The sequence below is a fragment of the Strix aluco genome, chromosome 8 (assembly GCF_031877795.1).
Source record: "Strix aluco isolate bStrAlu1 chromosome 8, bStrAlu1.hap1, whole genome shotgun sequence".
Taxonomy (NCBI): Eukaryota; Metazoa; Chordata; class Aves; order Strigiformes; family Strigidae; genus Strix; species Strix aluco.
In genome coordinates, this window is record NC_133938.1 from 25,359,643 (window position 1) to 25,431,731 (window position 72,089).

A 72,089-nucleotide genomic window follows, 5' to 3' on the forward strand; every position below is an offset into this window, starting at 1 on the left:
GTATATTTTATATTAAAAAAGTTATTTTCATTATTCATTCAGTTTCTGGTTTTGACCATAATTATTTTTCTACCCTGGAAAAAAATAAACAAAAACTACTTTCCTACATGTTTGTGTACAATTCAAGCCTGAATGATTCATCAGTTTCCACTTATCACTGCTAAAAATAGCCAATACTCATCTTAAAGGCTTTTACTGACCTAGGAGACTGCTGTCCAGAGCAATTAGAGGTTTCCTGGAAATATTTCTTCCAAACTTTTGGTTACGTAGCAGTGTTGTGAGAGAAACATCTTAGACTTGATTGTCAGCTGCTGGGAATCACTGTAAGTCAGATGATATCAATGGAGCAGCAATCAACTCAGTTTTGTGAAAATCTCTGAGCTCTGCATTGGCATGTATCTCTAGCACTTACTGCCTGGGTTGTTCCATAATGTCCCAGCACTTCTGCTGCTCTGCTGGTACCACTGCTCCTATCTGAAACCAGATTCAGTAAGAAAACCACCTTGTGATGGAGGAAGTTGCTAGACTAACAAGGCACAAGAATAAAGACCATGTGCATGGTCGCAGTTTGTGCTGAGTCCATGTGCAGTCACTTTGACTCCCAAAATAGCCTGCTGTCAATGAAACAGGCTGCAGAGTACACCAGAGAATTAGACAGAATTTCAAAGCAGGAGTATGTCTCAGTAACATTGGCATTTTGTGAGAAAACTTTCCATGAAAAGTTTTTCAGTCAGCTCAAGTTCTAAATTGTGATGCTGTACTATTTTCAATGAGACTAACTTTAAGAAAGAGAACTTATTCTGAAACGCATTGCGATACCTATCTCTGGAATACTCTCTGCTTGGACAGAACAATTGGATATGGCCATGTTCAATGCAACATGAAAATTTGTCACAGCTTTGATCTGTACAGAAATTTAGAAATTCCACAGTATAGCATGGTGCTTTAAAAATGTGATTAATTTAAAAACGTGCAATGCAACTTGTTCAAGCAGTAAGACCAATATTTATACTTTTTGATGGTTAAGAAAGATGTCTTATTCAGAAGAAGATACATTCTACACAAAAGCATGTGGACTTGTCAGCACACTGAATGCAGTCATATATACTAATACGTTATTAATTGTTTTGTGGATAGTAAAATCAAGTCCCTGATGTGCTTCAGAATGAAAATATATTTCCTCTCCTTGAAATGATGAGCAAACTCTTATCCTACATACAAACATGGACTGCAGCATTCCTCAAAATCCTGTGCAGCTTTTAAATTAAACTTGAGATTCATTCTCTAATACCAGGTGGAAAAAGATAAGATTAGCTGTGTACCAGTTAAGGCAGTGTGTAATTAAAATTCAAAGCATTAACAAAAACTGCACTATGCTGTTTATAGTTGAGAGACATGCATCAAGTTTAACAAGCCTCTTTGTTCTCTCACCCCCCTGTGACTTTTTCCAACTTTTTAACTATTCCTTTGCCTTGTAAACTTCAGGTCCGTGAGAGGTAAAGATCAGTTTGAAGGTGCATATAACACAGCAAGTGTGTCTGAGTTTGTGTTTCACTGCCTTGCTTCCGCTCAGCTGCTCTTGTCAGGCTGGAGTCTTGCAGAGTACTAACAGCAGCCAAGTTCAGAAGTCAACCAATAAACTGGCACTGCAGCAGTTACAAATGTTTGCATAGGAAAAACATTAGTAGTACATGCACAAGCATTTGCTGACCTTATAGGCTACTATTGCAGTTCAGACTTCAGCATGTCTATGGAAGAGCTGGGAATTGAAAGAGCAATCTTAACAGAGACCTATAAATGAAAGGAAGCACACTCCAACAACGTGGGTTTGTCAGAAGTCCAGTTCCTGACTTAAAACCTCAGGCTAGTGCCCTAAGGAAATTGTTAGAGGTGCAATATCCAGCTCCTCTGCACTGCAGTGGCTTTCACCAGCCATTGGGGTGCCCTATATTTTTTGTGGATTTGTTCTCATACAGATGAGGCAGAGAAGGTCTATTTTCCAAAGATCACACTGCTGACGTGACTGAAGGACTTGAAGTCATCTCTCCATGATTCTGGATACCGAATTCATCTCCTTTTCACAGGATCCTTGCTCAAATTAAACATATCTACGACACCAAGGGAGTGCAGATGCTAAAGTAATTGGTTTGTTGGTTAGTCTCTTTCGTGTAGCCACTACTGCCATTGTGAAGAATGAAAAAAGACAAAAACTTTCCTGGCCTCTTACTTTCATCATGCCAACATTTTCTCTCACATCAAATGTAACCTGCTTTTCTATACTTCTAATGTGTATCCTAATTTATTCCAACCATAATGTCCTTAATTTCTACTTACTTTTTGGCTCCAGCTTCCATTATCCTCTACTTACTTTTTCAAATCAGAATCTTCACGCTTCCTCCTTCTCTAACAGGAATCCCTCATAGACACCGCATTGTTTCATTTTCCTCTTCCACACTCCTCATAAGAAGTTTTATTTTGCCACAAATCCTACCAAAAGAGCATGTTAACCATAAACCAAATTGTGTTATGAGACTGCTGACTATCACATTACCCAATAGAATCTCAATAATTTCTTTGTTTTCCCATATCCCTATTCATCTGCTGTCATGTTTTGCTACAAACTCCTGGAGACAGGAACCGTTCTCCCCTCCAACCTCAGCCCCAGTTCCCCCCCTCACTGCAGTCCTGGTCCATGGCTGTGGTACCCAGGAGTTACCAAACAAAAATTATTACTATTAAACAACAGAGTTTGTGGTTTTGTTGTGCCAAGCCCTATACAAACTGGGGAACAGCAATCCCTGACTCAAGCTGCTTTGCAAGTCTCCTGCATGTGTTTGGGCACTGATGTACACATTCAGAGCATTGCTCACTACTGCACATGTGAATCTGACTTTCCTGAAGTATCATGCAACAGCCTGCTTATGTTAACACAGCTGTACCAGATCACTTACAACTTGAACAAAATGTTTGCTAAAATCAGTTTAGACTGCAAAGAGGGGCAGGCTGAACCAGGGCATTAGACTTTTTTAAATTGAGAAGCAGTAGGTAATTCTAACCTGTCCCTCTTGCATTTGGTAGAAAGCAAGAATATTCCTTGTGTTTATCCCTGGGGTGGGATTTAAAAGGTACATTATAAAACAAAAAAAAAAATCCCATTTGCATTGTTTTTACTGAAACATTTTAAATTAACAGGTCTGACCTGGATTAAAAATAATGACCCTCCAAATTCCAAGCCTTCTTCATATAAATACCGGCTGTCCATTTATAGCATAATTTGAGCCAGTTCTTAACTTGTAGCTGGCTCCCCACCACCTGCCATTAACAGCTTGTGCAAAGCTGAACCTAATTGTACAAGGAGAGGAGGAAACTATCAAAATTATTTCTTAACCAATCTATCATCTATCATGCCCATCCCTAAGCATGCCACTGCACAGGTAGACTAAGCTGTCAGATATACAAAGGGAAGGGTCTACTGCTTTGCCATTACTGCTAGCTAATCTTATTAAAATAACAATATCTATACAATAATTAGATGTCAGAATAATGGGTACTGCTCTCTTCTTTATTTGACTCAGTATTTCAAGAGAAAGTGATCTGGTGACCTCTAGTTCTGCCCTTTATCAAGTATTCCCGAGATCTGCAGCTCAGCTTTTCTAATCTTACCTTGACCCCTCTTCGGTGACCACCCCCCCCTTACAGACTTCCCCAATTACCTCAATATTCACAGTATTCCCTAAAGCACCACTACATGGAACACTATTATCTCTTATCTATTTTATCTATTAACCTTAGCAACATTGGCAAGCGATTACAGGCAATCACTGTGCTTACAGAAAAAGGACAGAAAAGGGGCTGTGCTTTAAAGACATATGTGGAAATTGTTTGCCATTTAGGAGACATCTTCCATTTTCTTCTAAAGGAAAAATAACTAGATATTTCAGAAGCAAAGCCAATGTATCTCAATTAAGCCTCTCGGCTCTTTTGCATTTGGTGTAGAACTCATATATTTTTTTAAAGTTCTTTCTGCTTGCTTGGTTTTTTCCCCACACATTTTCTGTTGCTCACTCCTCACAGAGAGTCCTTCAAAAGGCAAGAGTCAGCTGGGGATGATGTCCTGGATCTCAAACTCTAGCCTCATACCCTGTTTTCCAGCTCGACTGCCAGTTTCTTGGGTTGGTGATGCTGTGCATCTGCCTGGAGATGGGAAACAGACTCCTGAAGAGTAGAATGCCTCAGGAGAAATAGGTAGTTCAGAAGAGAAAGAACAGTCAACATGGAAGAGACAATAATAGCGTGAGACAGTAGTTAAATCTGGAGGAGAGGTCTGCAGGAGCAAAGCTCAACCCGTTCACATGTCGTCAGTAGAACCAGCAAATTATTTACCAGATTATTTATTTATTTTCTAATCAAAACATTTGGGGCTTTTTGAAATCTGAAATTCAGAAATATCATCCGTAAAGACAGCTGAGATCAATTTTTCCCCTCCTACTGGTGGTTTGTTTGGATTTTTTAATTTGCAGATTTGGCCATGTGATCAGACTGTGTAACATTGCTGATTCCACGTAAAAGGGGAAAGAATTTGTGTGCTTCACAAACAAACTCAAAACCTAATATTTTGATCTGGGTTTTTTTGGTTACTGCTATCTTTTCAAAAGGAAAAAAAACCCTCATCTTCCAGTTTTTCAAAAAGCTCAAAATGTTTCTGAAAACTCTTTCTCTTTTTGAGGGGAAGAGCAGCACCATAGGCATACAGAATCTCTGAGTACAGGGGAAAGGAGAAATCCACGGGGCTCTGCTGTACACTTGGAGTGAGATTTCAAAAGCACCGCTCTTATTCAGGCTCCTTCAGAGACAGGCACATATCCCAAAGCAGTCAGTGTGATTTAGAGGTGCTGAGCTCTTCTGGTGAAAAAAAAAGAAAAATCCCACTTATTTGGTGCTTTCCATATTTAAAGCTGTTGTTTAATGACACAATTAAATTTTATTTTCAAATAGATAGTGCAGAATGTTATCCCCGACTAGAACTCAGTGCTAATTCCATCTCTAATCAGTAGATGGCACCATGAATTCATGAAACAGGATGGAGACCAGAAAGAAGTATAAATTTATCCAAAAAAAAGAAAAAGAAAAAAAAAAGAGAGGGAAAAAAGCATACACCCAACTTGACACACATAAATTGGGGATTAAATTCAGAGGATGTAACTTTCCTCCATTCCACCCCTCCAAAAATAAAATCAGCTGTGGAGCATGCTGTTACACCCTGATGCACAAACAGCAGCTGTATCTAAAATGTCCCAGCCTTGCCCTGTCACTGAGCTACATTGTCTCATGACCTCTTGTGAGATTAAAAAAAAAAAAAAAAAAAAAAAACAGAAACAGAAAAAAAAAACCCACCTTTTCCTCTGTCCTCCCCTTGCTCTGAACAAGGGCATCTCCAGAGCAGAAGGCCTGCCCCAGCTGGAAGAAGGACCCAGGAGCAGCCCACAGGGGAGCTTGGAGGAGAAGGCAGGTAGGGTTGCAAATCCAGCCCCCGAGGTTGAGCCGGCATTTGGAAAGCCTCGCCTGGGGCTTCTGGTCCATGGACGAAACCCCTTCAGCCCACGGACGAAACCCCTTCAGCATGCAGGGGGTCCGTGAGTCCATCCAGCTAACCACAGGCTGTTGGCAACTTTAAGGCTAAGAGCAGACAGTTGGAGAAGAGTTTATAAGACTTTTTTTTCTCCCACTCAAATGGCAAAATTTCTACTTGAGGTTCAAAGGCTGGTAGAGGCAGCCTCACCCTCTCCCACACCAGCACCCTACATCCCTGAGGGAGCACGGTGCAAGCCAGCAGCTCCGCAGCAGAGCCCCACTGCCTGCAGCGTGTACTTGCCAGGAGGCAAGCTCTGCTCAAAGGAGCAGTTCAGCGTATCTGGGTGTTTACTCTTCTCCTGGCCCAGCTGCACTCATCCTAACCTGTGCTGGTAAGATAACCGTTTTGACAGGCGCAGAGCTGGCACCCACCCGACACCTCTTGATGCCCACCGGGCTCCCACAGGGCTTCACTGGTGGGTGCCAAGTGCAGCAAGAAGGCGTGTTCCTGCACGCACGCCATGGGATGTGCAAGATGTGCTCACCCCCAGCAAAAATCTGCTGCCTTAAATATGGGCTCTCCGTGCTCTTACATACGAACAGTGAGTGTGAAAATTCTGCCTGTCCATCTGTTCCTTAAAGGTTTCTTTCTTTTGCTGCGTGTTAGAATTTCTCCCCAAATCTTCTTCAGCAGCACAAATCACATCAGTGACATTTATAGGTTAAGTAAATAGTATGCTGCTGACATCATCTAAGCACAGTAACAGGCACAGTTAGGTTGTCTATGGATAGCTTTAATGCTACGGACTTCATGCTCCGTTTATCTTGTTCTCAATGAGCGGTAATTAAAATCTGCAGTAACAGAAGTATTGCTCTGAGAAGCAATACCTCTACCATGAGAAGCATGGAAATTTTGCCAACAGAAGAGAGAGTTCAATCAACAGTTTCAACCATGGCACAGAAGTGAAAACTCTGACGTTTAAAATTTAGAGAGGAGAGCAGCGCAACAGTAAAAAGATGAGCTTACCTTGCATTGCATGGAGCCTTCTTGTCTCAGGCCCAAGGAGGAGATGCTGTAAATTTCTGCCATCTCAGGCGCTACACGTCTGGTTGTTACAAAGTGATTTTTCTTCCTGGCCATTCCTTATTATTTTCCCAGCCTGCCTAGCAGACACAACACAGGAATTACCAATACCATCAGCAGTGACACAATTGATTAAGTATGAGCAATACCAGCTTGGGTTTTGCATTCTGTCAGAGCTCTGTAATGGCAGCACAAGGGGCCTTGCTTGTTGAGCAAGAAGGGCTTTATGTCACTTGTCCCTAGAGCAAGGCACAAGTGAGCTTGACGGAGAAGGTAGCGAACATACTGTCAGAAGCCATATTCGCAGGGAAAGGCAGAACAATGGAGATTAAATGACAGTGCAGAATCAAGGAATTAAATCAACCCCGAGGCTCAGATATTCCAGGCTTCCCCACAACACCTGCTAGAGGCACAAGGGAGGACCTGGAGCGAGGCCCTGCGGAGGTCTCACCACCTGTACCAACACACTGAGGGAAAACCTGCAAAATCGGTTGTGGCTCTTCTAAAAATCATGGTCCGTGCAACTTAGTGTCCAGCTGCATGCTCACCTGATTTCTGGTCTGAAATCTGGACTGGAAAACAACAGTAGGATTGCTTTGAGTCCAACTCCTTTTTACTCTTTCTCTCTGCACAGGAACATAACTCCTGCCCGCCCTCCTGCTGCAACAGTGTAGTTCACTTCCAAGTGGTTGTAATAAGAAAGGAAAATAATTGCTTGCTATAAATCAAAGGAGGTTACTCAGGCCACTTACACACTGCTAACTTGGTAATTACACCGTTCTCCCAAGGGATGGGAGGGACCCTGAACCCACGCCTGCCCTTTCAACAGTGTGCCCAAATCACTGCAACAAGGTACTCTGCACCTAAACATCTTTTCCTCTGGATGCTGTTCCAGCTTACACGGACTGGTAAAACATTTTTTGGCTGGGAAGATGGTAATAACAGATTTAGGATTTTCACCTGAAAAACCTCAACTCAGCTCCAGTCCCACTGCCAGGGAAGAGTTAAGTTTTCCACGGTCAGGGAAAGAGGTTGAACAAGGAAAACTGAACCCATCAGCTCAGTCTGTAGCAGCCTGATAGCTACCCTCTTGTCCCAGGCTGACATGGAGACACCTTTGCTCAAGTCTGAGTCAGATGGAAAATATAAACCTTGATATTGTCTTTCACAGATTTGTGCTGGTTACAGTATAAATGCTTGTGCAAGAGCGAACAGCAACATTTCAAAGTCTTGGTAAATAAGCTCAAAATCCAATTATAGCAACTTACTTCTTCACTATAGCAAATAAGAAATACTTCTGGGGAGTAATGTTTCAGGCTGGCTGTAGATTTGGGAAGTCCCTTGTTACTTTTGATGCAGTAATACATGGGGACGATGGACACTGCTCATTTTATAGCTCTGTATGCCTCTTCCTGCTGGTGTGCAGCCACTACCACACTGCCTCTTTGGACCATCCAATGGTCCAAACTCAGAAATCTTGTGGTCAGCTCTGTCAGAGACATTGTAATGTTAACCTTGAATTTTTACTTATTTTTTTCATCTTCTGCCTGTAAAATAGGAGTGACAATAATAATCACTTAAAACTAGAAAACTAACTGCATTCATGAACAGTCCCTCTGTGCCCCATTTTCCAAAGAGCTTCAGGTACAATGAATCCATTCTCTTGTTTCTCCTTGTTATTTATTTAGATTAAAAACTTCAGAGCAGGAAAGGTTGCAAACAATTAGCATAGTCCTGTTGCCAAAGTCCCATTGCCAAACCTCTGAGCTCGCAAGGAGGTTCCCTCCATACCACTGATGCTCTCCATGGATACAGCAAGACACTAGCTTGTGTTTGCATGATATCAAGGACTGTGGGGTCTTAATTAAACCTGAGGCCCCTAACCCCCACCAGTATGAGAAATAATCCTTAATTGGTGCCAAATTGTTTATAGGCCATTTACAATGTCTTCACCAAACCGGTCTCCTGTGTCTGCTTATAACAGAAGAGTAAGTTATGAAACAAGAGCCACCACCTGCTTGGTAGTCAGTCTAAAATACAGCAACCCGTGACTGCTGCTCTGCTCGAACAAACGAAAAAAAGGGAGCTGACGTTACACAATTCAATAGCAAGGAGAAAGTGGCCAGCAGCAATATTATCAAATGTACATAATTCATTCACACTTGTTATCAATGTAGGATTGTTTCCCTATATATTTTTCTCCTCACCAAACAGGGCTTTCTATGCAATTTTCTCCAAGATTCAAGTTGGATAAAATCTTTTTAAAACTAGCTGCTTAAAAAGAAAAAATTATTCTCTTCAGTATGGCTTAGGAAAATTAACATTATTTGTGCTACAGTATATTAGTAGGATACCATTAGGAATTCTGTTTAGCCAGAAAGGATATGTTTAAGCTAGCGACCAAAATACATGTTTAAGACACACAGAGTGCGTGCCGGCTGGCTTGCTGCCTCTGCACGGCTTGCTGCTTCCTAGAGGGGAGCTGTGAGGCTGGCACCACCCTTCTAGCAGCCACCCCACCTCCCCTTCCACAGAAAGATGTGCCTTTAGCACCAGTCTGTAGTTTTCCTAACTGCTGATATTTCAATTTTCAGTGTACCTGCAGCTGGTTGTTGTTTAGACAGCTTCTATATTATTAGAGAGTAGCAATGACTGATCTTGAGCCTGAAGCAGTATTTTCACCATAAGCCCTGCAGTTCAGCTCTTATAAGCAGAGCTAAGTAATGCATGAAAAATTTTATTTGACAAATGTAAACATGGTATGTGTGAATTTTCATTAATATTTCACATGAAGAAAACAGGGCCAAAGTAATCACATATGTATTGAAATTTAGCCACTATCTCTGGTGATAAGCAACATAGCTTTGACACCAAACACACACAGGTCACTCACTGTTTAAAATGACAAAGGATATTTCTGTGTGAACAGCATTTTACTCGCCAGACCTTATCTCAAGAGCTTACTCACATATTTTGATATATATATAAAGTCTGAAATAGTTTTCCTTTAAGTTCTCTGTCTCGCATTCCCTGCTCTGAAACACACAGTACCTCCAGGGCCCTTCTCAACTCGTGTTCCCCTTTGCCACTGCAGCCACCTTTGCTTTTCTGGACCTCCCCTTGCAGGACTCCACACGGTGTGGGAGGAAAGAAGTCACCTGGCAGCAGACACGTGCCTGACTGCATCCCACCAGCCACAGAAGATGACAGAAACAAATCCCACCAGCCTTGGCAGGCTTTGTATCTATCTGCCAGTAAAACAAAAATAATCTTTGAAGCATACCTGGGCTGTGGAGCAGCCAGAGGTTTGAAATATATTCACAAAACCATAGGAGATCTGCCACAGGTTAGTACCAGAGACTGGTGAATTCAACCCGAGAGGCGTGGACATCTTCAAACTGTGCATCCACGGTGCTGCGGCTATCTAAATTCTGCATTTCATTGCAAAGAAGCCTCTAACTCCTCAAATGTAACACTGAGCTAATGTCAGCATTAACTTAGAAAATGTGTAGCTGTATAACAGCAATTTGAACTTGGGTTTCAGAGCAAGCTGAAAGTATTATACTAACAAAATGCACTTTATGACATAGTCCACACCTAGTTTCAGACGCCTCACAGACCCTTAATGGTTTGGGGCTTTTTTTCTTGGTGGGGGTTGTTTTCTGGGTTTGGTAATATTTCATTTACAGGAAGGTTGAAGACTGTATGCCAATATATGCACTTGCACCATATTTCTTTAAATATGTTCCAGGAAATGCCATACTCATGAACTGCTCTGTAATGTAATCCTTCAGACTGGAGCAATTCATAAGATCCCGAGAACAAAAAAGCTTTTTCAGCAGGTATAGTTAATCAGGAAGTGAGTACATGCCACATTAGAATCCCCTAAGGGTTTCTAGTGTTCAACCAGAGTATGGCCAGGTTGTTGTTTTGCTGGGAAAGCTGTCACAGGACAGACGTCCTCATTAGAGCTCCATTTTCACGTTCTCTGGAGTTCAGAGCAGAAGCTTTGCCATCTCTGCTCTAAGACCTTTATTGGTTGTGACCCAGGACAGACTCGAAGGAAAATTCTCAGCCCTACAGTCCAAAAAGTTCACAGTGCAAGAAGCAATTCACACTAAGGATAAACTGTGAAATGCATTCTTAAAAGTGTTTTATTATCATTTTTTATTCGAGTCTGGTGCTGGAGGTAGACATCTTTCTTTGACACAAAGCCCCTCGTCCACTACCACTGTGAGAGCTCCAGGGACAAAACTGCAAAGTGGTTTTCAAGTCTATTTTAGGAATGGTTTTACAATCAGAAAGGGAAATGTGATATTCAAATCAAATGGCTAAATTTTTCAGTATTAAAGGTGATGGGGAGAGATCTGCTCTAATAGCACAGAATGAAGAACAAAATGCAAATAACCTAGCGCAGAGAAGCTGTGCATGGTCCAGCACCTGCTGAAGTCACACGTTTCCATCTGGTGATGTCGGTAGGGGATCAGGCTGTAGGGGGGCTCCTGGAGGACAGAAGACCAGGGGCCGGGGGCTGGCATCCCTCTCCCGGCACAGCGCAGGCAGCGCGTGCAGCATCACACACTGCAGTGGTCGATGGCGAGCAGCACCCTTGCTGCAACACATAACCCCCAGCACGTCACGATAAATGTTGGCTGCCTGACAGCCTCCAGCGAGATCATCCACATCTACTCAACACCATCACACGAAGACCCCAAAAAGCAGTAGTTTAAGGGACACAACAGTTCTAAATATTGCGCTTTCCTTCTCACTGCTGGAGCAGACTCAATTAGAACAGGATAACGAATTACATCAGGCTGGCACGTAAGGCAATAACCCTCCAAACACAGAGGCGCGTGCCTCTCTGGAGCCTGGCTGGTGTCAGCAGGATGTGACACAGACACTCCAGCTGTACCTGTGCAGTGTGGCTGCACACAGCAGCTGAGCGTGGCCCATAGACATTCAAATCCAGTTCATCTCAAACTGTTTCCAACAGCTCCACTGATAAGAGAATATAAGCATACTCACAATATATGTAAACAAACCTAGATTTATTTACAATTAGCAGAGAATGGTTTCTTAATGTTTTTATTAAGCTATTTTTGATTGGTACGGTTACTTATTGTTCACTTGCAAAAGTGGAAGGCTTCTATAGCTCTTTTGCCATAGAAGTAAAACAAATGTTATCAGGTGACGGCATAACTCAACGGCACCAAAGAGAATGGAGCAACGCTAATTTACATGAGCAAAGGATCCAGCCTCCAGGGTCCTCTGTGTTTTCAAATTAAAATGGACACACTGCAACCTTTAGTCTGAAAGAGGGTAGTCTAGTATAAAAAGTACTGAAAAATTGCTGCTTGTTCAAAACCAGCTATGCCTTTGTACTAGCTTTTCTTGTAGAGCTTATTATATGCATTTTCTTGGCCCGAATCATAGAACAATGCACCCAACCGTACACCACACAGAAGGTACGAAATTCAGCCATGTGCTGCTTTGAGTGTGTCTGCCTGTACTACTGCTCCAAAAATCCAAATCTGAGTGTCATTGGCACTGAGGGCAAGTCAGTGCTCTGAAACATGTCTACTTACAGGAAACCATTGCTACTCTGCATGTCTGAGGGTTTGTCAACATAGGGGAGATTTACTGAGGCAATTATACTGCTGTAACTGAGCACTAAACCTCTGTAGTCATGCTGATGCAACTCCCTAGTACTAAAGTACTTAGATGCAGTTCAGATTAAATTGCTTTGAATGCAATATAATTATTATACTGGCATAATCATAAGAGGAAATACTGCTTTGCAGACAACTTCTTAGAAGTGAAAGGCTCTTCTGCCCTGGAAAAGACTAGGCAGATACAAATAATGTATCATCAGATTTTTTCCTGTCTCTGATTATCTGTGTCTCTGTTAACAGCCTGCATGGCAGGCAGCTTGGGCTAACAAACAGGGCACAGGTTCAAGACAACTAGTGTCTCATCTCTGGTTTTCACATGTGGAGTGACACCAGGTAAGTCTCCTGTTCTTTTTGCCTTTAGGGTTTGTTGGTAACACTGATATTTTTTCTGGCAAGTTAATAGAGGAGAAATGCCAATTTGATACAGTCACTGTCTAATTTTCCCAATTCAGATACTTTTTCTTCTTAACACTGACTAAATAAACCAAAACATCTATTGCTCCAGTGTTCCACATTACCACATTCACCACACAAATATGGCTCCTCTGCTCAACATATCTGGTCCTGACAGTTGCAAAAGGTTTGCACATTTAGAAACTATTTAAGTTCAAAACTGAGCTCCTCTGTGTGAATCTAACTGGTGTAATTCTCCAGAGACAGGTGAGGAAGAGCAAAGACACATTTGAATACACTTCCTCTGAAGCCACAGAAGTAGTTCTTTGTTTCAGCATGGCATTTTACCTGCAGTGCTGCAGAGATGCACACAGTGACTGCTATCCCAGATGTCCAAAAATAGGTCTTACAAAACTATCTTGCCCTGCTAGATGAACGGGATACGCAGTAGGTCCACTAACAGATTTAAGTGACCTTAAAGTCTATTTGCTGATAGGTCACTGTTGGTCTAGTCTCAAAAACCACACTGTGTATTTAAAAGACTCACCACAATCAAAGAGCTGTGCTGTGCCATGGCTCCAGAGCATTATGGGCTGCTGCAGAAACAGCAGTACCTCACAGCCAGGCACTGGGTCACAGGAGCCCGTGTGCCTCTGGAGACCCCGATACAGTATCTCCCACTCCTTTGTCAGCCTCTGCACCAGCTCCCCATTCCCAGTAAAGGCTTTATGTGGTCTCTGTAGGCACCAATCTATGCCCTAACTAGTGGGCTTTCAAATTTAGGCGACCAGTAATGTCATATATTCGATGGCTAGATGATGCCTGGACTGTCAAAATGACTCCAGGCTTCCTTTGGGGTAGCTAAGTCAAAGCCTCCTTTTCTGAGTTTGATTTTCTTTTCTTGCTCAACTGACAGGTGGGAGCTAGGGGCAATCTTCCTTCTTATTTTCAGGTGCCTGCCAGCACACAGGGATATGGGCACAGCTGTCAGAGACTCCAGCAACTCAGCCCCAGCAAGAAGCAGAAAAGCCAGCACATCTGCCTCTTCACAGCACCCATGAGACATGCCAGGCAGGGAGCTCCACAGTGGGGACAGGTCTGCCTGACATCAAAACCACATCTCCACTATGCTGGGGGCACCACATCACGCTGCAAAGGCCCCACCAAGAGCATGGCTGCCCTGTACCCTCCACTTTGGGTCTGGACCCTGCATGATGCTTTATATTGACTACATACTGCACCCTGCCCATGTTTCACACTGGTCCTGGCATGCATGAAGCATTTCAGAGACAAAAAAGTCACAAGCAACATGAAGGCTAAACAGATAACAGCTTGACATCAATGAGAGAAAGTTGGTACCCCTTCAAACCCAACCTGCAAATAAGTGAAAAAAGCCAGTGCTCCCAAGGCAGCAGTCTGAAATGATTCAGATTAAAAGCCGGTGATGTACCATTATACTCCTGAGCACACCTTGGGATATAAATTTTTCCCCTGGTATTTTTGAATAACAAAGTGTAAATCATGTGAAAAGGTATGTGTGTCCTTCTCCACCCAGCTGGCACAGGTCAGGAGGTTCCTGCAAAATGCCTGTGAGAAGTGAAAGGTGGTGAATGTGCCAACATGTCCCATTAGAAAGAATGGAGCAAGGCGGAAACATGCTGGCACAGAGTTCTTCAGGTCAGCTTTACCTTTCTCCAGATATAATATGATCTGGAAAGTGTTAGATTTCAACTGCCATCATAAGCTTTCAGGAACATGAAACTCTTGGGGGTTTTTTCCTCATAACACGGAAAATTTCACACTGTTCTCCACAAACCAGTAAGAATGAAAAAACTGGAACATGTCACACAGGAACAGTTTTGGTTAAATAAACAGTAAGGTGGAGATACACAAGATAGCTCTTGCATGCTACCCATCTAACACTTAAGTCTCACACACTAAAATGTCTGCATGAAGTCCTGGACTCATTGAGATTTGGAGTCAGAGTGTTATCCATCAAGAATAGGTGGGAGCGTTACACATAGGAGAAAAGGGATTTCAAGTTTAACTCATCTGTGAAGATAACACTTGGATGCTTCCTGCATTATCATATCTTTGCATTTTATCACAAAAGTCATCAATATCCTGAAATGCTTAAGTTAGCATCTCTCCCAAATATTCACAGCTTAATAAAGTATAGCTGTTATATGCTGCAAATATTCACTTTACATAATCAAATGATCAACTCATGATCTTCCAGGTACTAAAATGTGCACACACTTATCTGATAAACAGAAAAAAATCCACATTTCATCTATTATCTGATGGACACATTTTAAAATCAGCATTCATTATTCTCAGAGTATTTAAATGTATGACTCACGTGTGTGTCACATCACAATCTAAGGACCAAGGTAACTGTTCGACTTCATACCTGTGAATGTGATTGCTCATATTTGCTAACTAAACAAATATGCAACTCTTTGAAGGCATGGAGAATAATGTGAGACATTAAACTGTACAATGGAAAAAGAAATCACACAAGCAACCAAAGAGATGACAAAGATGTATTAGATCAGCATGCAATGGCTATCTCACTTTTGGGGTACTTTTCTTAAAAGTACTAGATCTTCAGGAGATGTTGAATATTTCCCTTCAGAGAAAAATCAAGCCCATCTGAAGGTGTCAGGCAAGAAGCCTGCCCTTGCGATAGAAGGCTTGGGTTTCACTTCTACTGTGCCAAGAAACTTGCTGCCTCACCTCAACAAACCTGTAAAATACTATGATGGAAGGTGCATTATTCCAGGGCACGTGGACATCACAGCCCCAGGAGTCAGATAAATGTCTGGAAAAGAGTCATCAACCACAGCATGAACACTACTTTCCCTTGGAGTTTTCCTTCAGCTTGTTTTAAATTTGGTGCTTTCTTAATTTTTAATCTCTTGCTTGAAACCCCAGCACTGAACAGGGAGCACCATGGGTCATCCAGGGCAGCATCTTGAGCTCCACTACTACAAGCTGCTGTTCCAGGCAACAAGAAAAGTAAGAGATGAAGGGCATTGTGCACTTTTTAGGTGTAGGTTGTCGGTGAAGTTGCTACGCGTGACACTTTTTTGGTATGGGCACTCGTTTCTAGGCAACACTTTTGTAAACAACTTTGAAGTCAAAATGAAAAATTACAGCCTGAGTGCTTTTTTTGCTTTTATCCACCGTACCTTCATGACTGTACTAGTCCATTTAAATGGCAAAGCAGTGCTGAATGCAAACAGCCTCCTTCTGCAGGCTGTCTCCACAGTTCAATTACCAGTGCTTTAACAGTGCTAATTAGCATTCCTCAGAGCTAGATCTCTTTGAGTGACAGGTAACCATGGAGAGTCACAATCCTGTAGGTGATCAGCAAGAGTCTGACTTTTCTTTTTAATTAAAAATTAGAAATGCCTTAAACAAAAATAATTCTTCACTGATTTATGCTATTATCCCAGGGTTGCCAAGCTGGAGAGAAGAACATTAGTGTTGTAAAAATGAAACAATTTTTAAATGAATAGACTAGGGCGATAGAAAGGAGAGCAGGTTTATTATCTGTAACAAGAGGATGTACAAGAAATGATGGTACAAAATAGTAGACACTTCTCCAGAGAGTTGGCATGGAGACCAAAAATAGGACACTTTCCTGAATGTGGGATGGGATTGCCCCAATTTATTTTAGATTTTAATAAGATAGATAGATAAATACTAAGTCTGTTGTACAAATAGAAATTTCACAGGGATATCATTTGAATAAAATTTAACCATGAGTTATGTTGAGAGATAATATTGCATCTGGTCCAAGTGAGAGCCAAGACTGGAAATTGAATCAGCCAGATAATCAATTAGTGAAAATTGTTTTCAGCGTAACTATGCCATTTCCTGCCAACTAATGATCTAGTTCTGTTTCCAGAAATGGGCTCCAGCAGCAAAAAATTCATAGTCATATTTCTGAAAACTGTAGTGGGCCCAAATCAGCAGTGTTGACTCACCTCATCTGAATATTATTCATATTGCAACAATAATGATGCAAATTTTTAAGTTGCCAAAGATGAGGGGAAGGATATATGCATATTTGTAATTACAAAATGTTTTCCAAGAATAAGTCATCTCAACTCAGCGAACTCATTAATTGTAGATTCTAATGACAATGATTACATATAAGACAATAAAAGGAAGCAAATGATTGAGCAAAAATGATTCTAATAACAATGTTCACAATTCAGAACACTATTGTTCACAGGTAAAATCACAGCTGTTAATTGTGAAGTATCAAATAGCTATTCAACGAGGTTTTTTTAAACCTTCCCCACATAATTTCTTTTCTATATGCAAAAAAATAACATTGTTAAATCAATACGGTTCTCTCTGCTATAAAGGTATTTACATCTTTAAGACATTGCTCATGCTAGTAAAATTTAACTCTATATGGGAAGGAAGGAACTAAAGCTAATTGCATCCCTATAAAAATTTCGGTAGGATTGCCTAGTACTATTTCCTTTTAAAATCAGAATGGTAACCAAAGTTAATTTCTACAAAAGCTGGGAGGAATACTTTCCTAAAAATACAAGTAAAAAAACCAAACCCAGACAGCTTTCCATCTTACCAATTATAAATGCATAGTAGGCACTAGTAACATAAATACTGAATTTTCAGCTCATTTGTTAAATACTTTAAGCTTACAAATCAATAACAAAGTATCTATCTATAGCTGTCAAGATAGGCTAATAGCCAGGGCTAATCACAGTTTTACTGAAGTTTATAATACAGCCAATAAAGAAAAAAAAATAAGACTAAGCGTGTCTCTGAGTCTAATATTATCTTTGGTTTTTTTCCATGTTCACAAAAATATCAATCACTGACCGATATTTAACTCCACCAAATGCTCTGAACTTTTTATTTTGGAAGAAGAAATTTTACAGGCAGATGAAGCAGGGAACTGGCTTTGTGCCATCAAGAGACTTAAGAACTACCCAGCCCTGCAAAGTCTTATCCAAAGAGGAAATCTCAGCAGAGCTGGTAGCACCGAGCTGACTCAGTCTCAGCCAGCCCTGATTATTCCCAGTAAATTCAGTTTGACTCCTTAGTAGTTATCCACACACACACGCACAACTCCAAATTTTTAGGTCTTCTTACCTTTATATTTCAAGGAAATGATACACCAAGATTAATAATAAAGCTATTTTGTTCCAAATTCAGTCTGCTTATGTATCCATGTAGAATTGTTCATTCAAATGCCATAAATTTTAGTCACCAGGATCGACAGAAAGTTCTTAATAAAAGACAATTAATTGGTGGAAAATAACTCTCAGAATAAAGGCAGCCTGCTTTTGACACCAGGTTCTTCAGTTTGTTTTTAAAGTTGTTCTGCTTTCCTTAATCTCTACTGCAATGCAAGGGGACCAAGCAAGGGGAAAGAGATAGCTTACACAGGAATGGGGCAAGAAAATAAACCCATCACTGTTGAACAACTACGCTTGTCCTTGCTCTTGTAAAGAAACTCTCCCTCTTATGGATCTCCTAAACTATGACCTACTGAAACAAAGTAGATTTAAGCAACTACAAAGATCACAGATTCCTCTCAGTAACTTCCAAATTTAGAGTTATCAGGAAGTATGCAGAGTTTTGATTAGAAATAACCTTCTCAAGCATTGAAGAATTTTAAGGAAAAAAAAAAGTGTTTAGTTCAGAGTTATTTTAATTAAAAACATAGAAAATTAAACCTTCTATAATATTACTGTGCTGTTTAACAGTTTATACCCTGCTTGCTTCACTCACCTAAATAATTGCATCCTGGCAAGTTTAGGTTTTCGAAGATTAATGATCCTAGCCAAAGATGATTCATCTGCCTCAAGAACACTTTACCTTCATGTTGGTAAGATATCAACATGTTTATATGTACTAATGAAGTATAATCCAGTTTTTGCAGCACCAAATCCCATTTAAAATATGAAACAAGCTGTCTGTTAACTCAGCTGAGGGATGAAGTTCACTGACAAAGGAAGCTGATAAATTCTCCCCAAAATGGCTATCAGAATTTATCAGCAAGGTCTCCCAATATGATAGCCTCCATGCTTTGCCCGGTGACTGTGAAGCTGGAAGGGTTCCTAGTTGGAATCTCTTCTTTTGCAAAACCTTTGACAAAATCTTGATCACTCTCATCCTTCCCAAAATCTATGCAAGCAATCAGATTGCCTTCAGTAAAACTTGTACCAAGACTTAAATGTGCTCCTGTTACCAATTCTGTGTTTGATTCTGGTGGATATTTCAGTGTCAGTAAATATTTTTAAATTTTCAGAATTTTATATGTTATTATTTCTCCTTTTCCCTGACAGAAACTGTCTGGCTATGAAAATTGAGTGGCATTTTTCTGAAACCACGTTCTGCTTCTCTTCTTTCAACTCTTGTCTCAGTCATCTTAAAAACAAAAATAACCTCAATCCAGTCTGGTCTTCCCATTAGTCTACTTGTAGGTAGGCATTATAGGGTAATATAAACAATATTTCCATTTTTTTCTTTAAGGGGTCCATAACTCTTCACCAGTCTTTCACTACAGAGATAGCTCCCAAAAGCAGGAGTCTTCACAGGTGGTGTTTTAACACGCTGTCCCAGTCCCTGCTGTGATAATATCATCTTGCTTTCATCATTTCTTAGCATTTTGAAATGTTTACCATTTGATACAACCCATTTTCTGAATAACATTATTGAGAGTACTATAAATCTGCTGTTTAGGAGTCCCTCCGGATGACTGAATAATTATATAGCTGAAAATACTTCCTTCAAGATAAGAAGCAAAATGTACTGAAAATATTAAATTATTAAAGTGAAAAAATTGCTTTACTGAAAAACAGGGCATGACAAGAAAACCTGATAGGAAGTTACACGGCAAGTTTGTAATTTACCACTGAATTATACAATGAATATAATTCTGTAACACGTGTCTCTTGTACAAAGCTCCCGTGGGACAGCATTCTGGCCCCTCTCCAGGGTTGAGGGTTGCCTGGGAGGTGTGCAAGCTGGACCCCACTGCGAGCCCCCTGCAACCCCGGCACACTGCAAGCGCAGCACGCAGGGCTGGCACACCGGCCTGCTGCTGCTGGCCACGGCACGCCGGGAGATCACCAGCAGAGGTGGCTCCACAGTCTGTTAAAGTCCAAAGTGTTCGGAACTGGTACCTATAGGCAATCCCTACAGGCTCTGTGCTGAGCCACATATCAGGAGTGTCATCTTCTCTTAATCTAAATTATGCTAAACTGTATTTCCATCAACTCCAGAAGAGCCATCAGGTGTATTCTGCAGCCTGAGCTCAGAAGCAGGTATACTGCAGGTGGTGAACAATGAATCTACCTTGCTCCTGTCTCAAACACAACTTAAGAGGTCAGAAGTTGAGTGTGCCACTCACTGTTATTTGTTCTCCTCTTCCCAGGAAGAGAATAGGAATTGGTAACTAATAAAAGTGTACTATAATTTTTCCTTTGGCAGCAAAGAGGCTGAAACACATCTGAAAGCCTAGAAAAAGTAGGATGCATCTTTTTATTCTAAACAAGAATTACTTGCAAAGAAAGGAAACAGTATCACATGTTCACATATTGAGTTTAAAATGTACATATGCAGGTAGCTCTGCACATGCTACAAGAATTTCAAATGCATATGGGCTAAATCTAACTTTCAGCGATGTTAAAAAGTTGCTTGCTACTTATTTCAGCAGGCCATAAGTGATTTTATATTCAGCAGAATGGGACAGAATGTATTCCTCTTAGGTACAGCAAACTGAGTATCTTGCAATGAAAGGCTGCATTGTTTTGTTCTAACTAAAGAGAAATAGTTGATGAGTGAATAAGAGCATGATCTAAAGCCTATTGAAATCAATGGAAAGATTCTCATTGACTTCTCCAGGCTTTGGATCAAGCCTCAAAAGAGCAGCTATTTCTCTCTGATACAGCAAGGAATCAATTCCCTCTCCCAGTGGTACTCTAAATAATTCAATATTTTGTCTCAGATCATTTCCTAAGAAAAATGATGAGGATGTTGTTTAAGTGGGTGATACCCTGAAGTGACAGAGTTTACAATGCATTCAGCCATGTAAAATCTCCTCTGTGCTGTACGCCCGCACAAAGACAGGGCAGAGCCAAAGCACCCCTCAGACACCAAGGAGCCTCCCCACCTGCAGGGAGGCTGCAGGACAACGCTCAGCCACACTTCTCCTCGCGCTGGCCAGAGCGCCATATGAATTTTGCTCAGTCTTGAGGAATGCCTGCGCTGTGACATTTCTTTAAAGAAACAAAATTATTTTTTCTTTGCAGTAAAATCATAATCTATTTGTACAATTTGTTTTGATGAACACAGAAGGGCAAAAATTGCCCTGCTGGTTGTATTACTATTTACCAACAGAAATGATACTCTCACCATTCTCCAATGTTTTTGCTTTATAGAGCAAAACACAACATGGAAATGAAATCTTCTTTTTGAGCTCTTTTGTTCCACGTGAAAAATGAATCAGTAAAAAGCAAACCAGCATTAGACTGAGGAACTCTGCCCCAAACCACAGGAAAAACCTTAGTAATTTTTACTCTCCTGCCATAATCAGGTGGCCTTCTGCTCACTAATCCCTTTCTGCTGTCAATTGGAGAAGGCTGCTACAAGTTGTTTAGGGACAGTTCAAGCATGAGCTGCAGCATTTGTGTCATCTCCCAGATGCAGAGGCCGACAGGAGCACAGCCCTGCTCGCAGTCATGCTTTCTCTCGGCCAGTGGCAGAGCGGCACTGGAAGGTATTCTCCCCATTTGCACAGAAGGACAGCAATTTGCAATAAGCTGTTTTAAGGGTGGAAAAAAAAAAAAAAACCACACTTCTCCACTCCCACCAGGCAGCTACCTAGCAACAGTTGACAAATGCACAGGATGAAATTGGTGCTGAGCTACAGCTCACGCGATTATCCCCCTTCCCTATCACTTCTGATTGAGTTACACCTGTGGGGAGCATCTCGCCAGCAGCACCTCTGATGAGTGCAGCTGTGGCAGCTCTGGCACATTCGCTCTCTCCCATTCCCAACACGAAGCACAGCCACAGTCAGGTCTTTCATCAACATCTATGGAGAAATACTAATCAGCATCTGTCCAAGCGTGCTCCTATTTTCCTCCCAACCTCCTTGCTGCATGCATATATGGGTACTCACACTCTTGCTCGCTGTGCATTTCAACTAAGCTGGATTATAGACACTATCATCTGCCTCCAGGACCAGGCATTACCTCAGGTGCACTGTGGTGCCAGTCCCAAAAGCTTGCCCTGACTCCTATGCAAAGCCTGGAAATCCTCACGCGCAGAGAGAAGCCTGCCGCCAAGGCCAGCTCCCCCTGCCAGCTCTTCCCTAAGAACAGGAAAAGACACAGGCTCTTCCCCTCGCTCAGGGTGCTCAGTGATGTGTTTTGGAGATCAGCTGGGTACTTCTGCCAAAGCCCACGCGGCTGCTCTGCCAGGCCAGCCTGCTGCTGCTCACCGCTGGCACAGCTAGGACAGCCATGGGGCAGGGCTGGCTGCCCCAAAACACTCCTGAAACCATCCTCACGGGTGGTACAAAATACACCCACTATCCTCTCAGGTGGCAGGAAGCATGTGCTCTTGGCAAGGCCAGAGACAGGGATCCTCAACATCTTTGCTCTGCCATTTGCCTAACGTCGCCATGTGCAGCCTGACTTTCCCCCACCCCAACCCCCTTGCCACTAAAGTACTTCTGCTCTAGTGTTTGAGATTCTATTTTCTATTGAGCTGCTACTCAGAGAGACTCAGAATATTTCTGACATGTCCTTCAACTTTGTCAGAAACTGTTGTTTTGGTTTCTCATGGTATCAGGACATTGAAGAATGATGAATTTCAAAGACATGATAATAAACAGATAACAGAAAATAAACACTGTCCAAACTTTTAGTCAGAGAAAAAATTCTCTGTAGATAATGTATTCCAGCAATTTTGATTGTTGCTTTTATATTATTGTCAACCAAACTGCCTACTTTTCTGGAAAAGGCTTTACAAAAAATGCAGCAATACACCATTAGTTTTATATCTTTTCATGTAAACAGCTTTCCCAAACCTTCCAACTCAGATTCCTCCTCCAAAACGATTTTGCATTAAATAATTTGTTTTGTTTACCAAGGGGGATTTGGCAAAATACTGTATTTAGGGCTCATTGTACAAAAATTATGAACCATCTCTTTGATTTGCTGTGTATACCTACAAAGATGAGCTAATATCACCACCACTTGGCCATTTGAATTGCCCTAACAATGTTTTGTGAGCAAACTCTAAGACTAAAAGCAACAATTTGAATTCCTTGTCCTAATTAGCATTTTAAGTTGGTTTTTAAAAAGAGCAAAAACTCCTTTTTGCACTTTTTTTATGAGCAACAGAGGAGAATAAATGTTGTAGATAGAAGCTTTCTTCTAGCATGAACCATTTAATCTGTTTTATACATGAAGAATTTCACCTTCTTGCATGGACATTTAGGCACTACACAGAGAAGACACATGCTCCTTCCCCCCACACACCATATACGAGCACCAAACTCAGTATTCAGCCCCTTTCATTCTGTTAGACTCCACAGCTCAACTGCCACACCAAAAAGACCACGATACACATTTGTGTGCATCACAACAGCCTCATCAATAAGGCACAGAGTAATGTCTATTTGTACCTTTGCCCTGAACCTCCAATCATTTTAAAGAACAGGATGAGTCTCTGACAGAGTCCCATGAGTAAAGGAGAAAGACAGCACGAGAATTTAATAGTTATACACTTCTAACCACAAAAGAAATCAGATGCTAAAACACCACTTCCTTTTCTAATGAGCAATTTTATACAGCAATGAATAAAGTAAATTTGAGAGTTGCTATTTATTACAAGGAAATTAAAAATGCTCAGAGCATACAGAAAGCAAATTTATCGGGGAAGACATTGCAACCGGTTCTCAAATGTATTAATCCCTGACTGAGATGGGGGAGAAACATTCAGTTTTTTCTTTAACCAACCCTGGTTTTGTGTTATTAAACACTCCCTCCGCTGTTGATAAAAAGCAGCAGTGCAGGAGACCCCACACTAGCTGTCTTGCCTCTTTCCCACTCCAGGCATGGCTCTGCCTTTGGGAGGCTCCCAGCCGGATCCCACACTGTCAGGAGCATGTGTACACCCGCTCTGCTGTGAGACACACAAAACCGCACTGCAGCCCCTTTGATTCTGTACTTTCTGTCCCTGCCTAGATAACTTTTCAGAAGCTGACAGAGCCTTTACAATTTAATTGGTGTTGACACCTTTTGAAGCAATGCCTTGAGGCGCCGAGGGTCATTGTCTACTTTATCCTGCTTTTCTGCGGCTGCCTCCATTTGGCTACCTTGCAGCCTGTGGTGCTGTGGTGGCCCCTGCACTCTTCATTCATGTTTGTACTTGTACTGGGTCCCGTTACAAGGACCCTTGTTAAACGCCCAGCAGGCAGCACTGAATAGAGATTTTGACTATCTGGGATTTGAAGGCCTCTAGCAATAAGGGAGAAAGCCCTGTAAACACAAAAGTATCCCAGTAGCAGTGGGGCGTTAACGTAATCACGCATTTATGCCACAGGACCTCAGGACCAAGCTCCTTACTGTCAATTCACTAGCTATTAAGCCTTAGTAATTAGGTGGTTTCCCGTGACTTTTCTTTCTTGGGATTCACCAACTATCATTTTCCATATGTCCCTTTTTCCCAGAGCAGTTATACACCCTTACACACTCAATAAGCCAGGCAGATGGTACCACGTACCAGGCTCTGAGCAGCCAAAGCCAATTCAAAACAAGTAAAAAAGGTTTGGCATGGCATTCCCAAAGCTGCCCAGGAAACCTGGATCCAAAAATCACAGAGGTCCCACGGCCTTAGATAGCAAACACATCTCTCCAGGTTCAGCCTTGCAGTGCTCACAAGAAGCGAGACTCTTATGGGCAGTCACATTCCCAAAGCAGCAGCACTTGCACACAAGACAAACAGGATAGAGACACTACCAGCACTTTCAGAACCATATTTCACTTCATTAACAACTTTAAATATGCATTTCTGTGTCTTTTCTTCAGGTTTAAATAATTAAGGCTCTCCAATTTCCTACTGAAAATGCAAAGGACTCACTCAGTTTATTTGGTCCTAAGTGTCAGTCAGCTTGGGGCCACATCTTAGTAAAAGTCAGCCTCAAACTCTGTATTAAGACAGTGAATAAATAAGAGCATAACTAAAATGGAAAATAAAATTTCAGTTAGGTAAATTCAAGATATTAAAGTGTGGCCAGAATAACCTCAGTGGCAATTTCCTATTAGAAAAATTCACTCCTCTCCCAAAAAGCAGTCTTGCTAGAGAAACCCCATGGCTGGGCTTTGCATTTTCCCAACCTCTCTTTGCCACATTTTAGAGTCTGCTTTTCCATGGTGATTATGAATTTCAGCAGTTCACCCCTGGGGCTCTGACAAATGAGGCTTGGAATTCCAACACAATGCTACCAACTGCTCCCACTTTCAGTATCACCTGGTCCTTCGCCATCTGGGGGATACTCATTCCTGTGTCCATGGTCCCACCAACCCCTTGCTTCTACTGTGGATAAAAGCAAGCAGAACTGGGCCCCAATACACATCTGCACCCCATGGAAACTGGGATCTGACTCCAGATCTTTACTCCTTGTTGCATCTCTTCCCCTCAGTCACGTCTGCAAGCCTCTCTCTCACAGCCAGCTGCAGCCATCCTCCTTCCTTCCCTCTGTCCCCAGCCTGCCCAAAAGATGGCTGCACCTCTGGGTTCTTTATTTGAACCAGTGCCATACCCTATACATTTCCATTACCTCAATTAACATGTGACCATAAGACCAAGACTCAGAATAAAAACAACTTTTCACACACTGACAAAGCTGTATTCAACTGTGATAAAGGACTTACCTTTCTTATGCTCTACGAAATCTCTTTGCATCTTTCCATGGGCTTCTCTGGCATTGGCACATAGGGCTCTCTGGAAGTACATCAAAGTCCAACAAACAGGAAAAAAACCCCCTGTAGGTGCAGTGGAAGAAAGGAGCGGTTCTGGAGAGACCAAGCTGGCCTGGTTATGAACAGACATGATAGAGAGTTTCACAGAAACCACCCCCGATGACAGGCATGCTGTTGCAATGAGCTAAACTTAAATAACGCCAAGAACAGCTTCCAGCTGCGACACGCTTCACGCGGCACTGCTGGCTCAGCCAGGAGAGGTTTCCCTTTGGCTGACAGAGGAAAATGCTATTTGCAGAGCACAAATGTCCCATGAACAGTGCTAGTGGTGACAATTTGCTGCACAGACTTTGGAAGAAAGTTACTGGATGAGAGTTTATTGCGCCCACCTAGGTGTCTGCTTTCTTGAAAACTAAAGTCAATCAAAAGGTCACTACAGCTGAGCTAAGGCAGAACCTTGTTTTTCTCCTATTTTCATCATCTGAATCAGAGCCTGCAGGAGGGGATGGCAGCTAGTAAATAAAAAGTAAAGAAACTCCTCTAGAATGGCCACTCTCTATCGTGTAAGTTCAGTTCAAGTTGTTCCTTGCAAAGATTAAAATAAATATTCAACTCTTTCCCCATGGAGGCAAGGGCTTTACAGAGTCCATTGCAAGGCACAGGATATTACCTATGTACATAAAGAATCTGACCTGGTCAGATGAGAGGTTAACCTCTCTTTTTCTGTAAGTGGCCTTTGTGCCTTTTCATTTAAGAGCCTTTAGGGAAGCTTTCTTCCATAGGATCATAGAACGGTTTGGGTTGGAAAGGACCTTACAGCTCATCTAGTTCCAACCCCCCTGCCATGGGCAGGGACACCTTCCACTAGACCAGGTTGCTCAAAGCCCCGTCCAACCTGGCCTTGAACACTGCCAGGGAGGGGGCAGCCACAGCTTCTCTGGGCAACCTGTTCCAGTGTCTCACCACCCTCACAGTAAAGAATTTCTTCCTTGGATCTAATCTAAGTCTACCCTCTTTCAATTTAAAACTGTTACCCCTCATCCTACCCCTACACTCCCTGATCAAGAGTCCCTCCCCATCTTTCCTGTAGTCCCCTTTAAGTACTGGAAGGCCAATCTACAGTCTCCCTGGAACCATCTCTTCTCCAGGCTGAACAACCCCAACTCTCTCAGCCTGTCCTCACAGGGGATGTGCCCCAGCCCCCTAATCATCCTTGTGGCCTCCTCTGGACCCGCTCAAGCATGTTCATGTCCTTCTGATGTTGGTGCCCCCAAAGCTGGACACAGGATTGCAGGTGGGGTCTCACAAGAGTGGCGGAGAGGGGGAGAATCCCCCTCCCTCGACCTGTTGGCCACACCTCTCTTGATGCAGCCCAGGACATGATTGGCTTTCTGGGCTGCGAGCGCACATTGCTGGGTCAGTCACGTTTTCCATCCACTACTACTCCCAAGTCCTTCTCCACAGGGCTGCTCTCAATTCACTCCTCACCCAGCCTGTATTTGTGCTTGGGACTGCCCCAACCCATGTGCAGGACCTTGCACTTGGCCTTGTTGAACTTCATGAGGTTCACATGGGCCCACCTCTCCAGCCTGTCCAGGTCCCTCTGGATGGCACATCCCTTCCCTCCAGCGTGTCGACCGCACCACACAGCTTGGTGTTGTCAGTGATCTTGCTGAGGATGCACTCAATCCCACTGTCCATGACCCCAACAAAGATGTTAAACAGCACCGGTCCTAGCACCAACACCTGAGGAACGCCACTCGTCACTGCTCTCCTCTTGGACATCGAGCTGTTGACTGCAACTCTTTGAGTGTGACCGTCCAGCCAATTCCTTATCCACTGAGTGGTCCATCTGTCAAATCCATGTCTCTCCAATTCAGAGGCAAGGATGTCATGCAGACAGTGTCAAACGCTTTGCACATGTCCAGGTAGATGACTGTCATTGTGCCCAGCATCTTTCTGAGGCCATGCAAACTTTTGAAACCCACCCCTAGATACCCACCCATTCCAGAATCATGATGCTCATTTAGAGTATCTACTGGTTTGCTAATGAATCATACAAAACAGCATAAAGTACAAGAACTGTTCCCACAGCTAGAATAGTTTTCTCACCTTGTACGCTTATTACAAAAGGCTATGGAGAAAACATTAGTTCTATTTATGAAATATTCAATATACTCTTTTTCTATTTTTTTTTAATTTTCCTGTATTCTCTCCAAGATGAGATAAGTATACCTTAATTCAAGGACTGCTACGCACAGAAACTGCTGAGACAATAGAAGTCCTGTGTCTCCCCTCCCTCTGATACACATTATGCGGGGGCTCTCTCTCACACACCTTTCATGTCCCAAACACAGGCAGGTGAGCAAGGATATCCCTGTTATTTTTAACAGCTAGCAAGGATAGATTATATTTAGGTACAGTCTATAACCAGCAAGGCACAAAGGCTTCCCCAACATCTGCTACTCAGGCCTGTATCCTTGGGGCCAAACAGTTGTGCTGATTACAACGTGCTCCAAAATCTGCTCATTTTAAGGAGAAAAGGACTAAAAAAGCCAAAATATTTCTGTAAATTTATAAAGGGACTTTGCCCTTCTTTGGGTTGGATTTATATCTGTTCTGGTTGTCTTCCAGGAATTTACTTCTGATTTACAGCATGCTGAAGATGAAACTGTCCATCTGACTCTAGTTATCAAAAAAAGCAGTACTGATCCTACTGGGCGTCAGAGGGGGGATTACAAATGAGGGAAGGAGCCGCCCCAGATGATTGGACACACTTCAAAATCCTTTCCTTTCTGCATCCCGCATTTGCTCTTTATTAAAACAAAAAATAATAATGCAGTGCTTACTTAGTGCACAGGGTAGCTGTAAAATTTAATTAATCACTGTAGCTTAGCTTGCTGAGATTTTTAAATGAAAAGCCCTATAAAAATGTAAAGCTTCCCATAAAGAAAACCCCTCAAAATTGCCTAACTTCTTGTTTTTGTATTGTACCTTATGGAACCAGTGGCTGGACACTGCCTACAGTCCTGATTGAGCAAATTACTTGGAAGTAAGCATATACCTAAGCCAATGGACACCAAAGCATGTACTGATACAGCTGACTTGGGATGGGCTTAAACTGCTGCCCTATAGACTGTCTGCTTCCATATTTCCCATCTCCCTTCAAGGGAGTCCAAATTACGAATGGAGTCTTCCTTTCTCACTTGCGGATTTCCAAGTGCAGCACTAGTCAGAGTCAAAGAGCGAGCCCCTATTTAATAGTACCTTACTTCATTAATATCCTTATGGGTCTGAATGAGTGGGCTTACTGCATAGTATGTTATTGTGAACAGTAATTACATCTAGGATTGCTGATCTAAAAGAAGCAAGATTCCTCCCTTCCCCCCCCCCAAAAAAAAAAAAAAAAGAGCGTTTGCCTGGGATTTGCCCCAAGGTGTAACACATAAATGCACACAATGGTCAAAAGATGAATACGTATCCCAAGTGTTTCTTTTGTCTTCTGGGTAATTCAGTTTCATCATATGAATACATACTCTTACAAGCTGATAATCCCCACAGATCACCCTTCTTCTAAATCAGATACGCAAGAAGAGAGCAAATACTCTTTTTTTGCCCTAATTTATAGCCTCAAATAAAGATGAGGACATAGGGATGGGATTGAACACAGAATGTTTCCTCCCCCTACAGATATTATTTTCACTGTTCCAATTTCAACCAAGAAACCTCATGGGTTAATTTTTAGTTACAAGGAAAAGCAGAAAAGGAAGAGGGCCCTTAGTGATGTACAATAACATGTGCAGGTTTTCTTGGATCAATTGCCAGCATTGACACTGTATCCTTCAGCTAACAGTCTGTGATGAATGGTACCCAGTAGCACCGGAGAGAGCAACAGCAGCCAGGCAGCATGGGTGACTGCGTGCCCTCCTAACTGGCTGATGAATCAGGAAACTCAAGAGAGACTTGGAGTGTGGGAGCTGGAGTGGTAAATGTTTTCATCTTTCTCTTTTATGATCTTCCCTTCTCCATTTATATAGGACATTTTAGAGATTGAGCTTTGTTACAAACTGTTAGCCCAAGGCAGTGGGTTGGGGAAGTGAGAATTCATGGAAAGACGGAGCACAAGAAAGTGTGAACAACTGGAACTACATGTGATATTAGTGGTTTGTTGTTGGAGGAATTTCTGTTTGGATTGTAGTTCAGACAGTTGCCTTGATGTACTGGAATGAAAACCAGCACCCAATGTGCCTAGAGACAAACCACAGAACTGTCAAAAAACACTCTCTTTTTCATCTGCCAGAATCTTGAATTCAGAATGAAAAGTCCCCGTTCACCCACAGCACAAAAACTACAACTTGGCAGTCACAGTACTGTGCAGTACCGTGCTACAGAAAACAAGATGAGCAACTCCCCCCAAAAAGCACCAAAGTGAGTCACTGGTGTATCCAATTACCCAGATATATTTTGTCACACTCTGTGATACTGTAGAGCCTAACTTTAAACCATCTTATCTCTGGAAATGACCAAGAACCAGAGAAGCACCCATTCAGATTGACCAGGTGTCAATCCAGGGCAATTCTACTGAATTCAATTTTTATTCCATATTTTCTTCCATACAGTAAACTATGGTATTCACTAAGTATATTTTGACCCATACTTGAGCAATGCTTTAATCTGTGTCTGATCAGTTTGTTCACCTGTGTTGCAGCTTCAACTCAGTCTGGTGTAAGTTCTCTATCCACTGGGACCCACAGATCCACACCAGTCCAGGGTACAGGCTAGTGCTTGCACACCACTACGAGCTGGAAGCGACACCATGTTTGTCACATACTTAAGGTGCTCAGCTTCAGCAGAGCTTGTGCATGAATGTTGTGCAATGGCTTCCCAGAAAACAACAGAAAAATGCACACACACAGGTGCTCATTTAAATGGCACTAAGCATGCTGTGAGTGCCAAAGATTTCTCTGATCTCTTAACTAGCTACAGCTCTTAACTACCAAGATGAGAAAGATGGAGCAATGAAAACAATGACTTTCCCAGCAGTCTGTGCCTGGGATAGCAACATGAGAGGCTCCTAAAAAAAAACACACACACAAAAATCCACATGCCAAGTCCATATAGGGAAAGGGATACCCCAGGACATCCCAGAAACGCCTGATTTCTTTGATGGTATGGCAACCTCACTCAAATGTTTCAGTTTAAACAAAGATGAGTAGTGATGCAATGCTGTGAGGTCCTGCATGGTATTTGCTCGGGTTTACTGCCAACATGTCAAGGTGGGAACCACTGTGTAATTGAGTTATTCCACAGGCACATTACAGAACCACATTAGATGGCTGAGTAGTCTTGTAGGAGCTCTACAACTGACCAAAATTAAAAATATTGTCTACAGTTTGTTAAAATAACTCCTTTTTTCCCTTTAATTGTGAGAGGACTAGTTGTGAGACTTCCTTCCTGTCAAATAAATGGCTTGTTTTCCACTTGCAGGCAACCCAAACTGCCTACTGGGAGAAGCCCTGCAACGGAAATGGCTGAGGAACATTATTCCCAGTTTTGAGTAACTGAGGGCTTTAACTAAAGGGAAACGTTGTTCTCCATATTAAATTAATCAGTTTATAAAAGATGAGATCACAGAAGGAAAGGGGAGTTCCCCTTGTTAAATATTTACCACTAAATCTCTGCAGGACTCCTACCATAAGACAGGAATTAAAGAACATGAGAATTGAAGTCATTTATTTCTTGCACCATGGTATACTTGATGCCTAGAGGACAGGACAAAAATCTTCACCCTGAAGGAAGCATTAAAGATGGAATTGTCTTCTCTCTCTGGGTACACCTTTGATGGGTGTAGGTTCCTCTCTTTTGCTCTCCATTAGTTTTTGTTAAATTACTTCATACAAAAACTTAAGAATTTTGGACAAAGTTTTTAACAATAGGAAACTGAATGTTCACATTTAAATACATAGCTTGATTTTCAAAAGCATAGGTTACAATAAATGGGATTTACAAACCCAGCTTTATCTCCTATTAAAGTTATTTTTGCAACACTTTTTGGTTTCTTTTCAGAGTACTTCGTAGAACAATTCACTATTTTGTCTGCCCTTCCTTTTATGGGAGAGGTAAATTTTGAGTTAACCAAACAAAAGTGACTTCCAGGTCCTTCAAGGAGATAGAATGGAACATGCATGTTCTAACAAAAAAAGAAAGCCAAACTAAACCAAAAAACCCACAAACAAAACCACAAAGAAAACCACCATTTTCACACTTCGGCAGAAAAACATTTGAAAAATTGTAATAGTAAATCCCCAGACAAAAAGGGGGGTTGTCAGAAACATCAGAGATATCAAATGTTGGACATTTGAGTGAGGGATTGCCACATTAGAGGCAATCTGACCTGCACAGTCAAAAATCATACAGGCAATTCACTGCATCCATGAGTATTAACGACATATCTTTCTGTTCTACCTCAACAAGAAAAAATAATAAAAAATCTGCCTTGGTCTACCACACCCATTAGAACATTTTCCCATCATCTTCCTAATGTTCAAAGCAAAGAACCATCAACAGCATTCATCCAGGGAAGCAGCAACAAGAAGGAACCAAGACATCAGTAAAGACAACAAAGGACAAGTACGGACTACAAGAGGACAGCTTGGCCTGACAAATTGCACATCAGGCTGTGTTCAACAAGACAATATTCTGGCTGGTGTGGGTCACCCTATGCATATGTCATATTTTGTTTATTTCTACAGGCAAATAATGAAAAGAAGGAAGGAGTGTCTGAGGAGGCTGACACAGGAATCCAGCAAGAGTGACGAATGTTTTGGTTACAGTCACAGGTCGCTCTGGCAACCATGGGAGATTCCAGGAATGCTTTCACCCAGCTCTTGCACATAAAAAAAAAGCCTAAACTTGTCTGGAATATGTTTATGTTTCATACAGTTCAGGCACACCTCATTTGTAAATAGCCTGTGTCACCTTTAATAGAAATACTTGTTCTCAAAACAAGTCCAAATAAGGCTGTCAGAATGACTTCAGTCAGGAGAATCCAGCCTTCACATAATTCCAGTAGATGGTGAATTTCTACAGCCTTTGGCCCTCAAAGTCTGATCCCAAAAGCAAGTCCTAGTGCTGCAGCACTAGAACCATGGAAGTAGCTGTCAATGGTTGAGTCCTGAATTATTCCAACAGCCACAAAGTATTGTACGTAACATGAGGATAAGAATCAGTGAAGGACTTGACCCATTTCCACTAACCTGACTTTTGCCTGGTGGTATCCTATCTACTGGTTCAATTTGGGAACCAGGTAGAGTCCATTCCTCCATTAACTAACAAGAAGGCACCAGTGGGAGGGAAAAGGGAAAAACATTCTCATTGATCTTGTGAATCTCTCTGTTCCTATCACACAAAACCTGGAAAGATTAAGGTCAAAACACAGGGTCGAACAAACATAATTTCTGGCCTTCCAACTTCAGTCACACAAGGACCCCCTTTTCACCTCTGGCTCTATATGATTCCAGGCCAGAGCAGCCTGGTGTTGCCACTTGAATGGTGCTAAATGGAGTGGACAGAAATTCATACTGAGCAAAGCCCATATGCAGAACAACCGCTTGTTCTGCAAACCAAACACACCGTGGATGTGGAAAATGCAATCATGGCACCCTTGAAGAGCCTCAAAGGCTCATTCTCCCAAAGCAAAGATGAGGCACACTAAAAAATGAGTACTCACTATACTTATTTTAACAAGAAAAAGATATCAGACTTGGCCCTGTCAGTCCTGAATCTTTTCAAAGCACTTGGAGCTTCATTTTTCTGCTATATCTCAATAAAGTCAAACTTCCAGAATTAACCCATAAATTTGCATGGCAATGAAACACAGGAAGAGACACACGTTTTTCAATATAACTTAGGAAAGGTAAGATGATATAATAGAGAATCAATCATTGTTGAAAGTAAAACAGAAAGGCTAAGTAAAAGGACTCCACCTGCTTTTAATTTGAACCCACAGCACAAGGGAGAAGTTAAAACTCGAATAGGTATATATGTCCCTTTGAAAGGCTAGGTCTGTGCCTGAACAAAAGAAAGAGGCTTTTTACTTACCTCCTGTGGTATCAAAGAGCCCATTAAAAACCAATAAAATATTATGAAGCTTTTTCCCTTTGTGAAAAAGTGCAATTAATATCCTTCAGCAGATGATTATTGATTTTTATAAAGCAATTTACAGGCTTCTAAAGTCATGATTATTCAACCCTCTGGGTGCCAGAAAGGAAGAGTTTTCAGAAGTAGGAGTCGTATTCTCATTTCCACATCAGCACAGCCAGAATTTACAGACTCCTGATTTTTATTTTTTTTTTTTTTGCCCCCAGGATATTTTTGTTGTTGTTGATGTTGCAGTGCTCCAGCACAGGATTAACCCTTTTATTCCCTCCCACCTGAGACAGATTTTTTTTGTGACCTGTTCTTGAAGTATATCGCCTGTCAGATATTCATCCACTACTCACGGCTGGCGAGTTGGATGCTCAGCAGAGTAGACTTCATGTCAGAAAATCAGCAGCTGCTCATATATCACACTGGTCATTAGTAGAGGATCATTCTGGACCTTTGCCCACAGCACCTTGCTATGGCAAGAGAAAGGCTATAAAACCCTAGGCCCTGTCAGCTGTTGTCATTTAGGTGAGAATTTATCAGGTCTCAGAGTGCCCTCTGACTGGATTATTATGAATAATGAATGAAGCTTTATGCCACACTGAGGCATTAATAAGACTGGGATGACTGGGAGAAATTCAGTACAACATCATAGCAGTAACTTTCTGCAAGCAAGTACACAGCTGGTGGGCTTGCTGGATTGAGTTTATGTTAGATACTGCAACTGAAATTAGTAGCTCATTTAATTATTAAGCAAGTAACACGACGCTTTTGGTAGCCTATGGGTAGTATTACTGACCCCCTCACTGAAAGCTTGCAACAAAGGCTTTCTACCCTCTAAGCAAACTCATTTTCTGCTCTTAAGAAGCTGAATTGGTGAACCCACCCCAAAACAAAACCAGTGAATGTTAATCTTCATATTTACTTTCATTCCAACTTTAAAAAAAAGGATATGTAAGAGCAACCAGTTAACAATAACTCCCCAAAATCTCCTAACACAGAAGTTGCCTAACCTGTTGGTGATACTCTAGGGATATTAGTCAGGATTACTGATTTTCTTCCTTATTTTTCCTCAGTTCATTCAATATGTATCCCTATGGCGCACGAATGAGAAACAGAGAAGGAAGGAGACAAAAAAGCAGTCACTGACCTAACCAGGAGGGGAAAAGAAAAAAAAAAGGCAACAACAACAAAAAAGCAGATGCACAGCAGAGACTATTGGCAATAATCGACCTCCTGGTGCGGCGGTTCCAGCTGCACTCCAGAGGACTGAGCCCACAGAGCTGACAAGCACTTGAGGCTGTCATTTATCTTGGTATGAGCTTCACTAGAGAAATTATTTTATAGGGCTGGACACACTTTTACAGACTCTTTAATATCTTAGGTGCATAATATTATTAAAACCTTAGGCTCTTATTATCTCATATTACCGTGTCCTCAGCAAAAACAAAAACTGCACAGTCTTTTTCAAATAAACATGTTCTATCTACACTAATTTTCTTTTTATTTTTTCCTCCTTAATTTGGCATGCAGTCTCCAGCAAATCCTTGCTAATATTAAGGCAGATCTTAGTTCTTCCAAATGACACTAAATAAGGAGGTAGAAAAGCAGGACCCCGCCTGAAGAGCACCAGCTGGAGACACCATGTCGCAGAAACACAACTCTCTCGGATAGAAACATATAATCCATGAAGAATATTTCGACTTATTACTCACGCACGGGCAGGCAGTGCTTGGACTTGGCCTCTCACGTCAACCTCTCAATTAATTGTTTTTACAGCAGAGCCACTGATGCACAGCCAAAGTATGAACAGAGTGAAACTTTATCTTTTTAAAAGGGAATAATCCTTTTTGACAGGGGCTGGACATAGGAAACACCCATTTGAAAAGGTTTTCAGCTTACTCATACAGTCAGAACTGGAAAACAGAAGAGCGTCACAAACCACAGCTAATGGCAGACTGAAGGCAAAATACTGCTTTAGGGGGCGGCCTTCGAGACCCAGCCAAACGAGACCAGGGACAAACTTGGGAACACGTTCACGGTGTCACCACAATTTTACAAGCAGTTATGTCAGAAAGGTTTAAAAAGCTTTTCTCTAAAATATTAATCAAATTATGAACTAGGATACAATATTAATGTTACAAGTTTTTAAATACAGTCATAATGTAGCAGACCTCAAAACAAACATTAGGTAAATTAAAAGGCCTTGACTTGTCCCAACTCAGTTTCTGCTTTTTGGTCCTAATTGCTTGGACCTGAACCTCAGATAGGACTTGTTTTCCAGTACAATATTCAAGATCTCTGATTATTTAAGAAAAATCTGACCAGGAAAGAAATATAACACCCCAAAAAATCCAAATTTTTTTGAACAATACATAGAACAGCAAATTCTTATTTCTAGGACAGCAAATTTCATTGTAATGAAGCCAGTACAATCTCTGATTTGCAGTGACAATATGGCCCTTTTTCCATACTTCTGCTAATTTTCTGAGAAAAGGAAATGATACAGAGAAAGATGACAATCTCGTCATTCTTTTAGTACCTAGAAAAAATGTAAAATGTTTCATTTTCATTACTTCAGTGCTAGAGACCTCTAATCAAAGCAAATCTTTGTGCAATCTGGAACTCTGAAACCACACTGTACAACTCCTACTAAAATAAAGATTCCTATAGAGTTTTCCTTTCACTGGATTTAAAATATTTATCATTAATATCACTCACTGTATATTTTGTGGAAAATAATATCTTCATATTTTTACTGCTTTGATCTAGAATGCCTCACATTTGCATCCTGCCACTTTTGTTATGTATAGGGAATTTAAAGATGACAGTGTAGTCATGTATGGTTTTTTAACTTGCAGATCTTTTCATATATCAGTCTCACAATGAGTCAAGAATGTAAATAATCTATGCTTGATTTCATATTGGTGAAACAAGCTTTGAAAAGCTGTTTAGAAAGCTAGGAAACAGAAAACTGAGTTTTCTCTTTTTTTATTTAATAATCTTTATGACTTTAGATGGTTTTCATGGTAGGAAGAAATTTTGTATGTTCACAGCATATCTTCTATAAGAACCTCCTCTTTAGCTAAAAGCATACATAGTCCTATTTCAGATGAGCAGCAGCAAGGGGTGGGGTAAAAAGCAGAGTCCCATAGTTAATTGAAACACAACGGCTATGGGCTTGGGGGGGGTTGTCTGGTTTTCTTAAGGGATCTATAGGAATCTGGGTGACAATAAGAACTGGGCATTCACCTCACTTGAGTGTCCTGTCTGTGTCACATAACCCTGCTGAGGCTAAACCCTGTTTGTAACACAACATCTTGTTTCAGTAGATGCGTACTGAGGGTTTTCCCCCTGTTCCCCATTACTGCCTTCTCCGATGGAGCTTCCCCACATGGAGTTTGAGGACAGCTTAGCCCATTTCAGACATGGTATCCAGGCCCCCACCTCATGGGAGGTGTGCCTGACAAGTACCACAGGGCAGGAGAAGGACTTAAGCATACTCTCTCTACATCGTGCTGCTCTGTACAGATAACATGAGAGCTAACACAGTATCCCTGATACCCCTCCTCCCACTGCACTCCTTCTGCCTCCCTTGGCTCACAATGCATCCTGCTTTCCTAAGATTTAATTTGTACCCTACAACAAATTGCATACACATAATTATTTCCACTAAAATATTTAGAAGGCAGGTCCCCAAAAGCCCTGGGCACTAGCTCTGCCAACTCAGCGCAAGGACTGTTTTGCAGGGTTGGATGGGGGAGCCCACTTTGCTGAGGGGACAGGCATGGGCTAAGGCACCAACATCACACCCTGCTTTTCTGAGCTTGTTAAAACACAAAAAGAAAAGTGGCCCTTCAGATACCAAGAATTTGCTTAGAGCATATTTATAAATGAGGTTACATATCCTTAAAAGACATCATCCTTTAAACGGTGGTACAGGGCTAGGAGAAACCCACCCAGTGTTGGAATCCTCCCCATGTCATAAGCAATACACCAGAGGCAAATGTGTTTGTAGAACTGGCAAGAGGTTAATTTTGGTTTCTTCTGTGGTTTTTAAATAACCATTTGATATTTCAGATGTCTTGCTGTAAAGTAACATTTTCAGCAACACCTAAGATGTGAGAAGTCAATGAAACATAACTACACTTTTTTTTTTTTTTCCTTTCTTTTCTTTTTAAGTCAGTGCACTGTGGTAGGTGAGGGTTTAACCGTGCAGTCAATCCTGAGTGATCGTAACATTTCAAGCTGCTATTGTGTTTAACAAACAATTACCACAATTCACTGGAAAATGATATTTGGAGGCAATCCTGCTCTGGGTGTCTCAATGTCCAGGACTTACACAAAGCAGAACTGAGTGATTCCTGAGGAAAGAAGGGAAGAAAAATCTGTCATTTGTCAATAATAACTGAAAATACCGCTTTGGATGCACTGGAATGATTTTTGAATTCAGTTGCATTTTGACTAATAAAAATAACTAAACACATACATAAAAGTTAAAGTTGCCTCCTCTGTACAATGCTGAATTTTCACACAGGAACTATCTCATCCTTTTTCTGATGTGCCATTATAACAGATCCGATACCTCTGAAAAAAACCCTCTCAACAGAAACCCCCTAGATCAGAGTTCACACTCACAGAAAAAGCACATCATACACACACAGCAGGACCCCTCTCATTTATTTGAGCCACCCAAGACTTCAGTCTGCCTGTGAGCACCAGGGACAGCCAATATGGCCACACATCCACCATCTCTTTGGAAGAAAGTATCCACTTGTGAAATTGTGTCAGATTCAGCTAACAAACCTTGCCCCTCACCCCCATCCCTCCACATAAATCATCCAGTACCTTATGGCAGAGGCGCCTCAGTTTCCAGCTGACCCCTGGGCTAGTTTTTGCTGTCAGTAGGGATGTGCATCATGCCACAGGGGGCTCTAAGGGTCTCCCCTTCCCTAATTTGGGCCAAAAGAAGTCATAGAGATCAAGTTGAGTTTCCCATTGCGCATATCTTTCAAGTCTTTACAGCAGAAAGCACAATCACAAACTCTTACCCAGAAAGAAAATGTACAAATCCCTAGAGCTCCACTACCATAGAAGAGCTAAAAATCTGCATTTATTTTATTTCTTGACAATTTGGAACTTTAATCTATTTCCTCCTGCTTGCTGGAGCTATTTCCCTTTTCGTAGTACTTCAAATTTTGGTTAAGCTGAATTTCCATGAGCTCTGCTGTTGGGCACACACTCCAGTTTTTGCTTTGGATGAAAGCTAGAGGCAGCCACACTCACATCTCTCAGTTTAAAATGAGACTCTTCATGCAGGGAGACAACACTACATGTTTTAATTTTTAGGCTGCATAATCTAGGAACATTGGTATAACCTTTTAATTGTAATTGAGCTAATGAACGCATCTAAGAACACAAACACTGGCTATCCTTACTTTATTATCGTGATAATGAGTAGCAACCCATTCATTTTAGAAGTCAAGGTATACACTATAAAGTTAATAAAAACCTAGAGTCAATTAATATAACAACAATTAAGGCATTTTATTGATTTTTTCAGCAGCCTCCAGCTACCTTTTATCTGTAGCAATTTTGTGGCACATACCACACTGATCTTGTGCCTTCCAAGGAAGATGATAATTTCCATTTAAAAACTGTATTTACTTTACTATGAGCAAAACATGCTGCTTTGAAAATATCTGGTTTATTATAATATATATCTAATCTATGCTATTTATTCTATTTTGTAAAGCTTAAAACCATTTTTCAAGCTTAAAATTTCTTAAAACTTGTATTAGGAGAGTCTGGGATAGGTGGAAGAAAAGAATAGTCTTAACCAGCCCATATTTTGTATGTGCTAATTCAAGGTTCTCTTCTGGAGAACTTTTTTTTCCTAAATTTATTTCCAACTACTTTTGTTTTCCTTGAGGGACCTTTGAAACACTATATTGCTACTTTTCATGTTTTTTATTTGCCCTCTGGAACAATAAAGGCTCAAAGGTTCATAAATATGCATTCTGTAAATGTATTATGCTGACAAAGTGTTGCTCAGATAGCTGCTCTTGCCTTTAGGGAATGAATAAGTTTACAGCATGCTTAAACAACAGTGTGAGAGGAAAGAAAGAGAGGGAGAGAGCTGTGTCAGCGTGTGGGCTGAAAATGGAACAAAAGAGTTTTCCTGAATGCACAGAGAAAACAGAAACTAAAGTTAGATAAGATACTGCACCTAGTGTCTTGCAATAAGCAGGGGTGGGGATTTGAGGGTGTTACTCACTAGTGATGTGCTCGAGAGGGCATCGTACCTTGTTTCCCAGGAAGGCTACACAGCCAAGACATCACAAACTATCAAACTTCATTTGCTAATTTCGGCACGTGAATCAGGATAACTCCTTTATTCCTCCCAAAACACTCGGTGCCTGGTAGGGTCCTTGTTCCAGTTCTTAACTCATCAGTCACAGATCTAGTTCTTCACTCACCTCTGCCTTGCTGGAAACTTAGGACTGATACTTGTCAATATGTACACTTTTGGTGGGAAGAAAACATTTCACAATTAAAAATACCATTTAAACACATACCTCCAAATTGGCATATTAATTAATGTTGATGCAACAGCAGGTTTTGATAGGTGAGCCTCAAGACCAGTGTATATGGTTTGCGTGGCAGGTTTTGGTAGAAGGGTGCTACAGGGGTGGCTTCTGTGAGAAGCTGGTAGAAGCTTCCCCCATGTCCAACAGAGCCAATACCAGCTGGCTCCAAGACAGACCCACCAGTGGCCAAGGCCGAGGCCATCAGTGATGGTGGTAGCACCTACGGCGTAATAGATTTAAGAAAGAGGGGAAAACAACTGTGGGAGAGCAACTGCAGCTGAAGAGAGGAGTGAGAACATGGGAGAGAAACAACTCTGCAGTCACCAAGGTCAGTGAAGAAGGAGGAGGAGGAGGTGGTCCAGGTGCCAGAGAAGAGGTTCCCCTGCAGCCCATGGTGCAGCCCATGGTGAGGCAGCTGTGCCCTGCACCCATGGAGCTTAACAGTGGAGGATCTCCACCTGCAGCCTAAGAAGGAGCCCACACCAGAGCAGGTGGATGCCCAAAGGAGGTTGGGACCCTGTGGGAAGCCCACGCTGGAGAAGGCTCCTGGCAGGACCTGTGGAGAGAGAGAAGCCCACACTGGAGCAGGTTTGCTGACAGGACTTGTGACCCCATGGCAGACCCATGTTGGAGCAGCCTGTTCCTGAAGGACTGCGCCCTGTGGGAGGGACCCAAGATGGAGCAGTTTGTGAAGAACTGCAGCCCATAGGAAGGACCCCTGTTGGAGAAGTTAGTGGAGGACTGTCTCCTGTGGGACAGACCGCACGCTGGGGCAGGAGCGTGAGAGCCCTGCCCCTGAAGCGGAAGGAGCAGCAGAGACAACGGGTGATGAACTGACCACAACCCTCATTCCCTGTCCCTTGCACCACTGACAGGAAGAAATGAGAAAAATCAGGAGCAAAGCTGAGCCTGGGAAGAAGGGAGAGATGGGGGGAAGGTGTTTTAAGATTTAGGTTTTATTTCTCATTATCCTCCTCTGATGTGATTGGCAATAAATTAAACTAATTTCCCCAAGTCAAGTCTGTTTTGCCCATGATGGTCATTGGTGAGTGATCTCCCTGTCCTTATCTCAAACCATGAGCCTTTTGTTGTATTTTCTCTCCCCTGTCCAGCTGAGGGGGGGAGTGATAGAGCAGCTTTGGTGGGCACCTGGCATCCAGCCAGGGTCAACCCACCACAACCAACCAAAGAATGAGGGATGGAGCATACATTTATATCTGAAATAAAAGCTGCTGACAACCCTTCCATCACATTCTTAATATCAGGCGTTTCTTGAATGTTGGAAGTTCACATCCAGGTTTAGGAGCATGGGCAGCAGGAAGACATCACAAATAGCAAAATGTCACATGTTGTATTGCACATCAAACCGCAATAAAACTGGAGATAAGAGCATTTCACAGTGATGCTTCCCCACTTTTGAGCAGCCAGTACAGAACCAATGCAGCTCAAACTGCTTCCATCCCCACATGACAGCATTTGTAAACACAGAGACATACTATGCCTCTACTCTTCACAAGATGACGACTTCTCTAAAAGTAGTACCTTTACTTATGGCTAAACAAACATGCCAGTACTGTGAGGCTACAGATGATCTCTTAGACCTACTAATCTTAAGTCCCTGACATTTTGTATGGATAAAATTCAAAGGGATAAAGTATCCAATCAGTTGCTACCTCCATTTTTTTCATAGTCTTCAAGCTATTGGCTAAAACGTCTCCTAAGCAAATATGTTTTCCTATTTCATCATTTAGGCTTGTGTCTGGTTCTTTTCTTGGTGAGTGTTTTGGGATTGCCTATCATATATATCAATACTGGCTACTAAAATTACCTTTCCTGGTCTCCTTCACTTCCTTCTTCCATTTTATGTTACATCTCTTTTAGGCCAGGAATAATATCTAAAGCTTATTGATATTTATTTCCTAATAATTTTTTCCATTCTTGCTTTGTTTTCTCTTCTCAACTGTGAGCAAAAGCAATTTCCATCTGAAGATTTAAAGGATGCTCTTTTAGCCATGTAAACAATTAACAATGCTTGCAAAAGTAAATTATCAACAGACTAAGAAACCCCCTTCAAATAATCTCTGGTATGTTGTTCTCAAAAATAACCCTCTAAATTGAAACCAAGTTTAAAATGTAGTATGAACTACACACCATGAAGAAAAACTATATAGTTTCTAATCTACAGTTATTCTCTTCTGAGAAGGCAAGTCTTTGCAAAAACAATCATCAAGCTATGCCTCATCAAAAACTTCTCCAAATGCTGCAAAGAAAGCATTGCAAAAATGTATTTCCTGATAACAGACTCTCAAGACACGTAAGTCTGCTTTGCTGTCTGGTGCTCAGCGAAGCTCCAGACACTGCTCAGGGCAAGTTTGGGTGTTTGAGAACATAGTGTCTTCATTTAGTCCTCTGATTATCCCTGACGTTTATCCACCAGGGAGAGCCTGAATTCAGTCTACTTCACAGTGCCCAAACTGGGGTGAATGATGAACATCTACCTCAAAGCCTGGAAAGGTATCTGTGCTAGATACAAAGGACTCGAAGGGAGTGGTGAAGGCTGAGAGGTTTGCCCCATGAACAAGGATGAAGAGGCAGCCACTTCTCTTATGAAGATGTGAGCCTATGTTCTGCCTTTCCCCTTCTCACCCAAAGCTTTTCACATGAAGCAGCAGCAATGTAACAGCCTATGAAGCCTCAGTGTTAGCCAGAATGGCTGAAACTCTCTCCAACAGGCATGTAAAGTTTTAAACAGAAAAGAAAATATAATTATTTCACTAGTCCGCTCTGTTCTTATAACTCCGCTGCAGGCTGGCATCTCTCTGGCAGCACGAAACCAAACCCCAAATTTTGAGGGTTTTTTTCCTAATCCGTATCTCAGGTCAATATATTGCTCAGGTCCGAGTTTTGCATCCTAATTTTGCTTTGCTGAGAAGCACTTCATCTGCTTGAGCATATTTTTATTTCCATACAGCTCAATTTTTCTTATTTAAAATGATCTAAATTGCAATCCTTGATGTACACTATGTTCCTACATATAAAATTGAAATGTTCACCAGTTATTTCTCAACCCTTTTCAAGCAGTGACTCTGGATTTAATGTAAAACACACTCACCAACAAAAGCCTACTTGCAGAGCACAGAATAAAAAAAGGGTTTTTCTTATTGAGTGGAACAGTCTCCCCCTCACTTTCCCACCAATGCAGGATCAGTAAGTTTTCTTGAAAGTTTATCTCAAAGTAATTAAGAGATTAACTTGCAAAAATACAGCAGTGCATTCCAGAAGTAAATCTGGGGCAAAAGCATTACAAAACTCTGAGTAAATATATTATTATATATTATTATTATTAAGCATAAGAGAGCTTTAACCTATGTTTTCAGAGCAAATCTCAATACCCATTCAACTGGCAAATCAACTTAGTACCTCCTAAACTCTTGTGTAACATGACTTTGACCTAAAAGCAGCTGTTCTATTGATAGGACATCATATAGATGTACCGCAGCAACGTAGGGGGCTTTTTCCTGTAAGCCCTGAACTGTGCCAGACATGTACCCTGAGCGCTGTCTGCAGAGAGCCAACATCAACTGAGCATCTTTGCATCACTGTGTGCAATTTATTTCCCTGCAATGGCACTGATTGCAAATGAGGAAATGAAGTTAAATTGTTGGCTGCTAGTTCAATTATGCCCCTTGCTAGTAAAAAGAAGTTTTCCTGGTATGGACCTGGCTAGGTTTTCAACTGAAATTGTATGCAATAGATCTTTGACAATCAATCAATCAAGGATGAGGGAAGGGGGTTGTAATAATCCGACTGCCAGCCAGGTTGTTCTGTCTGCAAGCATTCAACAGCAGAAGAAAGGAGAGAGTCCTAGAACGAAGAAGGGAAAAAAGAAATAGGCTCCTGGGCTATTCAAGACAGAGACAGGCATACTGTGAGGGCTTCCAACAGAAAGATAACAGATCAAGACAGGGGATACAGATGCACACACGTTCTGCATCTCTCCCATAGATCTAGTTTAATAAAGCACAATTGATGATCATTTTTTTCTTTTTTTTTTATCTATTATTAGGTTTTTCAAGTGTGTAAGTGTTTCTTAATCAAAAGAACAGTTCCATACAGCTCTTGACATCAAAGGAGAGCATTTCCAAAGCTATTACAGTATCAAAGTAATATTCTGTGCAGAATCTAAGGTGAACCATTGGAATAATCCTTCTGGGATAGAGATAAAAAAATGCTGTATTCAATGTTGCCCAGAAGCATCCAAAGCAATCTATCAAAAAAGCCATAAAAATATTGGGCCACACTTACTTGATGCATGTACTCACCACTACTATTATTTTCCTCCATTTTCTCTTTGTCTGGTTAGCTACTAATCTTACCTTTGTCTGAAAGTTCCTGCTGTATATATGAAAGTACCAGAGCTGATTAGCGAGTCACAGGAGGAAATGACCTCTGAAGTGCTTCAAATCCATAAACCTTTTATATAGTTGAATCATATTATGAAAAAAAAAAAGCATTACAGCAAAAATAGCAGCATTGTAGCAGCACTAAGGTAGAGACCGCCTGATATTAGCAATCCTTTCCATGTGCCCTTAACAGATTTTCACTATGTCAGAATCAGTTATTAGTGACTTCTCTTCTACTTACTGACTATGCATTTAACAGCAAACTATATTTAAATACAGCAGTTTAGTTTGATAATCCATTTCGACAAAAAACTTTGGTCATCCATCCAACCATCAACTTAATTATAGGCACTGTACAATAGACTTCTCCTTTCACCTCTGAATGAAATCCTGGTTTATATGCAGAAGGGATGGGCAGTTTAGCAGCAGCTGTGGTTAAGTGAAATGAGGGGGCAGGGAAGAAAGGCAGAGAAGGTAAGGAGAACTTACCAAACAGCAAAAGCTGTTCTATCTGACAACAGTAGTTAACTTGCTCCTTGAACTTAACATCTGGTAGCATTTTCATCTTCTGCAAACTTGTAAAATGTTATGGTGTTTTAGACAGTGGGAGTTTGTTTCCAAAAGAAATTTTAACAGTACAAAGAGACCACAAAATCCATTTCTTACTGGGCCATAGGGTTTTCTAATTCTTAACTCCATAGCTTACTTCAATACCACCTTAGAAGTTCTCCATTTGCTTATAATTTTTTGAGAGTACATTAATTTTTGGGAGGCATAACATGCATATATGGAAAAGTTGTCTCTTACATATCGTCATCATAAAAGGATGAAGGTGAGTAGATATAGATATTTTTTCCGTAGCTGCCTAATAAGGCCAGTATGGGAACCAGAGAAAACTACGTTGCTACCAAAACACATTCAAAATTAATATCCACAGAGGAAGACGCATTATTTGGTGGAGCTATGATTCCCACCTTTAAATTCCCAACTGACAGCGCTGAGGGGCTGGGGGTGGGGTGGAAGGAACAGCTTCCCACCCGCTTTGAAGAGGGCACAGTGGTATGCACTCGCCCGCCGCTACAGCAGAGAGGTTGGCAGCCGATGGGATAGCGTGGGATGCCCTGCCCTCCAGTGCATGCAAGACAGAGCCAAGGAGATGAAACCAGATAGAGACTATCACATCCTAATTCCTTCTTCCCTAACAGTACTGCTAAAGCTGTACTGGAAACTGAACTTGGGGTTAAATGAAGCCAGCAAAGATTTATAGTTTGATATTAAATGAGCTTTAAAGAAACTCCAACGTTGCCAACATGCAAGCAACATAGTCACTCAGCCACAAAGACCCAACACACCCATGATATGTGTTGTAGAAAGTGTTTGTAACCAAACTTCACTTTAAAATAGAAATTTAAAAAACAACTTTGAAATGCTTTCATACACATACATATATTGCTGCATGAAGACATGGAATTAAGACCTGCTCCTTCTGGGAAAGATTATTTTTAAAAAGAAAAATACGTGACTAGTGAGGATGCCTTGGTGGCTACTAAGTAGCTGGAGTGGCAGCGTGCACAGCATTTGCCACTCTCTCTAAATTAGCACCATTCCAAAGCATAAAACAATCACATGATCATAAGAAAAATGCAATCCAAACCTGGTATGACCCAAAATACAATATTCTTACCTCAATCTATGGTGAGATAGCATGCAATAAACAGCAAACCTGGAATGAATATTAGGCTTTTGTTTAAGTACTACTGTAATTAAAATAGGGTCGAAGTAATTGCAAATACTCAAGATTCATTAAGAACTGTCAAGACTGGGGAAAACTGGGAGGAACTGCAAAATTCATTTATCAAAAGGAAACAAATAGCTGATCATTTTTCACTATCATCAAACATAAGATAATGCAGTATAGGAAAAATAATAGAACAAATAAATATTTTTCCTTCCAAATTGTTTGTTTCAAAATTTGTTATAAATTAACTGTAGAAATAGACATACCTGCAGACAGATCTTTAAAAATATTAAGCTCCTACATGAGATAAAGGAAGTTCCAAAATAAAGGAGCCAGACTGCAGTTTTAGCAACGCAGATGTAATCTAAGAGACATTGATCCTGATCAACCTCAAGCACCAAACTTAGTGTGCTTAATCCAAAAGTGAGGCAGTCAGGAGAAGTTATACATCACCTTTTGGAGCAAGCTTTGTAAAGCTCACAGTCAAAAGCATCCTTGGGAAGTTTATCTGTTTACTACACAAAAGACTTTAAGGAAACTCCCCTTCTGAACCAGGCCACTTCTTTTTCTCAACATCATAACTGTATTTTCCCTAACCTGGGAGAGGTTAACAACCTCCTCCACAACTGGGGATGGATCCTCTGCTGCAGATCTTCAGAGTGTCCAGAAGAGCTAAATTAGCTATGCTATTTCTCTGTAGGATTTACTAAGCTTGTATTTGCCTCTTCACTCATGCTTGCTACACACATCCAGGACAAGGGCATACTGCATATCTTCAGAGGTAGGCAAAGAAATAACGCAGGCTGCTCTTCCAAATACCTCATTTTATTGCACTGATATCTTGTGATAGATTTAATAAAGCTTCTGTAGATGTCAAACTTCAGGAAAAACAGATAATCTAAGGGAGGAATTTGCTAAGTATTTGTCACCATGCTGTCCTAGAGGGATCAAAAAACGAGAAACATGTTCATCGATAGCTACCCCTTAAATCCATGCATGAGCATATGTGCTTTTGAACAACGATGCATTATTGAGGTAATAATAATCACCTCAATTCAGTCAGGTAATTCTGACTGAAACAAAGTGAACAACCCCATGTGGTCATGTGTGTTCTTTACAGCAAGATACATGCTTGTATACTTTGCATTTAGCATAGGCCATAACACTAAAGATCAATATTTATATCTTTACTACTTTTAATGGCTTCTTATTTGCACTACAGAAAGCAAGCAAGAATCTTAAGAGAAGTGAAATTATACGTGGAGCTATTTATTACAGGTAAAATGTTTCATGTACTCGCTTACAATACCTCAAATATGGTTTAGATAAAATAGCATGAGAAACTGAACCGCTCTGGGGACAAGATGGAAGAAGGCAGTTATAGGAAAAGATGTCTATCCTATGGAAAATGTCTTTTTTTCTTTTTTGCCTGCATATTTGAGAGACTCAAGTATTCTCTTATTTCCTCTGCCTCACTTGTCTACAAGATGACAAGTGATGCCCAGATACTTTGGCATATCATATTGCATTGTGTCATTCCACCACCTGCCAATGCCAGTGGCCCATCAAACCTGAGAAATCAAAAGAAGCAATTTGTTAGAAATGGGGAAAAGAAAAAAAAAATTAAAAATACACATTTTAGCCAAAAATAGAAACAGACATTTTGTATTAGTAAATAGACCATGAAATATTGATCTACAAAATAAGCAAGCATGAGTAATTTAAGTATCAATCTCATAGGCAGATGCAAGGATTTAAAGGCATTTCAGAATTTGTGTATCAATAGCTGTGCAGAAGACAATATCCATCAGAAAAAATATGATACCTTTATACCTTCCTTTATGGGCAGCAGATCTTGTGATGAAAGAAAAGCTAAAAAAAAATCTATACGTTTTAATCAAAAAATATTATGGAACGATAAGCAAACATGCAGTTGTCTTTGCTGGCAACAATAAAAGGAAGTATCATTAAAAAAATTTTTTAAAAGTATCACTGTCTGGATCCTCATTTGTTCTTAAAGTTTAGTGCTGAATCAAAGAGAAGTATATTTGTCATACAACCACAGAAAAATCCTTCATTTTTATACAGTCCACATCGATCAACAAAATTGCCTTTTAAAAAAAAAAGTCATTATTTGCTTTGCTCTGCAGTGAATATTAATGGACAAAATATAGATGGAGAAAACAGTAATTTTACCAGTACTAGCCAAATTACAGCAATCACTTCAAAAGATGGTATCCTTTAGGTGTTCTGTTACTTGTAATGCTGCGCAAGTACTCTTCATAAGAGTGTTTGCTTAAGACCTAATCCCATGCTATACTGAGCGCTACTTGAGATCTCCACTCAGACAAATTTTTTCCATCAAAATCCTGCATACTGTGGCGTCTCAATTTTCTCAATAGCTGTCATGTGCAAATTATGTTTTGTAATGCATCCTTTGTGATCCACATAAGTAACACAAAGCCTGCTCAGAGGCTCCTAGTCCAACTTCTGCATAACTGGGACTGTAGCAAAGTAGTTCACAATGTTACCAGATTCTCAGAATGGAAAGGGATTTTAATGTCCCACTAGGGAGATGGGGAAAGAAACCACAAAAGCAATCTCATCCTCAAATCACAGCAGAAGTACATGAGAAAGCAAGCACAAAATTACTAGAAGAATAAGGGGTACAAGGTTACCAAGCCAGATGCTGTGACAAGGGCGTAACTTTGAAAGGAAAGATTCTCAAAGCACAGAAGAATCACAGAATGGAGCAAAGCTAAGAGGTAAAAGGCAGAACTGAGAGCTAAGCACGGTGTGAAATGCAGGATCCCACAGAAATTGGGAATGCTAAAAAAAGGCCAGAAGCACTGTAGGAACTGGCTACACTCCAGAAAAAGAGCAGAAACCAGAGCTACGAATATACAAGAGGAGGGCAGAAGTTGTGAGGTTTGCATGGTGCTCCAAAGTTACTGGACTCCGCTAGGAGTCCTGCTCACTTACACAATTTGCTGTGAAGTATTCTGCCTGGGAACATCAATCTGGTACACGATGGAAACCCATGTTGTGCAAGTTGCATGGAAAAATAAAATGGAAACACAGATGTAATTAGGGCCAACCTGAACACTTGGGGTCATTAAGGTAGGAAGTGTGCCATGTTTCTCCATACTGAGCAGCAGATCAGGCTTTTCAATAGCACTCAAGGGATTTTTCAGATATCCAGTTTAAAAGCATCTACGATACCCACATCCACGTAATAAATGCTCAGTACATGTAAATAATCAAATCCCTTTACAGTGTCCAAAGGTGGGCATCCATACAGTTCAATAGAATAGATATTCCTATGCCACACATCTTTAAGACTTTCAGCTAGTTTAAAAACACAAAACAGACACTACCATGACAGAAATAATTCTTGCTCCATTCTTCCTTCTTAACTAGCATGAAAAATAATTTGGCTACCATGAGCAAGTATGGGCAGAAGCACACAGCTCCAAAGCAATAATTTATTGTGGTTTTTAATAGAGTTCTGGATGCAGAAAGTCCTTGCACAAGTGGGTACTACAGCCATTAATTAACTCCTATAAAGAGAACTCTGTGCTAGATACGCTCACTCATTTTGGTAAGACTGACAGTACCCAGCACACAAATGAGTTGAGCACAAGGGAGGAGGCCACAGTATCAGTCATTCAGTAACAAACGCTAGCACACATGCAAGTCAGCCCTAAGTCACTAAGCCAACACTTCCTTGCTTGTAACACAGCATATCACAGCCAGGTCAGTGTGGTTAGAGGCTGCACAAGCAGAGTACTTGCCATAGGGTGAGTTCATACCATAGCCTCCCCCACAACGGCTCCTTCAAGGGTCAACATCCTTGCAGGCAAACGGTAACACTGACAGTACAGATGGTCCAGTCTATTGTACTTTAATATATCTGGGCAAACTAAGATCAGAAATGCCACTTTTACACACTAAACAAGTACTACACACATCAGAACAGCCAAAGATGCAATGTTAGTTCGTGCAATCATCATCTGTTAGAATTTGACACTGGGCTTTTTTTTTTTAAATAAATATATCAACAAAAAGTAGCCTCAAGACTACAACAATACGCTTGTCATATGACAATTATATCAACCAATTTCAAATGAGGCATGTATATGTTTCCTATTTATGTCCTGTAGCAGAGCAAAAATGATTCTGATATACCTCCAGCAGTGTGTGTTCATTGTAGGGCACACGTAAATTATTTTAAGGGAATAATACATCTCCAAGGACATTTTCATGGATTAAATGTCAGGAATGAAATATTGCATTTCAACTTAGTTAGGACCTTAAAGAATGAAAATAAAGACAATTATTGAGAGGTCTGAAGAACACTATTGATTTCTTCGCAATTCCAACTCTGAGGCACTTTATGCAGTCAAACAAAAAGAACTTCTATTTCAGGTTTTCATTACATAAAATTACAAAGTTATGTAAAGACGTAACGCTGACCATATTTTAAGTTATGAGAGAACTGCAGAATATCCAATTTAAAAGAGAGTTGTGTTTTAGGACTGCATTTTAAGCACAGAATTTTACACTCAATTACTGTGAAATAAATTACAGTTATGATCTATAGTTCTTTTTGCAGTAACTTGATGGTCCTATACAAAGTCAGAAATTAAAAATCAGGAGGACATAAAAAGGCCAAATTCCAACAAGAGCCCCATAAAGCAGGTAGAAGTTATACATTTGGAAGGTACTTTGCTGCAGGCAAATGACTGCCAGCATTCCAAATCAACAGGCGAGGCAACTTACTGCAAAAGTTTGTTTAATTAGATGACAGGCTGTACTCAATACAGAGAATATTCTCACATAGATGCACCACTTAGTTACAATGGGATTCTGATCGTGATTATGGCATATGGGTACTACTCTAATGACAAATTTAAATTTCTTACAGAAAAGAAATATGAATCATTAATTGCAAAATATACACAAAATTTTCATAGCACACCATATTAGAATACTTGTCTTTATAAAAGCTTGTGGCAGTTTTTAGAGCTATCAATGCTGTTTAAAGAAAACATTCAAGACTGAAAACAACAATAAATAGGAAGAATATGGTATCTATGAAAAGTTGTATGTTCCATTTTATGGATATTACTTGACCATCATCTGTTTCTATCCATTTAGGACCACTGTCATCAACTTATGCACTCCCAGAAAATTAAAAATAAAGCAATTTCCAAATAAAATATAGTTTTATAAACAGATTGCTTAGCATCATAAACATTTCATTACTAAACAGGTAGAACTTTTTTTTTAAAAAGTATTATAGCTCATAACCTTTTTGTATCATAACAGCTTTAAAAGATGACAGCTTTCCAAATACTGCATTGCTCGAGTTTCACAAAGTCTTCTTGGGATTTGTGACATTGTGAGGGATGGCCAAATGTTACAGCAACAGAATGCCAACAACAGATAAGGGTCAACTGTGTGATCCTTTGCCCTTCTAGCTGGAGCTGACAATTCACATCGAACTGCCCACTGCTTCTAAAAACTCCAGCAAGTGGGTCATTTCTTCCAATTGGTTATCCCCAGAGAGAAGTAAGAGATGGGGGAGGAAATACTGTGGCCCAGAGGCCCTGTGCCGGCTGTTGGATCAATGGCCAGTGTCAGCAGGCTTCTATTTAATGATGCTCAAACCAGCCCCTGCCTTGCTAACGGCCACACTTACCACTGATATCCACACTCAGGAAACGGGGTTCTGGAAAGACCAAATAATTGCCTCATTTTGCAGTATGCGGATTTTTTTTTTTTTTAAAGGTATACGCCTCGCATTTTATGTTCATAGAATCAGTCCTTAGATTTTAACAAAGAAAACATGTTCACATTCACAACAGTGCAATGTGACAGTCAATGGCAGCTAGGAGCAATTACATCTAGGTGACTACAGATCAACTTCCAAACGTTCGCTGTAAAGAAGAATGCAGTGCTTTGTAAGCCTTGCTAATATATATAAAAATGCATATAAAGTTATTCCATACATATGGAACATTTTTTAATTATAATTTTAAGGTGAGAAGTATTTGGCAAACAAACCAGAAGTCATCCAAACATAATAATCAACAACAAGAACACACTACAGGAAAAAAACAAAGACAGGGCAATCCTTGTCCTATTTCTGCTATTACCCAAGGACTAAGTTATTTAAGTCATCTCCACATCCATGTAAGCTCTGGAGTGGAATGACTAAATTACAGAAACAAGATGACTCTACATGGTTCTTCAAATTACTGACTACTGTTATTACTGGAGATTTCATGCAAACTACCTACAAAAACTCTCCCACCCGAGGCAGGATTTTTCAGCCAGACTGAATTTCAGCCCCCAAACACACAGTACAGATCTCTCAGCTAAAGGAAAAATGACATACAGCCTTTCCTTTGAATTCAGCCTAGTGCATACTGCAGCTGGAGACCCCCGTATTTCCAAAGCCTATCACAGAGGTCACAGCATTAAAAAACTCTCCACAGTAATAACATCTTAAGACCCCTTTCTTCCCTGCAAACTCATTAAAACTTTTTAAGGTAGTCCTAAGAAAGCTGTCTTATGTCTGTCTAACAGAGCTTCTGCCCTGGGGGAATTCTCTTCCAGCTACAGGTGGATGCATTACAGCTGCTCAGACCGGACTCAAGCAAGAAGTCCTTCCTTGGGGGTCGCAATCAGTGCAACAGCATTTGGCTCTTCCTATGCTACTGAAAACAAACTTTTAATTCTTCCTATCCAGTGAGGAAAAGTATAGCAGGAAGAATTTTAGTCCTAACAGATCATAGTATGGAGAAATCATACTCTAAAATAATTATTTGTCTTAGAATATGCAACAAAAATTATTATTGTTAAGAACACGTATTGAATCCTGCAAAATTAAATTACCTTATAAGATATTCTTCCACAAGAATAAAAGTTCTGAACCATTTGCAACTCCTTTTTTATTTTTTTAACCTTTTAAATTATATTAAGTCACTACAAATGAATGAAAATCAGAAGAAATTCTACCATGGGGAACTTGATGTACATCAGAGATGTGTGTTTACACAGTACCTCTAGCTTTCCTGATTCCCAGCGTCAGGTGGGTCTGACCTACATGGCTGGTGCTGGGAAACAAGAGAACAGAGCAGCATGTGCAGCTCCACCCCATGCCAGTACCTGCTTGGAAGCGAATGCTACACAAGGCACACGCAGTCACCACGTCCCCTCTGCTGCCTGCACGGCACTAACGCAGACTGAGGCAAAGGACCCCGGCTGCCAGACAGCTGTGATACCCCATGAGCAGGTCTAAGGAAACACATGCCTTGTAAAAGCTCCAGTACAAAAATGATATACAGACACCATCACCCTGACAGATTGATAACTGTTAAATGATATTTTATAAGATCAAGAAATTATTCCTGGTTTAAGGAAATTGTCTCATAGGACTAAATTTCTGTTGGATTTGGAACTGAATCTACTTGTCATATTCTTTATTTGCTTCCAAGAAGTTTGTGGTCAGAAGTTTCAAATTTTGAGTTCTCATTTAACACATGGGAGAGTTTACCAAAACCAACTACTACTCTGAAAACTACCTCCCCCTCCCCAGTCATTTTCCTCCTCAAATCTCAGTTTTGATAAATCTCTCTAGGCAAGTTTCCACCATCACTTGAGAGTTTAAAAGTAGAGTTCCCATAACCATCAGCTATTCTGATGCATGTTAGCTTCCTTCCCATCCCATTCCCAGTGGTAAGCTACCTTCCTCAAGGCAGGCTCCAGAAGACAGAAATGCAGTAATGTTCAGGATCCCGACTTGCCTGCTTCATCACGGTGGGCAGTACTGTGCTCTGCCAGGAAACATCTAGTAGATTTAAAAGGTAACAACTGCGAACATCCAGACCATAAACATCACAGAACTTTTAAATCAAGTTTTACTGCCAAAACTTTTATTTTACACTCAAGTAGTAAATGAATATAGTGTACATGTCATACAGGATGCAGAAGTACTACATGAACATATTTATTTGTTTGCAACAACAGTTTCAGAAAATAAAACATTGCAAGTTCTCTATTTGTTTCAGTATTTGACTTATTTTTTGCAATATAAAGAACATTTGAGGAGTGGCAGGAGAACAAACAACAGCCATAATTTGTAACTGAGGAGTTTCTGACTGAACATAAGGAAAACAAGGTTTACAGTGAAGCTAAGCATTGGAGCATGCTGCCCAGAGAAGCTGCACAACCTCTATCCCTAGAGGTTTTCAAGATCCAACTGGCTGAAGCACTGAGCCCTCGTCTGAACTCAGCATTGACTCTGCTCTCAGCAGGAGGTTGGACTAGAGAACTCTCTCAAGGTCCTTTCCAACCTGAATGATTCTACAATTTGATTCAAGCACAATCAGCAGCCAAATTCAAATAAGTAGACGCTTCCCTTCTTCCCCTCTCCCAACAAAATCTTACCAGAAAATGCAATACTCATCTTTAATGATCATCTTTACAACAGTCGAGCATGACTGAAATCAAACAAACAACCAGCAAATGAAGTGTACAGAAGAATACCAACTCCACATTAAAAGGCAAGCTAAGAGTCTTTGCATGATTTAAAATTTTCTTTGTAACAGCAAACACACATTTTTAATGCCAAGTGTGTAAAGAGCAATAAACGACTGTGTAATAAATGCCAAAGACCTTTCTAGTAATTTTTAAATGGGAGATTTCCTATTCACACTGAGAAAGGATACCATAGGAACATAAGCAAGGTAACACCAACATTTCAGTTTCCAAGTTTCTATTAGCCCTCAACACACTGGCAGTACCATGCCCCCAGCAAGTGCCCCAGGGAAGCCAGAGAATGAGGAGCTAGGAGGCCGAGAGGAAACAGGGAACCCCAAGACATCTCTATCTTGGGGACCATTTCTGTCCAGTTTGAGACCTCTTTCTATTGCTAGGATTTAAATGCAAAGCAAGTGGAACTATCAGGAAGGACTCAATGCACCTAGTTTATTTCCATAAGAACAGAAGATTTCAGTTAGACAAAAGGTGTAAGGCCTCCACCCATCATTAAGGCAGCTGTAGAAGAACAAATGAACTAATGGTATGACATGATACAAACTGACAACAAAGAATAAACATAAAACCCAAAAAATACTAAAAGTCTGTTTTGTGCCAACAAGCAACTGATCCTCTAGAAGAAAAGAATTATTCTGGTGCAAATAAACAGTGATTAAATGTGTGTATATCCACAGACACCAAACTGAATCTGACATCCAGCTCTACATCCTACAGTTCCAAAACCCCAAACTTTTTAATTTTTATAGAGAATTTTGCTTCTCAATCTCAACATATATACAAGGTTAATTGTGAGCAGTCAAAGGTCAGACAATTTGATCAACAGTGAATCTCTGCAAACATACAGTCTTCCAAATCTGAAAGTCTGCTAAAACTGTGAAGTCAGATAGTGCACCTAATACAGAAAACCATGCAGTCCACCATGCAGGCAGATCTGATTTGGTTTTAAATTAGGGTAGTGTGGATAGAGAAGTAGTACAGCACAGTTCTAAACCTACAGGGCAAATAAACATTTCACTGTCAATAAGAACTTGCAATACTGCTGCAAGTATACAAGCTACCTGGTTTGCATCTGGCTCAACTGTATCTACACTAGCCTGCAGTATCTTCAGGTGGGCAAGATACAGAGGGCAGCAAATAAGAGAAGCCAGTGTAAGGCTGGGATGATAACAACGAGGAGCATTGCACCTAACACTCTGGATCCAGCCAGTGAAGCTCTTAAGTACATTCTTATTTCAAGCAATGGTAAAAGCACCAAAATCAAGCTACTATAACAAGAAAACAACTGTTAGCTGTGTGTGCTGAAACAAGACAAGTCAAAGTTACATACAATGAATACAAAGAAAAGAAGGGCAAAAACTTTGAAGTGGTAGAAAAAATAAATCAAGGCCCAAATTCAAGAACTTCTGAAATACTTGAAGGAATAGAATCTACTCCAGCTCTAGAGTCCTGAAATAAGACCAAATTTGTGGGACTTAAGTCTCTGAAAAACACAAAATAAGTAATAATTTAGTGGAGTTCCTTCTTTAACGCATGAAACAGCTAAAGGCCAATGACAGGAGTCTAGTCCTATCAATTTTAATACTTTGAAGGGAGAAAAGACGTCAAAATGACACAGAGGCTAATACAGTGAAGATAAAAGATCAGAAAGAACACATATAGTGGAGAGGGCTGGAATCTGATACTAACTTTGAGACATTTGATATGCAGGCATGGGAGAAGTGTCAGAGATACAAAAATTGTGGCCCTGGAAAACAGGGATGTTAGAAAATAGTCTAGAGGGAGTTAGGAATAAAGATTAGATCTTTGAATCTGAACAGGTCTGAGACTGTGGCTGGATACTCAAGGAATCATCTGGAGATAGAACTATGGGAGAATCAAACTGGGGAAGGAAGCACTGGATTTTTGGTGCATTCAAATTAAAGTGTAAAGTCAAAAACTTGAAAATAAACTGGAGTGAGGATGTTCAGGTACATGAAATTAGGGGATGACAATCAGACAATCAGAGAATAAAGAGCAAAAGAGAACCAGATAGGATGACAGGTGCAATCCCCTTCAAGACAGAGAAAAGAGAAACTTTGTTGCTAGTGAAGGAAATGAGAGGAGGATTTAAAGAGGAAGAAGTAATTCAGTGAAAGGAGCAAGAGCTATAAAAGATACAGAACTAAAAGGGGCAAACCTGCACAGTTAAGAGACAGAGAAACTCTGTTCAGAAACATATTCTGAGAAAGAAAAACAATTTTGAAAAGGATCTTGTCACACAAAAATCAGGACTGGTTTTGAAGATACATTTTGTAACAAGAATGAATGGTGAAATGAACACTAAATCTGCAAGCAAACTCAACAAGAAAAAAAAAAAGGTGGGATAAAAGTGATTAAAAAGTCCATTTGGTAAGAGAATTATAAGGCAAAGCCGAGTCCAAAGCTGTGTTCTGTTGATATACTCTTCAGAGATATTCTAAAAGGCAGGAATGGATATTAAGAAGTTACAAGAAAAAAAAAAAATGTCTGGGGAAAGGAATGGAGACAGGGCAATGTGAGAAGCAACCCAAGAAACCACGTATAGAGAAGGAGATAGAGATGAAAATAAAGACAAGTGAGCCAAAGGAAGTGAGGCCAATGAAGGAAGGAGGCAGCTGAGAAGAGTAAAGGAGTCAGAAAGGTTAATAGACTGGAGATCCCAAAAGGAGTGAGTGACAGGGTAGAGGAGAAAGAAAGACAGATAAACTGAAAGAGAGCAGGTAGTGATCAGAGAAAAGGAATTTAGAAATGAGAGATAATAAAGTGAACAGTATTTAGTAAAGACAAGGTCATGGGAATGATTGAGGCAGTGAGAAAATCTGTCTAAAACTGAAAATCAAAGGCGTCAGGATGGAAAAACAGAATGAAGAACAATGGCGTTAAGTAGTTATCGGGGGTAAAAACAATATGGTTTGCCCATGGTGAGGGATAAAATTTGAGAAGCCAGAAATGGGTTGAGTTTAGCAAAGTCACAAAGAAAGAAGCAAACTAATGGCCACTAGGAAAACTAGACACAGAGGACTTCAAATCAAGACGACAGTAGAGCAGACAACAGGACAGATGAAGCAGCAGCAGTGGAAGATAGGAATCATAGGACTTCAGAAGTGAATATGAAAGGGAAACTATTTTTAAAAAACATCAACTGAAGAACAAGGTTCAGGGAAGGGAGTAAAGTTTGAAAAAGAACCTTAAAAATCTATATTTGAGTCATGTTCAGAAATATAAGTAACACCTCACTGGGCACGCCCAGCACCTGTATTCCCCTCCTTGGGTAATCTTGGCAGAAACGGTTAGACATTCACTCAGACCAAACCAGAGATCAGAAATTCAGAAGACCAGCATTGCCACTGGCTAGATGATGTGGGGATATGGCAGGGTTGGAAAAGCTTGTGATAATTAAAGAAGTATTAAAAATGATGGAAAGGCAGTGATTTGAACTCTGCTATCCAGCACCTTTACTTCCAGATTAAATTCTCCAAAAAACAAGACCTGAAGGCCTTCACTGACTCTCCCTCACATCAACCTCCTGTTCCTAGAAGCTCAAACACCTGACGCAGCATTCGCCACCAGCATTCAGATTCAGCCATTAAGATTCTCACCTCGCTGTTGAACAGCGAAAACAGAGATTAAGTGGACAGATTGTTAAAAACGAACATCACTGCGATTTTGGGTCCCATTCAGAGATATCAGAGAACCACTGGCATAAGTCGCCTTTCTCCATTTCCAAGCCTCTGTCAAGAATTTCACTCTATGGCTGTCTTAATCATGAGCATGAATAAAACACCAGCCTTCTCAGGCACTTCTAATACTGTATTTCATCTTCTGGTATATTGACATGTTTTTAAAGTTTCTGCTCATTACAAAAAGACGACATACTTCTATTGCCTGCTCGTACAATTGGTAGTTGGATCATTAGAGTGTAACAGAAGATAGGGGAAAAAACACATTATTCCTTGCTACCAAACCAGTAACACAGAAAGTATAAAAAGTGAGCTGAGCATATTTCTATATACCCTACTGATTACTATTTATTTATGTGTGTATACAAGGTTCACTCAGTATTACTGAAATTACGTAAAAATAGCCTACCTATATAAATAAGAGCTCACAGGACTAGGGCCATAATTGGAGCTCTTCATTATTTTTATGTTTTTTGGATATTTTCATATGGTTTGAAAATAATTTTAGGGTTTTTTTTAAATTTTAGATAAAGACAATTTTTGGATTAATTATGAATATATCTGATGTAGTATTTTTAGATAAATTTTTGACAAATAATACTAAGAAGTTTTTTTTCCAGTGTACTTGTCTTCTGTTACAGTCAAGAAAACTCACCTATAATCAACTACTGGAACCAGTAAACTGTCCACAAGATAGGTAACATCTACTGTAACATATATATATATATATCTGTAACAAGAAAAGTTTGAAAAAATATCATAGAAACACTCTAATTTTTAGATTATAGTTAATATTTCTATGTTTCATTTCTATTAGACTACTGCACAAGAGGGGAGCTTTCAAGACAAGACAACGATTTTATGCAGTGTCATTCAAAGCACAAAGTTCACTCATGAAGCCAGTTAATACTGTGGCATTACTGAAATAAAAGGAGGAGCTAGTTAGACATTCTGGTTAGAAATGTAACACATTCTCTTTAAAGAAAATAAAGACATAATGCAATAGCTTAAAATAAATAGTGCCAAGTGTCACCATCAACAATGTATGAAAAATAGAATGATGTATTATAAAAGAAAATATTTTATAAGTGTATGGCATGCATTGGAGTGTTATAACAGGCTTATTTTCATATGTTACCAGGTGCTTTACTTAGGGGATAGATTCTACAATCCCCAGTTCTATAACTCGCTCTATTAACCCATATGGGCTTCTTAATTATAAAGTTTGGCACCAGAGTCATCTGTACCATTCATTTTACATATTTTAAAACAGGAACAACTATTTCTTTTCCTCAGCATAAGATTTAATCATAAACACTAAAAAAAAAAAAATAGAAAAATTTAAATGCTTAAGTATGCACATTTGCTAACTCTTACCTCACGATTTCTTTACTCGATGTACCCTTCCAGACAGGAGGGGGGAAAAAAAAAAATTATTGGATTCTTTCAAGAGAAGTTCAGTACTCGATGCATAACGTTAGATGCAAATAGCCTGACTGTGCTGGGTTTTTTCCAGTGATTTTTAAATGTTCTAGTACATTTTTGGAAAAAAAATGGTTCAAGTACTTGTGCATATTAGGGCTAATGCTGGCAGTCAAACAAGTATCGTGCTGCCTTTTCCAATACAAACCATTTCATTCTATGACATATGAACTATTGTTATAGAACATAACCATCACTTTTAAAATTCAATAATCAGATAATGAAGACAAATCTAGAGGCTGCTAGACACAAACAAGGTTTCTCAAATATTTCCTCCCTAGAAATTGTTCCACTGAAGTCCTACAAGATTAAGTATACACAGAAGCTAGAAGGAAAACTAAGGATTCATCCTACAAAAATCTAGAAACAAAAATAAAAAAATATGTATTAAGATGAGCTGATGATCTGGCACATACTATTTAAAAACTATTTTGCTAAACAATTTCCACGGCATTTGTAGTTTTAAAAAATACAAAACCAGAAAAAACCCTGACCTAGCTTGAACATTTCATCCAGAAACCCCACAGCTGGATTTTTATTCTCTGAGCATTACATCAAATCAAAAATTAAAGCTACACAGAGAAACAAAAAAAAAAATCTGAGCGTGCAGGGAACTGACTGCATCTAGAACCTGTATGAGTATGTACATACCCCTGCTTTTATTTGAGCTAACTTCTTTTTACTCACATACGGAAAAAGATTTAACTGACCATAACATCTTCTTCGCAATACCACTGCTAATAATTATGTTTTGACAGTTCTGTATAAAAAGTTCAGTCTTGAAACTCAAGAAATTTCAGTCCATTCTCCATTTTTACCACATTTAAAAATGAAACACCTTCCTTCCTTAACAATAAAAATATTATTTAAGCATACCCGAAAAGGCACTAAGGTCTAACGAAATTATTCTGAATTTCCTTTTCAACTAATAAAGTATTTGTAAGACATTTTGCATATATATATTTATTTCCCAAATGAAGGAGTAGCAACTTGCTCTTAAACATAAAAGCTAAAATTTACTTTTGCTAAATACAAAACTAATTCTCAGGATACAGTATACAAAATCAGATATTCATGAAGAATACATTTTGTGTTATACTGCACTATTATATCTTTTCTAAAAGGTTTCTGTATTTAAAAAAAAAAAAAAATGCAAAAAAACCCAACCAACATTACCACAAGGTCATTCAAATTCTTTTAAACACAGAAATCTACAAACAGTGACATATACATCAACAGTTGGGAAGTTGTAACTTAAAGATCGCATCTTTTAATCAGACCTTCTCATAAACACTAGCCTCAAAAGAACCCTATTTGCTACAAGAAGCATCTGCATGGTTTTAAGACTTAACTATGCAGAATCCTATTGCCCCAGGGCAGTGCTGCACAAGCCTATTGAAAACGATCAGATTGCAGAATCAACACCTTAAATTTTCCCAGAAAACCTCCAACAAATGTTTTATGTGCATTATGACAGAATAAAAAAAAAGGGATGTTACAAAAATTTCAGCATGACGATTTTTTATGAAACTATTTCCCATCACATTTGGCAAGCAGAGAACTAATCCTATCGCCTGTCTACTCTTAACTGCAAGCTGCAATTCAATATAAAATACAATAACTTTCTATAATAATTATGTTCCTCTTAGAACAAAGAGTAAAATAAAGTTAACTGTGCTGATTCATACTTTCCATAAATTACTAAAAAGGTGAGAGATTCAGACATTTTGCTTCTGGATAATAAGCCTAATATCTGTATCATGTGCAAAAGTGCAACTGTGTTTTAGAACTGAGGCCCAACTGAGTTTTTGTTATTAAAGAAAATATACTTGAGCCCACTTAACATGGAAAACAGTGGTTCTCGGTATCTTTTAAAGTTATGCTTTACATATTTATACCTGTTGTACAACTGCAAGTTAGTAAAAAATACAAAATATAGAAATAAACAGAAAATAACAAAGCTTGTATATAAATTGGTTTACAATTCAAAGCACAACAGTAAGCTTCAAATAATTACATTTCTGTAACACAAAGAGGTGGGATGATTTGTTTAAAATACTTGGTTATTTCTGCTCTTTTCTTCATGATCTGATGTCTGCTTAGCTGCTTGCAGTGTGTGCGTGCATACGTTTCGCTACATCGTAGACATAGGTTATGTCTGGTCGCTTCTCTGGATCCGGGTTGATGCACATATTAACTAATTGTCGCAGCTAGGAAAGGAAAATAACATGACAGGATCGTTGGCTTTCTTACAAGTAGTATTTGTGCATTATCAAATTCAAATTAATAAGACTGGCAAAAATTAGCCAAACAGCAATTCTGCATAAACACACACTCAACCCTCCCTCTCTTGACACACTGCACGCTGTTCTATGCAAGCATGCATGCAATGTACTCCCATGATTTTTACATTTCCTGTTGTCCAGGAAAACTGATGAACAAATTTAAGTTCTAATGCTTTTAACATATAACTTTAGATATGCATTTAGTCCCATTACACATCATTTAAATTAAAAATTCTTGTGCTTTTGGAGGGCTATGCCTGCAAGTCCCAGAAGGCTGACAGCAGCACAGAGAGAAGTAAATCGGGACGGCTTGCTCATTCACTCCTGATACAAGAGTTAGCCAACAATAAATGGCACTGCTGCATGACAGGTTCCAACAAACAAAAGGCAGTGATTCTCCTTATAACACAGTTAACCTGCAGAACCTCCTGCTGCTAGAAGGTACCAATACCCATGCATTCAGGAAGCAATTGAACAGATTAAACCCACTGAGAGCTATTTAATATAAAGACTCCACCTTCGACTGAGGAAATCTGTGAACTTAAAACTGGAAGCTGGGAAATTATTTTGGGGAAGTATCACATTATGCTGGACCTGTTACTCCACTTGCCCACTATTGGAGACACGATACTAGATTAAATAACCTTTGGTCTATGTCCTGATATCTGTTCTTAGGATTAAACCCTTGATTTTTTTTTCTTTATGTTCAAATATGTTCACGGAAGTCTCTACCTCAGAAGAAACAAATCACTATATGACTAGAAATCCCCATGGTTCCACAAGCACCATAATTTATTAGGTCTTCTGTAGCACACATACTCAGCAGAAGCAACCCCAAAGAGCTTCCACACCACTCAGATACTTCTCATCGCCTTCACAAACTGGCAGAACAGTTGCAGGGTTTTCTTCTTCCTCTGATATGCCTAAGAACTTATAACGTTAGAACTTAATATATTGTCTGGATTACCTTCTGATGGGGCATCTATTTTAAGTTGTGTGCATCTCCTAAGCATTTTTCAACGCTTCATGAGGACTTACTAAAATGTTTACCATCCTTTGCAAAAGTAACTTAACCAACTCTGAAGCTCTTCCTTTATGCTTTTGTTAGCTTTGCTAAATCCTCCTGGATCTCCTTATAGCGGGGGGGCAGCGGGGGGGTGAGGGGCATGACAGAAAAACACCTTGTTCCACCCTTCTATGGCAATATGTCAAATTTGGTTCAGTCTCCCTCCCAGTACTACTAGTTATGATTACTAAAAAAAAAAAAATCTGTAATTACTGCAACTAACACAGAGCGACCTCATCACCACGATTATTCAAAAGTAACATAGATTGCATATTCAAACCTGCCATCAGAGAGTTTTCTTCCTGCTTTTTATAAAAAGACCAAGAGAATTTTAAATTATAATTATACTCCTTTCACTTTTCACAGATTAATTTAAATACATGGGAATAGGAAATCGAAAAGTTAAGAAACACTGCATGCCACTATTTAAAACTTTGTCCACTAGCTGTTGCAGAAACATTGCAAACTGTACAGAATGTACACGTTTTTCATATTTAACAATACAAAAACTATGTCACTAGACTTCCATCTTCTTTAGCAAGAAGAGCTTAATATTTAAAAATAAGATCATTAATTCTGAAGATAGTGGTCAGATCACTGTATTGAAGAAAAACATTAAATGAAAATAATCTGTAACAGACTTGCTATTTGAATCTTAAATATGCTAAGTATAATTTGACTAATGGAGTTATAAAAGCCATCATATTGCTTCTGGCAACCAATAAATAAAATACAATACCACTGACAGGAGAAACTATTAGCCTGTAATAACTCCCAAACATTTAGAGAACAGAATGTAGGAAATCATTAACTAGTGTGAGAAATAATAATTGCCAACATGTAATACAAATACGCAAAGAAAAACAATCTCCTGTAGAAGCAGGTGAGACACAGTGTAAGCAACAGGCACAATGTATTAGCAGATATGAGCAGCTTGCTATGCCACACCTCAGACAGCCTGCAGGAAAAACAGGAAAGACTGAAGAACATCCAAAAACCTCAAGCCTGAAATTAGACCAAATAAGTAAACATTTTGTAAAGAGAACACAAGTGTAATTTATCTGCAGAATACTACATTGAATCTCGTACGCATACGTTTATCTTTCTCTGTGAAGACTTCCATCTGTTCAGTAGAACTACATACAGTAAATAAAGCCTTAGTAAAAGACCTTGAAGGAGTGAAACCTATAAAGCTATCACCAGAGGCGAAACAGAGTATTCTTTCTCCTGTTTTTACCAGCTGTATATCAATAACTTTACTGTAGGTAGAACAGCAGAAGTAAATCTTCAAGAAATTTACCTGTGAAAAGCATGAGAAGCTTTGTTTACCTCCAGTAGGCTACTTCATGTCTTTTCAATCCTGGCCTGCAGGTAACACTGATTTTTTTTTTTTTTTTTTCCCCTAAACTGAACTTTATCATCTAAAAATCAATTTCAGACTCAAACTGTTTGTTAAGTCATTAGACAGGAAGCCTTCCTTCAGAGTTACTTTGTTACTGTTACCGTACATTATAATTCCAAGCTTCAATAAAATGGCCAAGAAGATTCATTGCTTAGAAAAGAACTGTAGCAAAATGGCATCATTACTCAAAAGTACATGTAAGGCTTTAGGTCCTATTAATTCCTGTAAGTACACTTGCAAAAGCCATTCACCCACATGGTGTCTTGACGGCTGGCTTTTTGCAGCTTCTTATTTTTTACTCTAACCAAAATGTAGCTACTAATTGTTAGGATGCAAGAAAGGATCTACAAAAATATGTTCATATAACAGACAGTCACTGAATCAGCTTACTCAGAAATTCTCTTCCCAACATAGTGCAAGTGGTGAGCTCAATTAGTGACAAACCTTCACTATTACTGTAATAAAATAAACCACAGAGCCATAGACCTCGCGTGGCTATGAGTCTTAACATTTAAATGTTGGTCACTCCTATTACTGCAAAATCTCCTTCCTCCTCCCCAGGCCAGAATCTCAGCTGTAAGGCAGGAACGCTCAGCTGACTATGCCTGGGACACTGCACAATGATAGCGCAGACTCCTGAGTAATTTCAAAATTTTTGAGCCTTGTTATTGAATAGCAAACCTTTGGGAGAAGGTGAAATAATTTTGCTATACAGGAGGAAAACAGTTACATAGGAAGATAGTCTTTCAGGACTGAAACTGAGACCATGCTGGATGCTAATACTTGGTTATAGCACTATTCCTTCTAACTCCTACAGGGATATCCATTTCAATAAACCTGAAATCCGCTTGTCAACCCCTCTAGTATTAATAAAATTTCCAATGTAGCAGAAGAGCCCAGCAGTACCATGGGAAGAGGCACTGGGATTCTGAAGTCAGACTATCATTAGAGACAGAGTAATTTTTTAGTATCCAGCACAGACTGGCCAACAGGCAGAGCAGACTTGTGACTGAGCTGGAGGGACCTCCTGTTGCATTCCCAAGCTGCAAACTTCTTTGGCTGCTTATTGTTCTTAACCTCCTCTGTGCACTTAGCACAATGACTGTCTTTAGCCTGGAGCTTAGCCTGACATCGGAGCAGTGGGACACACTTTCTTTAACTTCAGCAGGTTTTTCAGCTATGAAATAAATAGTTATCACTCAAGTCAGGAGGAGGGAGAAAGACAGAAATATGACAGGCAAGTACTTTGCATTGTTAGCCAGTTTAAGAAGATAAATTTTCACATAGGAAATTTTGGATGAGAGAAAAAAACCACAAAACGATTCTTACTCTGAATAGGACACCTTCTTGAATCCTTTCTTGGTGTTGTTCTCAAGACCTTCTGCTGGCAACTAACACTACCACTGTGGACCTGCTGGCTCATTCAGCCTTCACCTCCGAGTAGGAGGTTGGCTGTCAACTTTAGAAATGCACCTCAATCAAAGGGAAGATTTAAAAACTCCATTTATCATGAAAGCAACATGATACCAGTATTGACTGTTGAGATTTTAAGAGTATTGATCGGGAGTGGCAAGGGAGCCCCATCTTTGAATTCCCTAAAGCTGAACAGCTTTCAGTAAATGCTTGTGTACTCACCCCGACTAGCAGACGTTCTTAAAGAATATTCAAAAATTGAGATATCCAAAGTTGTTAAACATTTGAAAATCTTGGCTTGTGACTCTACTGCTGAAGCAATAGTTTGTGAAAATGCATCATAGGCTATTAGGATTTCTAATCAAAGGTTTTAAAAAAACCTATCCATCTGTCCATCTATCTTAAGGTGCATCTTTCTGTCATACTTATCTGATGACACAGATGCAATGCATTACTAACAGGTTGGTCTTACAGAGAGTTCAAAATTTAGAAAAAGTGTCACATCTTAAAACTCATTAAAATTTACTTACAAAAAGTTTCTCTAAAAAGCACTTGCCTTGTATTTTTTAATGTAAGTATTTACACTCCTATATCAGAGGATGCAGAGATCAATACTCAGTGAAACCTATCTTTCAGAAAATTCTTTGTTATAAAATATGAAATGGGTTTTACTGTTCAGTGAACCCTGTTCTTTACTGCTCACCAAGTGTGCTTCCAACCTGGTTAAAGGTTTGACATCTAGATTTCTAATATAGGTGAAACATTTAGGACAGTATCCCAATATGACAGAAAACACTTGTTTGTTTCTTTTTTTTACAGTTCACACCAGCACAGTATTTTTTCATACAAGTAAAAAAAGGTCTGGTTTGGTGCAATGACTAACAAACGTACCTATTTTTCCATGTACTTTAGTGAAGACACAAGTCTTTATATCAGAACATAAAAACGTTCCCATTACAGTATTCATAGTTGATTACTTCTTTTAAGTAACTATTTTCATACTTATCACAGCTCTGATTCTCTCATCATGTTTTAAAATAACTTACATGTATTTTGCAAATAACTGGTTTATCCAAGATGCAGAAGTACGTGTCTGCTTTGAAATAAAGAAAACGTAACATGTTGTGCTTTGCATCTGTTTTCAACACTAGAAACTATACAGATGTAAGTAAAAGGTGGAATCTCTTTCCCCATCCAAACTTTAAGACCTTCTATCTGGGCCAGACTTTGATATTTGCCCCTTGGCTGGGAATCCGCATATCCAACTTCACACTTAGCTGCAGTGAAGTAGCCCTGCAGGCAGGCCAACTTCAACGAACCACTAGTGGTATCATCATTAAAATCCTGCTGAAGGTCACCATGGAAACCGCCTGCTGAGGCTTCGCTGCTGCACTCGGCATCTCCTAATCAGCTACCATGTGAAATGCAAATTCAGACAGTCTGAAAATTAGTCAAGAAGAATAGAGGATGAGGATGCAGATATGTGAAATATTCATGCGCTTCATGGAAAAAGGAAGACAGCATGAATGACACAACAAAGAACGGCCCCTGACATTCTTGCTATCATTTTGCATTATTGTTCACACCCTACCGTATTTCTAGGCCTCCAGTTCTGAAGTTGGTTATATGAACTGCCATATTTATAGTCTACAATAAATAATAATTAAAAATGGCCAAGATAAAATGACTAATTGGAAAACCCACGAAGAGGTATAGTGTATAAATTGCACAATAGATCGTTATTTCATCCTTTGTAACATCACTGAATTATCTTTTCAAGTCCAGATTGTTTCATAAAAGGGGAAAAATTGTCATTATAAACACAAAACAAAACAAAATACTGGGCAGCAATCTTTTATTAATAGTCCAATCACTGTCTTTGAATGCAAAAAAAATTTCAGGTTCAGAATTACAACTCCTACTCTATAAATGAAATTGCACAACACTTTATGTTTATTAAAAGTATTTCAGTGCTTGTGTTTGAGTTTTCAAAGTAATCTTTAATTCATGTAGGCTGAATTCAATTAGAATTGTTACTAATACGTGTTCTTTCGTTTACAGCTTCTATCAATTTACCCTGTTCTTTTCAAAGTGGGAAAGTATTTCAAAACTAGCATCTCAGAACATTCACAAGCAAGCATTTATATTTTTTCATTCAGTTACCCTAAGAAAAATATTTATTTTGTTTCTTTTCATTTTAGAGCTTAAGACAGCAAGTACCCCTCCTTAAATGCATTAATGACAGTAAGGAATGGTTACCTATCAGCTTAAAACAAACACTGCTGCGATATGCATGAGTATATTGTTCAAATTCAATTATATGTCTACCTATATTTCTCTGAAATTTAATGTTAGTGTTGTCAAGAACCACTCTTTTCTTGCAAAAGAACTGCCGTTCAATTGTATCGAACAGCACATCACAGTTTTATAATGCAGTCAAATGGGAACAAAACAATTCATTTTACTAGTGAGATACATTATATCTAGTTTAATGCAAGCCCCTTGAGAAACAAGGCTAGTGCACTAATTTACTGTGCAACATAAACTTGTATAGTTGTGCTTTTAGAAAAGCATACTATAGATGTATGACTCAATCCCATTCTGGCATGTAGAACATATCATTGTGCATTCTGGGAAAGCATTTTGTCATACTTGAAAGCAAGCTCAATGAAATTAAGAATCTTAACAGTATGAGGTTTCCATCATTAATCCCCCCCAATTTAAAATCATATCAGAGACTTGTTTTGACAGGAACATTTGAGCAGGTTCAACAAGCAAACACTTATGGGCATAATCTGCAAATAACATAAAATCACACAAGTTCATTTACTTCCCTGGAAGAGTGCCAGCTTTACACAAACTGAGGATCTAGCCCATGAAAAGGAAAATTACTTACTTCCTCTGAATAGTGATCTGAAGGGAGAGGTGGGTAGTCACACTGTTCTATCTTCTTGCATAGGGAGTACAAGTTCATTTTATCACCATAAAAGGGACTCTGCAGTGCAGCCATCTGTTTAAAGAAAATGTACAGTTTTCTTTTGTGTTTTTAAGTAAACCTGTTTTATGATAAAATCTGTAATACTAACAAATCAAACATGATTTTTAACAGCTTCCGATTTCCTGCTTAGAAGTGTCACAGTGCTAAAAAGTAAAGTTCCAAAACTGTTACTGTAACCAGTGTACTTATTCTGTGTTGTACAGTCGTACCTGTCATACTGCAATATAAGAATTATTTGAATTGCATACCATTAGAGTTTTATTAATCAAGTATGAGGAAAAATTTAATAGTTTCTGATACTGCTGTGAGCATGGAGGGTCCTTGCACCACAAGGAAAACTCAAAACCCACAATGTAATCTTCCTCTGAAGACCTTTTGGAAGAAAACATGTAATTTATTTGAAAACATTACCTGATCTAAAGCAATACTGTATGCTGAAAATAGAGGGTAACAGTAGTAGGTTTTGTAACCTTCCACAGCTATTACACTAGACTGATACAGCTGGTTTTTTTAAAAATCAAGAAAACTGAAGTTAACATCTATACTTCCAAAAAAACCCAAACACAAAAACTTTGTAATTCAGTATGTTATCCAAAAATACTTTTAAAAACAAGTATCCCAAAATGTCATCGGAAGTGTAGAACTGGCACCCATTACTGACTGCAATTTACAATTGTAATACAAAAATAAGACTATCTGTTGGAGAGCACTTATATAAATGATCAGCTTAAAATCAGCATTAGTAAACCTACGCTTTATTTCCAGACTGTTACAACTTGACATTTAAGGTGGAAACAAATGCTGTGGTTAGCAGGATTACAAATTTAAAAATTCATTTAAAATCTCTCCACTCTGTTCAAAGCCTTCTAAGTCTTTGAACCGCAGCAGCACGAATGCTGCTTTGAGTGCAGCGCTGCCCCAAAGTCAGTCACCCTTTTCTACATGTGCTAATAAGTTTGATTTTGGAAGGACAATGTGTACATTCCCCAGACAGGCAGAGTGTGTGTGAAACACGCTAGTCCATGCTGTGCTACTCAGTGAGCTTCAGCAGGGACAGGACAAGCTGAAAATGGCTCTCATCTGTCTTGTGGTCTTCCAGATAGCAGTTTAACTCTTTCATGTCTAAGCACCGGTATCACTGGGGGAAAAAATGTATGAAGAAAATTACCAAAATTCTCTTACATTTACTTTCTATATGATAAAAATGCTCTCAAATAGTTCAGTACTTTTTCATGTTACCTTCAAGTAATAATAAATCATTTTAAAGCTCCCAAAACAAGTACCATACTACAGTTCTATCCTACAATCCTCCCAAAAATTCTGTAACTATATTACCAAAATAATGTTAATTTTTGGATTTCCATGACATTGCCTCTTACCTTAAAAAGAATGTTAAAAATGCAAGCTAAAGACCAAAAAAGAAAAATCAACTGCAGGCTCTGTATGCATGCAGAAATTCTAAATAAATGCACAGATACTTATTTTCGTACTCTAGGTGTTCATTAAAAAGTACTTTTGTTTGAATGCTGCGGAGTGTTAAAAAAATTCTGAATGTCCCCTAAGGAGTTAAAACAGGAATACTATATTTTCATGCATCTCCTGCTTTGACAGATGAAAAATGTCAACTGTCCTGTTTTTATTTTCAAGCTTTTGCACTATTCATCTGGTTCATTAGTGCATCTCGCTGCTGCCCCTGACAGCTGCTCGCCCTCTCCTCCCAGCAGCTGAATTTTTCAGGCTAATTTGATCCTCCACACTGAGACGATCGCTAGAATGATTGACTTGCTCCCTGACCTCCAGGGTCTGACTTTCCTGATTAGTATTCTGGGGGTGTCTGAGGGACGAAAGCCCACTGTCTGTCTTCGGGGCTGGTGGCAGCTCTCTCTCTCTCTCTTTTTTTTTTTTTTTTTCTTTTTTTTTTTTTTTTTTTGAACTGTAAGCCACCAACCTACAACCCTGTAAGGATGCAATTGCTACGCTGAACAATAAAAGGAAATGTGTAAGACCTACTTTTCCATGTAAAGGTCCATGTAGCAAAAGCACAGCATCTTGATTTTAATTAGTAAAGTCTACTTTGTTGCATATCAATTAAAACTCCAGTGGTAGTGTTTTTGAGGTTTCAGAAATACCTGGGGCTCTAAAAAAATCAGACTTTAAAATACATATTTAAAAATCTTGTGGGTCACATAGTTAGCATTAAGTAATAAACTGTAATATACGTAAAAAATAGTAATTTTTAAAAGCAACATACATCATAGCAAATTAGCCTAAACTTAAATTAAAACATGACTGAAAAGAGTTTAGCGGCAATTAAGCATTTATTGAGAAGTGATACACATGCCACAGCTTTTCTCCAATTAAGCTGGAGAGAATCCAGATCACATATGAGCACATATCAACATGAAATCAATATAATAAAACATGCTAAAATGCAGGCAATAGATATATCACAAAAAGACACCCAGCACAAAACTGCATGGACAATAAAAATACCATGCATTAGTCCACATGTCTTGAAGGGCCTTAAGTAACCACTTTGAAGTAATTAAAAAAGAGAAAAACCTAAGCATATATTTTGAGTTCACTATACCT

The 72,089-nt window shown here is 39.8% G+C and overlaps 1 protein-coding gene and 1 long non-coding RNA gene across 5 annotated transcripts in view; both read right to left on the bottom strand.

Annotated features, from left to right (window-relative positions):
• Positions 1-5,573: 5,573 nt before the first annotated feature.
• Positions 5,574-24,877, bottom strand: LOC141926767 (uncharacterized). Its single transcript, XR_012624206.1, has 3 exons — positions 24,868-24,877; positions 6,599-6,735; positions 5,574-5,676 (listed from the first exon to the last, which is right to left on the bottom strand). It is a non-coding gene; the product is annotated as an uncharacterized LOC141926767 (long non-coding RNA).
• A 29,629-nt stretch (positions 24,878-54,506) lies between these two features.
• Positions 54,507-72,089, bottom strand: part of NEK7 (NIMA related kinase 7) — a 78,906-nt gene continuing 61,323 nt past the window's right edge. For all 4 annotated transcript variants that reach the window (XM_074832738.1, XM_074832740.1, XM_074832737.1 and 1 more), the window contains 2 exons: positions 69,396-69,509; positions 54,507-62,543 (listed from right to left, as the gene is read on the bottom strand). In XM_074832738.1, coding sequence (XP_074688839.1) covers positions 62,433-62,543; positions 69,396-69,509 — 225 coding nt within the window. In that variant the 3' untranslated portion in view covers positions 54,507-62,432. The remainder of the gene's footprint in view (positions 62,544-69,395; positions 69,510-72,089) is intronic.